Here is a 72,089-nt window from a genome sequence, read left to right on the forward strand (position 1 = left end):
AACATTGTAGGAAGCAAAGGCTGGGACATCACCCATAGGACCTAATGCTATAATGTAGACAGATATTTTTTCCCCTTTTCCCCATGGAGGTAGCCTCCCTGGCAGGTGTGGGGAACCTTTGACCTCTGGATGTGGCTGAACTACAACTCCCATCAGCAAGCATGACCAATGGCTAAGGACATACAATCTTGGATAGACTTTGAAGGGGGATTAGACAGGTTCATGGAAGATAAGGTTATAAATGGCTCTTAGCCAGGATGTGCTATTTCAAGTATGCCTCTGAATACCACTTGCTGGGAATTACAAGCAGGGAGAGTGCTGTTGGGCTCAGGCCTTGGTTGTGGGTTTCCCGTAGGTATCCACTGTGAGAGCAAGAGGCTGTCATCTATTTTTAGTATATTGGAATGGAAGTTACCACCAGTCTTTTCTAATGGAAACATTGATAAATTGAAATAATACCTGGTGTTTAATAATAACCCCTGGACAATTTTAATATGGATGATATTTATGGGCTCATTCTTTACTTGGGGTTGATTCTTTTGGGTGGTTTGCATATGCACACATATCCATAATACGACAGCATAGTTGTCGCCTTCTGTGGCAAAATCATAGCTAACATTTCAGTCCTGTGCATTTGTATTCAGTTGACTGCAAGCAAATTCAGTGGGGCTTACTTCTTAGGGCTGTATCCAATGTCGCTATTCCACGAGTTCAGCAGACTTCCACCTGCACAGTGGAACTCTTCTCCACCTTACAGCACATCCTCAAAATCTGCTCCAGAGGGTTCACGGAATAGAGGTTAATGGGGAGAAGAGGAGGAGGAGGAGTATATTAAATTGCCACACCCTTTCCCTTGAAATATTATGATATTGCAACTAGATGCTGGTAGTAGGCTTTAAATATAATTGACATTTTTATTTACACTTTGTGTACCACAAGGCTTATACACATAAAATGGATCTTACAATTACGGCAATAATCTTCCACATTCAACTATTTCTTACACGTTGTCCTTTGGCATCTTGGAAGGGCTTTTGCAGGTATTTGTAGTATACAATTTTCAAGAAGTAAAATAAATATTCCAGTTTGGTTTGGTTGCCTACAGACATTGATGAAGTTGCTAACCATTACTCATTACTGTCCCTGTGTCTCACTTGGCTCTCTACAGGAAACCTTCCAAGAGGTGAAGAAACAAGGTTATTCCCCATTGCCTAAGAGGCAGCCTTATGAAGTTTAGTAAAAGTACTGTAACTTAGCTCAGCTGCCTTTAGGATCAGGACCAACACAATGTGTGTTTGTGTTTTATATGTGTGTCCATATAAAACCTTGTCAATCTTGGTCAATATGGTTGGAGTTATATTGTGACCTTTGCCTCTGGAAGATGACAAAGACCTCATCATACGTCTTTCTGTTCCTGTGGCTGTGAGGATAGAAAACAGGTCTATGAGGTGGGAAGGATGGTTTCTAGTTCAGTCCCCCCCCCCCACCGCTTTTTGTGGCAGATGTCATTCTTGCTAGCAGAGCACCCACAATATAATCTATTATGGAAGGAATGTTGGTTTCTCTTTCTATGCATAAGTTTTGGTGCTCCTGCTTACTGTACCATGGTGGTCTGCACTGGGAAGTGTGCCTTTGAGGATGCCAGACTGTGCATTGTTTGTGGTGTACATTGGGTATCCAAGAGTTATGCTACCAACACCATTCATTGACTGGTACCTTCCCTATATGAACAATGTGGGCGGTCTTATTAGTAAAGCAATATCATGACTGATGGGTGGTTAAACTGCTAAGAGATGTTTCTGTGTTTGCATTGCTTTCTCTTATGCTGTTCAGTGAAAGAGCATGATCCACCAATGTTACATATGGCAATGGTGGCTATCTGCTGTATGTAGAAGGATCACTGCATTGTGGTGGTGGGTGAGTGTGTGTAGATTTGCACTTACTGTCTTGTACATAGCTGCTTGAAAAAATTCTCAGCATCAGGAGGGAAGGAGGACAACTTAGTCAAATTCCATTATAAAGTCCATTTTCACTACCAGTACAAAGTTCACCTCAAATCTTGTAGGATTGTCCTATCTGGTCTGCCTATACAGTGAGTTCACTTTTGCTTTGATACTTATCCACTTAATGGCATTTTTTTACTCTTGGTTCTATAATTCCACTTTTATTTTCTCTTTGCACCCTCCCTATCAGAAGAATTTGAGACAGGGGGTCACACATATAGGCAATGGAATAACAATAAATAGGTCTACCGTGGTAGTAGGCAAGCAGAAATAAGAAATGTATTTAGAATGGCAGAGCTACCAAGATGCAATTATGTGATTTTGTACTTAGTAAAATGAGAAACAGATTTTTTTCAGTTGCTGCCCAGAATCATTAAAAAAATAATAATTCAAGGGTACTGAAGGTGCAGTTATCTGTAACCGAAATACTAGAGGTAGGCGGGTGCAATAATATGTACTTAATTTGCCTGGTTTGAGCCTACCATTTGTTCAAGGTGTAGTTTTTCAAGTATGATATACAAATGCAGGCCATAAACTGTATGTGCCACTCCTTTCCACATAATTTGTAGATTTGGATTCTTGGTCAGGAAAAATTTCATGTTAGGCTGGACTTCCACACACAGGCATAAAACTGTTCCCACCAGCATTCCAGCATGCAAGCTGTCCTTGTTAACAAATAAAAAGGCAAATGTTTAGGAAGTAAAGTGCAAAATTGGGCAGTGTGCCTGTTAAAAATAATTTTGCATTGAGTTAGCACTCTTCTTCTTTACAACTACTATTTGTGTTTTGCTAGTCTTTCCGCAACTGCGGTTGCTTGCTCCTGTCCCCCTCCTTCCAGTACTGCTCAGTCTGCATTTCAGTCAGTCGTGAGATGGTACGCTGAAGGGCAAAAATCTCCTCCTCTCCCGTGAACATTGAAAGTCCTTGAGCTGAATCCTAGAGAGGGATGGAAGCAAAGAACAATTCTTTAAAATGCAGGAAGCATTAAAAAGAAACCAGAAAATGAAAGACTTCTCAAACTTGCAGTGTGGCCTGAGTCCACATAGTCCGTCCGCTCACCTCACCCCCCCAGGTTTGTGTGCAATTCATAACTATCAAGCTCCCTTTCTTCTGCAATCATGCTTTTGTGGAACAAAACTATTCTTAAATATTGAAAAAAGAATACAGGGAGCAGCACCTTGCAGTTGCTGCTTTTGGCTGTGCTTCTGTGCAATATCTTTTTGGTGGTATTGCAGGTCTCTGGGTTACATGTTTGTGAAGCACAGGCACAATTCAGCTAGCTAACTCTAAAACACACACTTTATTACATGCACATAAACATTTTCCAGTTAGACAGAAGTTTGAGAGGCTTTAAAAATATTTATTCCAAGAGTAGGGACTGGGACTGTTTTCTGTGGTTGATAATAGTAAAACACACACACACTGCTTACATTGAATGGCACACATCCTTTTGTCTACACAGATAAAGGCTATTTGGATGACTCCATGTGTCAGTCTTTGTGCAATAAAATGGTACTGCCCATTTAACTTTTTTTTTAACTGTCTGCAGTGGCAGGTTTGATGCCCTCATAGGGATAGGGAACCAATGGCCCTCCAGATGTTGGTGGACTCCATCTCCCTTCAGTCCCAGCCAGCATGGCCAGTGGTCGGACATGTTGTAAGTTGCAGTTCAATAACATCTGGTTCTCCACCCCAAATATAGAGGCTAATTGAAAAGCACACACTTGTTCTATGATAACAATTAACCCATATCTTCCTTTGCCAGTGGTAAAGCCACAACAAAATATTAGGCTTAAATATCACCATAACACAGCTGGCTCTGCAGGGGCCAATGTACCGTGAGGATGAATCTCTTTCCATTCCCACCTACCCCCATTTGTGCATCACATCACAGTTTTGTACAACATTTTTATATGATAGAGATCTTTCAGAGACACTTGTGTTTATCATATATTCAGTAATGTGTTGTTGTTTTTTATCCTTATCAGTTAGGAGTTAACAGACTGGGTTCACAAAACATTCCTCTCACTTTCTTTGAATTTCCTCTCACAGCAGGACTAAAATGAAAGCAAGTTTTCTCAAGTATATAACATGCTAGGACAAGGCTTTTAAAATGTGTGTTGGCTCATATTCTGAAAACATTATGCTTTCCCCCACCAAGGTGAATGGCACTAAGATAGAAAACTGTGTGAGTCTACTGTGCATTAACAGCATACACTGAAAGATCAGCAACAAGAGGACTAAGCTGCAACCCTTAAATTACTTTTCAGAACCACCATATTTCTTTATAAGATATAAAAGGGAGACATTATTAGAAAAGAGTACTTATTAGGAAACCTATTTTTACTGGATAAACACTGGAAACTATTTGCCATAGATAAAATTACTTGAGGCTTCTAACTTCTGATTTAACTTTCTGTCAGGTATTAGTATTCATAAACTATATAATGTAAGAATAGAAATATAATCTATAATGCAGAAATGCAAGCAACAGATTCTTGTATTCTGGGTTGTATTCAACCAACAATTACTCAGAGTAATTGCTTAATGACCATGACTAACGTGCTCTGGTCCATGGGGTCACGAAGAGTCGGACACGACTAAACAACAACAACTTAGGCTCATTAATTCCAATGGGTCTACTCTGAGTAAAAGTTAGTTAATTACAAATCCTGTGCAAATCAGTTTTGGGAAGCAGCATTTATCAGCTCACTCCTTTGTAAACCTGGAGTGAAAGAGACACTTATAACACACCTATTAGACAATAAACAGATTCCCAACATGGTGGCTCAAGTAAAATAAGGCGCCTTGAGTTCCAGTCCAGGAAAAAGGTGGGATGATGATGATGATGATGATGATACAAGTGCAATGTACAAAGCTAAATGTAGTTGCACTAAATCTGAAGAACATGTATTAAAGCAGCAGCATGACCCAATATTTCTAATAATATATTAACACAAGCTGAGTAAAAGATTAGAAGTATCTCTAGAATTACGCTAAAATGGATTGGTTCAAACCATTTATGAATAGCATTGCTTTAAGTTGGAATAGGAGAAAAGGTGCAACGCTGATCCTGCCAGAAAGCTACAGAATGACCGGTTAAATGCTTTTGCTGCTCACTGCCCCCCTAGCACCACCACTCAGACCAAAACCAATTATGCTCTCCTGCAACAAAGGCTCTAATGGTCATAGTGCTTACCTGGCTCAACCCCAAATCGTCCATCATTACCCTACTTTCGTCCAATCCACCATCATGGGATTCTGGAATAAATATGTTTTGGAGTGGTGCTGAGGCAGAGCAAACAATACGCACCTGGAAGAGAGTGAAAAAGCTGTAGGTGCTATCACATATGGCTCCTATTTCTCCATTTGAATTTTGTAAAATCCACCATGTTTTCATTTTGTATGGTGTAAGTAGCAATTTTGATATAGACAACAACTGAAATGATTTCTGATTTTGCCAAGCATAAGTAGCTCTCCACAAGAATGCAGAATGCAAGTGGCTTGTACTGTACCATCATTCCTTCTTCACTTCACAAACACTAACCATAAACCCATTTATAAAAAATGAGCCATTCTAACACAATCACCACTAACTTTAGTTCTTTTACATAGTCATTGGGTATAGCATCTTACCATCAAAACCTATATGTAGTAAATATCCTCAAAATCAAAATGTAAGCCATTGTTTTCTTCTACTATTCGTTAGAATGTAAGCCAGCATTAGGGCAGTTATTTCTACTGGTTTTGTACAGCATTTAGCTTACAGTCACACACACTCTCTCTCTCTCTCTCACACACACACAAAAAAACACAATTTAAAATACTTATGCTCATTGAACATTATCATGCAATAAGCTACTTTCCTTTTGTAGTAAAACAATATAGAAACTCTGTGCCACAATGGAAGGCAGGGCAGAAATGAACTGAAATAAGGCCACTAATTGGTTATGCTTTGTTAGATGAATTAAATTCAGTTGTGACAAATTTAATTGGTGATTTATTGTCATTATATTTTTTGAAACAACGTTAATGCTTATAGATGCATCACCAGAAAATATGAAAAGCCAAGTGTAACTCATGGAATTTTGAAATGTTAAATACAAAATAATACATCTTTTGGCATGGCATGAAACCTGTGTTAGAAAGAATAAATTTTGCTACTACCGTTTGCTTTTGGGTGGAAATACTATAGTTAGCCACCACAACATTACAGTTTTGTATTTCTCTTTTTTCCTCTTTCTAGACAATTGTCACTTCTCTACCAGGGAATTTTTGTCAGCTTCAAAAGGACCATTTTCTGAGTCAAGAGAACAATACAGAACCACGCACACATACTTCAAGGAAGACCAAAACACAGTTTCAAAGTGAACCAGGAATTTCCTTCTACACTGCCTGGAGTAATTCTGAAGTCATTTTGGCGTCTTTGATGTGTGCAATTCTAAATTTCGCCATAGCACTCCTCAATCACAGCTGTGACTTTACTCACTGACTAAAAACAGTGAAAGGTGGGAGGAGGCTCCTTTGCCACCAAACAATTCCTGGAATGGTACCTGCGCATTTTGCTTCATGATGTTTGTTCTACAAGTGCTAGAGCAGACTCCCCCAACCTGGTGCCCTCTAGATGGTCTGCTGCCTGGGGCCAATAGGGGTTATGGTCTAAAATACATTTAATGTGAGTTGCTAGTTGTCAGCCTTTAAGTTTTAGCACCCTTTTAAAAAAGAGGATAAAGTTAATAAAGTTGAGAACCTCTAGTACACAGCCTGCCATTTCACAAGCTGCAGGTGCCAATGTATATTTTAAACTGTTGGTATCTATGATAGGGCAATTGTCCAGTGAAGAAAGAACAAGCACTCTCCCAGCTTTAAATATAGCCAGTATCTAACAGGGCTTGTGACACTTTTAGAATAATACTTACAACTGCAATGGGCAAGGTGAGATAACATACTTGTGTGTGTGTCTCACCATAATGTCCAGTGAGAAAATATTGTTGCTTGACTGTGAGGAAAATGCAGGAGTTTTGAGAAAAGACATCTGGATCCACCAGAAAAAGTGAGCTGCATCTAAGTCATTTACTAAACAAAGATAAGATTGTCTGGATAAGTCCCAACTATCTTGCTGAACTAAAGGTGGGTTTTTTATGTGAATTTCTTTGCCAGGACATTCTTGAAAAAGGTTTTTAATCTCAATCGATATTTCCTGATTGCATAAATATTTAAGTGCGTGGCTATAATCACACATAGGGTGAAGCTTAATGTCTTCCATTACTTTTTAAAACATCAGCTTAAATATAAAGAGCCTTTTTTAGTTGTTTTAATACTGCTGATTTTGCTCCCATGATTGAAACCTTTGTAAATCCAAGCTAAGTGCTGCATTTATCATTACTATTTCATTAGAGGTCCCACAACTCAGACTAAAACCAAGAGTGGCTGTTTCTTCTAAAATTATTATCACTTTGGGGCAAACCCATTAACACTTTACTCGTCTGTTCACTTATAACGAATCATGTCTGGGACTCTAGGTGAAATAAGATGAAAACAAAGCACATCTGTACCCTGGAATTATAGCAGCAAACAAAACTTTGTGGATAATTTCAACTTAACTATTGTTTGGCTTGCAAAACATGATGTGACTTTTTACCAATCATGAAAAAAGAATCATGATCATTTCTCTTGGAAAGATATTATTTGACTCAGGAGAGTTGGTGGGGGCATGGGGCAGAATATACCAATTTTCTAATATCTAAAGCTATCTTAAACTCCACCTTGGAGTTGCAGATTTTAAGGGATAGGATTTGGTGAGCAGCAATGTTTTATCTATGTGTCCTGGTTTGGAGAAAACAAGAGAGAATGTTTCATTCTTCTTTTATAGCGCTGGAACTCAGGCTCACCTAATGAAATTGATTGGCATTGCCATTTGATTCCAGGAAATTAAAAACACACCAAATTAAAATCACACCAAATTTAATTCCCACCTGTTGAGGACCTATGACCTAAACTGTATCTGGGTTAAATTGTCCTGTAACTCGTTCACCCCTGTCATCTCATGTGGAACCAATTTCCCAAAGCAGCAGGCAAATATGAGAGAAAATAGGAAGATTTAACTTGCATTACCCATTAATCTTATACTGATAATTTCCAGAGCAATTCAAGATGCTTTCATCTTGTAAGAATTTACCAACTGACCGCTTACCTTCTTGTCATAAAAAGTATCAACAAGAGTAATGAAGCGGCGAGCTTGGGTCCTTTTTGCCATTGTAAACTCAGGTATGTGACGAACAAAGACTAGGTCAAAATGCATAGCTACTTCCAAGTAATCACTGGCTCCAAGTGGCTGAAACAGAAAATGGGAACTGTAACCCATTGAAAAGCCAACAGACCAACACAATATATATTTTGAAATGCTACCATCATATCTCAAGCAAACCAGTGTGATCCCTCCTATTTTGTTTTCTTTTTGCATTAGATGAGAAGGTTGACTGTGATAGTAACAGATTGATTCCTAAAGTTGGTGGCTAAGCTTAGTTTTATGATCTCTAAATTAAATCAGAAAGTAATTTGCTTGGGTATTGCCAAAATTATAGTGCAAATAAGAAGAACGTGCTGGATCAGGCCAATGGCCCATCTAGATCAGTATCCTGTTCTCGCAGTGGCTGACCAGAGATTCCTGTGGAAAGCGGGATCTAAGTACAACAGCACTCTGTGAACGTATCCTTGTAAATTTTGTACTAATTAACTACAGCAGGTGCCGCCCCACCACCCACCCACATCATATGTTAAAGCTAAGGATAAAGTTAAAAGAAAATGGAGTCATTTCCTCAGGGTAAAACCAAATAGGTTGCAGACTGTATTAATCATTTAATAAGTCTATTTTCAACTATGAAATTAATACCCACAGTGAAGGGGTTAGGATTGGAAATGTGTTGCACAGCAAGGAAGATTTAGCATTTACTTCCCATGCTGTGGTCCAAGCAGATACAATTTCCCCCTTCCAGAGCCTCTGGGAGGAAGGCTACCATTGGTGCAACTGGCAGCTTCCCTCCTGTGGTAAATAACAGCATCAGAGAGAAGGGAGTTTTAGCAGGATTGTGACATGGTAGGAGGGTAAAACTCTCCCTCCTCATATGCCATAGTCCTGATCTTGATCCCCTCTTGCAGCTGCTGCACTGAAAGTACGTTTTTTAAAAGACACAAGCATGGACGTAGCTAGGATTTTTTTTGGGGGGGCAGAACCAACATGATTGGTCAGTTAAGTAATTCTATTGTTTTACTTGATCTGGGGGGGGGGGGCAGCAGTCCATGGACACAAATGCATTCACACATTTAACATCACATCTAGTTTGCCATCAAGTCTTCTTTAAGCATTCTAACTCAGACTCAAGCAAAAAGAATATAAGCACAATGCAATAAACCCAGATGTGTGAACAAGCCCTAAATAAATCACATACTCAAGCTCTAACTACAGCTGCAGAGAATTCATGCAGGAATGCACACGTTACAGAAATAGGCTATATGAATTAGTCTGAAAATTCCAACAGTAGTAGATATGTTCCTGACATCATCCAGTCTAATACCAGATTGGTTTAACTAAATTCCTATGAATTAAAATAGCAGCCACAACATAAAAGATAAAAGATGGTTCATGGATCATTTAGTACACCACATATTTGAGAATGAATTAAATGGCCCTGGATACCTAAGATTAAAAAAGCAAACCAAGTGCTTAGGTTTTATTTCTGGTTTCAGGAGATTAAAACAAAAAACACTCTTCCATGTTTGGAATGCAGGGAAACCCCTGAAACATAAAGAATGCCCTGCCAGGAGAGTCTTGATAGGCACTCACGTTATGGCCCTTTCAACGCTAGTTGGAAAACTTTTTATTTTCCTGTGATATGTAAAAATAATCTTTCAGTGCTTTGCAGTGCTGTTTTATAGGGCTGACTGCTGGTGGTATTATCTCTACTATTTCTAATGAACAATTTATTATTATTTATTTAAGACATTTATATACCACTTAATGATTCATATTTTAAGTGATTATAAGTTTGATGGTGGTGGTGGTTACTATGGTCATGGACTAGCAAACTGTATTGTTTGCTACCCTGAGAATGTCATTAGGCGATATAAAAATGTTGTAAAATAAATGAAATGAAAAAGCCAAGTCTTTACCCAACATTGTTTTGAAACAAAGTTCTGTTTCCATGTATTGTACACTGTTATTACGCAACTTGCCTTTCTACAGAGGAGCAGGAGCCCTGTGACAGAGTTTTCCTCCCTTTTGGGGGGGGGGGAGGGAACAAGTTGCGCCACTGAATTAGACCCTCCACACACAAAAACATGTGCCCTGCCATAAAAGCTTCTCAAAAGCATTACTCCAGCTTTGCCAGCTGCCCACCATACAGCTGCTGTTCCCTTGAAGGCATTGTGAGGGTGTTGGGCACATCTGCTGAGGAGATACAGAATTGGGCAATGAAAGCATGGTCCTGGCAATGGATCCTGAGTAGTCTCACAAGCAATGTGATTTCTTTAGGCTGGGACTCTTAACACGGAGAGAACCCCTACAAGCCAATGAATAAGCCAAGAGTTCCAAAGGAAGAAATAGGTAAAGGTAAAGGTACCCCTGCCCGTACGGGCCAGTCTTGCCAGACTCTAGGGTTGTGCGCCCATCTCACTCAAGAGGCCGGGGGCCAGCGCTGTCCGGAGACACTTCCGGGTCACGTGGCCAGTGTGACAAGCTGCATCTGGCGAGCCAGCGCAGCACACGGAACGCCGTTTACCTTCCCGCTAGTAAGCGGTCCCTATTTATCTACTTGCACCCGGGGGTGCTTTCGAACTGCTAGGTTGGCAGGCGCTGGGACCGAGCGACGGGAGCGCACCCCGCCGCGGGGATTCGAACCGCCAACCTTTCGATCGGCAAGTCCTAGGCGCTGAGGCTTTAACCCACAGCGCCACCCGCGTCCCTAAAGGAAGAAATACAAGCCACTAAATATCACACAAACCCAGGTGCCTTGTTTAATGCCAGTATTCTTTAAACCTGGCAGGGGGAACACTGCCAGAAATTTGGTGAAGTCCAGTGAGATCCTATGAACAGGTGGAGCTGCTTTATAGCAAGTCAGATTGAGGGTCCAATTAGCTCAGTACCGTCTGCAAGACCTCAACCTCCCAGGCATGCTGGCAGAGCCCTTTTTAAGCAGGGGCGCCAAGAATTGAACATGGGGTCTCCTGCATGCAAATCTTGAGTTCTCTTACTAAGCCCGGTGGTCGGATGCAAAAGAGGACAGGGCTGCTACGCCTGTAATAGTTGTGTAGAAGTGGGAATTGCACCAGGTATAGATTAGCACACAATGTACGACATACCCTCTTCTACGTAATTATTAAAGCTGCAGGAGCCCTTCCTGCTTTTGCGTCTGGCCACTGACTCCGACTCCCTGCCATGCACAACTTCTGAGCCATTGTGCAGCGAACCCATTGAACATATCCTTATTAACTAGCTAATGACCTATATAAATCCAGTCTCTGGTTAGGGAAGATCCACCGATTAGTGGTAGAGCATCTCTTTTGCATGCAGAAGGTCCCAGTTTCAACACTGACATGTCCAGGGAAGGGCTGGGAAAGACCCCTGCCTGAAATCCTGGCGAGCTGCTGCCAATCAGTGAAGATAGTACTGAGCTAAATGGACCAATGGCCGGACCTCGTATAAGGCAGCTTCCTATGCACCTCCTGAAGTTTGTTCCTCTTTCAGTTACATTTATTGGGCAATGCTTTAATTTTGTGGAATGAGCAAGACAAGTTACTGAAATCTATCTGGAGTCCAAGGTCTTCCTTTGTACGATTGACTGATTAGCATGTAAATACTAAAAGTCTATGTTCGTATAATTTATTATGAAATGTCACCTTTCTGAAGAGCTTACTGCTTCTGTATCAGTCAACAGCAGCCTCGATACAATACCTAGTTTTAAAGAAATAATTATTCTGAAGCTACATAACTTGCCCTAGGAAGAACTGATTTGCTTAATTTGAATACTCAATGGCACTTCAGCTAGTGCCGTATTTGGGCATGTTATTCCACTTCAAGCTTCAAATAAGATTACCTGGTACAATTCCTCATTCTCACAATGACACCTTCAGCCACATCTAATTTTACTTATTTATTTATGAACATACCTATTGTAGTAAACAAATGTTCTGATTCTGTTTTAACCAGATGGGACCACCAAAACCCACTCTGCGGACAGTGGTGTTTTTCCTATTGCTAGCTCAATCTCAGCTGCACTCCCGACCCTTTCTGCAGGACTCTAAACAATTTTCAGATAGTTCTAGGACTTCATGGGAAACTCCTTTAAGTCTGTAGTGTGTCTACAGTTATCTTAATATCAACGTCTGTGATTAATGACTTGGCTTTCTACCTTGTTGCTGCCATGTAAAAGATGGATAATGAAGACCAACCACTGTGGATTTCTATTACTAATTCTTAATACTGGGAAGTAGGATTTCATTGATGTCACACTCACTCAAACCACATTCATGCCAATTCAAGCCCACCAAGCTGTTAATCTACTTTAGTCTGCTTGACTGAGCTGTCCACTTCACTCTTTTTCCATTTCACTACCAAGTTAACAAGTGTTCTGCTACCATTATCTCAAGTTATTTTAATAACTGTCTCTATATTGTAATGCTCTAACAAATCACTCCATTTTCCTTATTTTTCTATTAATTATTATTATCATTAAATTTATTACCCCCCTTCATCAGCAGGTCCCAGTATTAAAATTCAGTATTTAAAGCAGGTAAACCATATTGCAGTCACAGGAGTTAAGGGTGGGTCCCACACATCTCAGGTACCAAAAGCCAGGGTAAAGAGGTACCGTACATCTTCCCCATTCACCAAAAGCTGTATAGTGAAGGTGCCAGACGTACCTCTGTGATGAGGGAATGTCACAACTTCATAACAAAGGGGATGGCGTTGACCGTTTTTTTGCTTCTGAAGAAAAAAAAAGCAAAGCAACAGCCCTTTGCTCTGAGGTGAGGTTTTTATTTTTGTTACTAGAAATACAAAAAACCACATAAATAGGAAGCAGAAAAGGGGGGAGTTGAAGGGGGTGGGGACAACTCTTGTGCTCTCTCTCTCTCTCTAGGTTTCGGTGTGTGTGGTGTTGGCAGCTATTGAGTAGTGTCCAATAAAAGTAACTATCCCCTTGCCTTCATGGTTACCACACTTTTGGATTGATTAAAAAAATAATAATAAATATTTTGGTACGTCAAATGATGGGTGCATATAAATATAGGTGCCCATGTAGCTCTTAAACTAAAAAAGTGCAAGTTATCCTTAGGACTGACATTGACTGCCAAAAGATGCTGCTAAGAATTTTGAAGAGTGAGTGACCAGGCTTTTGCCCCTAGAGAGCGTCTCCATTATGTCTATACCACTATCAAGTTACTAATAGTGGATCACGAAGTTCACCGTTGCTGCAGAGAAAGAACCATCAGCACACAGCCTTAATCACATTAAAAAGTTAGTATTGCCATCAGAGGGCAGTATTTGCTATGCATAATCATGGCTGAAAGTTTTTCTTTCAAAGAAGCATTAAGAAATATAGATAACATGGAGATTAAAGATAAGATTTATGCTGCACCTACCTTTCTGGTCAGTATTAATTTACATTATACACAGATGCTAGATTCTGAAACAAGGTTAAATGGATGAAACAGGTGGATGGTGGGAAGAGACAAGTGAAACAACTTTCTGTGTGCTATACAGTCAGGGCCATCGATAAAAAGCAACTGTGTAATGAAAACAATTGTTCTACGTGATGCAGTGGACCTTCTTCCATTTGCTATGCAATGTCTAGAACTTAAGACCAACACAGAGGATGTGAAATAATATACATAAAAATCTGCACATGATACTTGCTTATTATTTGAGCTTGATACATTCTGGGTATGCTGTTGTTGTTATTCATTCAATTAATAATAATAATAATAATAATAATAATAATAATAATAATAATTTTTATTTATACCCCGCCCTCCCTGGCCAAGATGCTACCCTTCCTCCCATAGCAGGCCAATATGTTGACACACATATAAATTAGACTTACAAAGAACTCACAGCACTCTGTGAGCACTATGTAACATTAAGACAGAGGTCGCCAACCTGTTTGGGAGTGTGGCACACTTTTGAATATTGAAATAGCACTGTGGGCACCAGCCACGAAACAGCTGCCTTTGGGGCATGGCATGGGGAGAAAAAGATTGCCATGGGGTACGGCATAACACAGAAAGTACAGTTATTGTTGCTTCCCTGCTCCACCCCCTGCTCCAGACAACCTCAGTTGGTCAAGGGAAGTCAGACATGTCTGACTGGTCCTGTGGAGATCACGCAATATTGATTTCTCTTTCTTTCACACACTGATGCTGTTGCTGTCTAATAGGATGCATTCTTCAGTACCAGGGAAACCATACAAGGTGGCTAAATAATATTCACTTTCTCATGCACATGCAATACACTCACTGCACACATACAGACCTCAGACAAACATACATCTCTCTCACACACTCAATAAATCACACATACAACCTCACAGACCAAACATATTCACCCTCCCACTCTCACACATAGACCCCATGTGCACCACGCACAGAAGGAGGTGTTCTCTAGATTGACAACTAAGCAATGGTTTAGTGCAATGTGCATGAGCTGCAATAAAATCAAAGCTCAGATTTGCACACTCCTGACCCTGTTGTATGATTTACATTCCACAAATCCTGACAGTGACAAAGGAACCAGATTTTGTCATTTAGAAGAAACTCTGTGCTAAGTTTCTAACAAGCCAACTTCAAACCATGGATTATGAAGCTGGCTTGTTTAACTGTCTCTTAAAGCACAAAATCAGGTCTGTACATAAACCTACACCAGTATTATCTGAAACTGAAAGGAGACACTGTCAAGGTCCTTTCCTTCCTTATGTGGAGAGGAGAGGGGAGCGCCCAAGCCCAAGGCAATGTTCAGGCTCCTTCCAGATCATGCACATGGTGCTAAGTCATTATGTGCAAATCAGTCCGCTGAGATTTGTCACTGTTTAAAGCTCTGAGTGCCACAAGTATATGTAACTGCAAATATGAAACCTACAAGATTTATTCTATGTTGCAGTCTAATGCATATGGACTAATCCATGTGGGGGGGGTGTGTGTTGGGGCATGATTCAACCACTATGTCTAAATCAAGTGGGTGGTCATGCACAAAGGTAGGGCTGGCCTTGAATGACCTAGGAATGAAAGAAACACCATATTTCCATTTCAAAGTTAATTAGACTTTTATGAGTGTGTGTTCAGACTATAAATAACTACCAACTCATTTTCACAATCTGTATGTAGAGTTCATCTTCTTCAGTTTTAAATACTGCCATCTGAACATTTCTGGGGTTTGAATTGTTGTTAAAAATAATTTTGTAATGTTTAGAATTTAGCATATAATCCTAATTGCACTAACTAAGAAGCCAGCCCCACTGAATTTGGTTGTAATCATCTCTGAATGCAAATGCATAGGACTAAACTCTTAAATTTCCATTTTATTATTTTACCACAAAAGGCAACAATCATGTTTCATTGCCTACTTGTCTGACCAAGGAAAATGACCTTGCACCAACACATTTACTAGAAGAGCATTTGTTTTTTGTGCTGACCCAAAGTTACACTCTAAGTTAGCGTGAGTTAATGGCATTATTATTATTAGTCCTGAGGGGTCCTACAGGCCAATGGCCAAAGAATTAAACAGGAGTCCCTCCTTCTTACTTGGCTTTTTTTCTCAGCTGAAATCCCAAAAGATTATAACCTTTCATCATGGTAGAGTTGTTCCAACTCAGTGATAATTCTGGTAGCCCTTTTCCGCACTTTCCCCAATGATACAATATCGAGCAGCTAATGGTTTTTTCCACCTGCCTTGCCCCACCCTCCAGCCCTAGGAGCCTTTATAAGGGAGCTGTTTCCAGAGGAAGGACTGTGAGGGGGGAGAGACTCAGAAGGTGGCTGGTTTCACCAATGCAGCTCTACCTCATTTCCCCCCTGCTTCTGAGGTCAAGTGCAATCATGTTGGACTTCTCTGGCAATTGTCCATATGTTAAATTTGATAGCACTATGATCACTGTTCCCCATCAGTTCAACTGCACATTTCCTGCCTTCCATCTGGTCCTGGGCATCACTTGAAACTCCCCTCTCATCAATTCCATCACCAGCTGTCTTAGGGCAGAGTGAGTTAGGGTTTTCTAGATTTCTTTTATATGTGCTCTGGTCCATGGGGTCATGAAGAGTCGGACACGACTAAACGACTAAACAACAACCAAATTTTTTTTTTACGTTTGTGTTGTGACCAGAACATGAATCTACCCACAGTCAATGTGAGAGTAATTTAAGACACTCATTACAACAACACTTTATCCTTTTAGATGCCTAATTGTTTAGATGCATTGTCCATCTCAAGATCCCCCTGGGCATTCTGCTGAGGGGGTAATAATATATCCTGGGCATTCTGCTGAGGGGGTAATAATATATCCCCAATTCTATTACTTTGGGATATGCATTATCATCCCACTTCCCACTTTACCTATAAAGTCACAGTAGGTAAGACAACCATTGAACAGCTTTTGCCCTTGATCAAGGCAACAGGCTTCTTTAGTAAACTACCTGGCTGGCAGCTCTACATTCTCAGTACAGGTACAGATGGGTATTTTCTTAAAGAATATTCTCTAGGGTCTCACAGAAAGTCACCATGGAGTAGTAATTCAAAGGGCATCATGTGAATCCTTGGCTGAAAAGGTATTTAGATGGAAGTCTTATCTTTTGTCTCACTGGAAGTAAGTGAAAACAGCTAGGATAGATCAAATGTAATTCACCATTGCAGACATGTGATAGATGGACCTTTGGTCTGCTTCTGAAAGGAAGTTTTTATTCTTTGTGCTCCTTACCTAAGTGATCAGCATTTAACAACTGTCATCTAGATGTGAATTTCTTTTGGACACTAGTACCTTAGCAAGTTCCAGAATTTTATTCACACATTTAAATTGCTTATCATAGAGATCACTTTCAAGAGAAACTGATTGTGCTATGCTTTTTTTCACCCTTTCAGTTTTACTTTTCAACTCTAGAATTCAAGTTTTCTTGTTGTTGTTGTAGGTTCAAAGGATATCTCAAAGCTTGTTTGGAGCTGGGATAATATAATAAAAAAGGGGGGGGGAGCCTGAAAAGCCCAACTGATCTAGGCTTGACTGGGTACTCACTCTGTCACACAGCTCTTCAAATGTGAAGTCTGCAATGGTTCCACACGCTTTATTCACTCTCAGCTCTCTGCCTTGTACTTTTAAAATCCTTGGTCTAGTTACTATGGGAACATGAACAAAGACTCAATCTTGTCTGGATAATTACTACAAAACTCATCTCTTACAGATAGGAAATGCATAGCTTGATGAATAATAGCACATGATTCAACACATAAATTAGACAAAATGCTGATACAATGACTGCCACTTGAGTGTGGCATCAACCCATATACAGCAGTGGAACTTATTAATTGGTCAGTGGAGATTGGGCATTGTGTTCTAAATGTATTCTCTTTCAAGAGAAATTAACTTACGTACAATCATTTTGTTTTTGAGCCAGCTCATCAAACAACTTATCCATGACAGCCTCCACATCAGCTTCACTTGTGCTACAGTGAAAAGAATAATAGAATATGAAATTAATAACACTTGAAGCCAACATCAAACAGCTGCCTGAGCTTGCTTAGCTTTTTGCCCATAAAAAAGGAGAGAGAGTGAGAAAGACAGAACAGGATGTTATGTTGTAAATACAAACATTAGAGTTAGAATACACTTAAAAGCAGAGAACATTAACTCTCAGGTAGATGATTCTGCTTTATTTGCATACATAGGAAGACTTTTGTGTTTCAAGCTGTTTCCAGTAATGAGGCAATGCCGGGCCAGGCCATCAGATAGATAGATAGATACACACACACACACACACACACACATGCTGGGAGGAGAGCAGAGAGAAGAAACCCCGTGGTGCATCAGTAGCAGCAAAACTGGACGCCTTCATTTGCCCCACCTGCAATGAAACATCTCTCTCCCATGTTGGTCTCTACAGCCACAGCAGGCACCATAACTGCCCAATGCTTTGACTTACTCTCAATGGCGCACTGTTCCATTGTCTCTTGAGACAGACAGATGCCAACAATGCATACACACAGAGATAGGGTGAGAAAGATAAGCTTTTGTCTATACCTCGCACACAAAATGAGAGCAAGGAAGCAAAAGCTAGCAAGCATCTGAAGGGGAAGCCTTACAAACCTCTAAGAGGGTGCAGTGAAATTATATCTGAAGTAAATATTATTTTATCACAGGTTTAAATAGATACAAATAAAATGTAATGTGTTGATCTGACATTTTCTAGAATAAAGTTTGCATTCCTATGCCCTCTTACCTAGGAATAAGTCCCACTAAATTCAGTGGGCTTTACTTAAAAGTAAACATGTATAGGATCATACTGTATATAATTAGTTTTGACATATCTAAAATCCTCCAAATAATTTGAGATGCCCAAAGATTATGAAATTACAGGAAATTTTCAGCAATGATTGAAGCAGCCACTTACGCATAACCATCCAAAAAGTACAAAAGAGGAAGCAGATTTGCATAAAATTCGCATATAGTGGTAATTTATATGTTTATATACCATTTTAGAATTATAGGTTGATACTCTGTGTTGCATGAGCAGAAGTCTACTTGCGCAATGGCCCTTTCCTTTCCTTTCCTTCCCCTGACACCTTTCCCAAGTCTGCTCCAGAGTCTCTCAAAGGGATTCAGCTAGACATCACCCATTTACTATAATTTAAATAGAAATGCAATACATATTACTATAGTGGGAAATACTATGACCATGTGGCATATGTATTTGCTTGCTTTGCTGTCTAGGTGTTAACGATTGTTAGAGACTCCTGGTCTCTCTTCTTATGGTTCTTTATGTTTAAACTGGACTTAGTCTGGATACAGAATGCAAAAATGTTATAATAAACTTCTTTTGTGCAGTAAAAAGTGCTAGTAGTTTTAAGGACTGGGACTATGGAACCAAACACAGAAAAATTGCCCTAATATATATATATATTCCCCTAATATATATATATATATTCCCCACATTTCAATCCTTCAGACAGACCACAGCTGTTCCATTTCAACTTGTTGCAATCTTTGACTCAGCCCTTTGTGAATTCAGGCAAAAGTACAATGCCAGCAAATATGTATACAGTGGTACCTTGGGTTAAGAACTTAATTCTTAACCTGAAACTGTTCTTAACCTGAGGTACCACTTTAGCTAATGGGGCCTCCCGCTGCCACTGCGCCGCTGCCACTTGATTTATTTTCTCATCCTGAAGTAAAGTTCTTAACCCGAGGTACTATTTCTGGGTTAGCGGAGTCTGTAACCTGAAGTGTCTGTAACCCGAGGTACCACTGTACTAAGGATGGTGCCTCACCATTAGCAATCCATTAGTATCTCATCTTGCCCACTAGGAGAGAAGGCCCTGAAATATAAGTTAGACTCTGTGGGATTCTTCTGCCCTTGCTCCCATATATATACCTTTAGCTCAAAATGTAGCAATGCCAGAAGCAGAAATCCATCCCCATAACATTACCTAGCACCTCTCTTTATAGATCTGGAGTGGGAACTCTGTTTATGGGTGAAACAGGCAAATTTTGCCCAAGCCCTTTGATGCTCAGTCCAGATTTGCAGGAGGAAAAACCACGTTTCTATAGAAGTACCAATCAACATTCAATGCAGTCCAAGCTTAACACAATATCAACATACATGAATTCTACCACAATATGAGAAAATAAATTGTTTCTCCCTTAAAAGATAAAATTTTAGTATTTCAAAATCATTTGTTAGTATTGCCAGCACTAATTGTGGCCTTGAACCCACTATGTGAAGTGAAATTTCTTTTTTCCTACTCAGGATGGGAAGCAATGCTCAGTAACTTTTAATTAACAAGTCCCTAACGCCAATATTTTATTCCTTCCCCAGAAGCCTAAGAATAAGGTTAAAACCTAAAACTTCAGGTCATATCCAGTTGTCTGGCAATCCTGAGTATAAAACTCACCCAAAAATTATATACAAGGTGCTACCCCTGGATTATGAACTAAATGGTACACTCCCATTATAGTCCTAGACTGGGGCTAATCATTTTGCTAGCTGGAAAGCCCAGTCCTTATTTAAACTCCTCAAAAATAATATTAAAAAAACAATGCCATAATAAAGCTACAAGTAGATTTGTACTTGTATTGGCTTGATTAAAACCACTTTCTCTTCTTAAATGTTGGAACAACTTTGCATCACATATACTTGTATTCTCAAATTGCTCTGAGGGTAAACTATCATTAGGGAAACAGAAATCAAAGCTATACAGATAAATTGTACTTATAGCTGTATTATGGTATTATTTTTTATCATCTTCAAACAGAGAATAAATGCTGAAGGAAATCAACATCCGAGATACAAGCAGATCATCTGTCAAAATAAGACAAGTTTTTCAATCCACAAATGGTAACACCCAACAGTAAATGAGTCCTTGTCAGAGGATTTGTATAAATAATTAGTTTACTACAATAAAGGATGCTCTTTTATTTACCAGGGAATTGCACACTCTTTTACAAGAGGATATTCATTGCTTTATAACCATCTGTCACTTCAGTTCTGCAAACACCACACCTCCCCCCAAAATCTAATTAGTTTTGATTCAGTCACACATTTTAAACGATGTAACTGAAGATACTGAAAATGCCATCTGATGGCACTAGCACTGTGGCAAAACAGAAGATAGTTGGCATTTGTTTGGTTTTGTGGGGTGGGGTGGGTGTTTTTACTTGCCCCTGTGGCAAGACATGTTGGCTAGTGAAGGAAAGAAAAAGAAAAGAAAAATACCTTTAGCTTTAACAACTTACAGGTAATATAGCTTTCCTGCTGCTGGTAGCGCTTGTTTCCTATAGTCTATTCCGGAATCCAGCTGGATAGTGCTGCAGTATTTCTGAATACAGAAACAAAATAACAGAGTTGTTACTTTCCTTAAGCAGATGCTATGGAATTTTGCAAGGGAGTACAGCATATCTTAGCAGTGCATCAGCTCATATGTCCCTATGCATCAGCATAAGGCGAACTGAATGATGGGTCCGGCCAGTTATTCACTTGGATTATGCTCATTCCACCATCAAGGCTGCTTCAAAGTTATACAAAGAAATCACTGAGAATTCTCCTCCCGGCCACTAAGAATGCCTTAATACAGCTGTTACAAACATACATTTTCAGCATCACTCAGTAATCAATACAAGGTAGTAGAGCCAGGCAAAAACAACAACGTAAAGTGGACGTTTATCCAAATCAGACAAAAGGTGATCAAAGTTTCAAACAACCTCTATAGTTTTTGCTCATCAACAGGAAATAGGGGCTAGGGATGCCAGCGATCACAGCCCTAGTTTAAATGTACAAGAACAGCCCAACTCTCTGCATAGGTACCTGAAGGTAAATCAAGTGAGCTTTACATAAGCAAACCTCTCTTTGACTTGGCAGACCTTTTTCTTCACCTGTTCTCTATAAATTGCTGCTTCGTATTATGGCATGCTGTAAGTTTTTTTAGGTTTCTAAAAGAAGTTTTATTGATACTGGGTGATTTCCAACAGTCATACTCAGTGCAGACTCAATGAAATCTATGGACCTAAGTAACTTGAGCTACCAAGTTCGGTTTTTTACAACCGGTCTACTCTGAATATGACTTAGTTGAATATAACAGATTGTGTTTTTGAATTGCAATGTGTAAGCTGCATTTGAACTCAGAAAAGCTACATATCAAACTTTTAGAAATGCAGTATAAATAATTAACTCCAATGAGTTCTGTGGACCTTTCTTCTAAGTAAGCAAGAATAAAATTGCAGCCCAAGCACACAGTGGTCGGCAAGAATGGATTTCTGCGGCAAATCTGGAAAAATGCCTTTAAAATTATTCTGCAGTTTGAGTAAATTTGCACAGTGCATGCAAATGCTTAATTTTACTGCAATTTGGAAGGGGCAGTTCTGAATATTTTTAAATGTATAAATTGCTATTATTAGTAATGTTATTATCCCTCTCCCACCTTCCTTAGGAGCTGTCTGCTCTGAGGGAAGCTGGATGCAAGGTCTGGGAGTTTGTGGCATCAGTTCCTGAAGTTGCCTAAGGATATTTTGTATCATTTGTTTATTCTAATATTGTTTGAAACTATGCATTATCTTGGCACATAAAGGCAACACGTACATACATACTAATAATTATATAATAATAGCAATGATTGCATGGTGGATAATAGATCAGAACACATGAGGAAGTAGGAAGGGGAAAGTTGTTTCTAAGGACAAGGAGATCTGAACTTGGCTTGCCCCCACCCCAATGAAACATGAAGGCCTTCCCTTAGAGTGAAAACTGATGTTCTTATAATTGTGCTCAAGCTTCTGGAATCTGCATTTGAGATGCTAGTTCAGGGGTAGGCAACCTAAGGCCCGTGGGCCAGATGCAGCCCATGCGCCTTCTCAATCTGGCCCGTGGACGGTCCGGGAATCAGCGTGTTTTTACATGAGTAGAATGTGTCGCTTTATTTAATATGCATCTCTGAGTTATTTGTGGGGCCTGCCTGGTGTTTTTACATGAGGAGAATGCGGGCTTTTATTTAGAATGCATCTCTGGGTTATTTGTGGGGCATAGAAATTCGTTCATCCCCCTCCCTCCAAAATATAGTCTGGCCCCCCACATGGCCTGAGGGACGGTGAACCAGCCCATGGCTGAAAAATGTTGCTGACCCCTGTGCTAGTTCCATGGTCTGCAGCAAAAGCATGGTCATATTGTTGGGTCACCTGACTTCAGCACAGGCAGGGTCCCTTATTATCAGGTGACCTATTCATATCACAAACTATTCTCTCTAAGCTTCCATACACTGGAACATCTTAATAACAGAAATACATGACTTTACATATATACACAGAGAGGTGGTTATGTAAATAAAAATGGAGATCTCTCAACATTTGAAATACTTACACAAGGAAAATTGCTATTTGAAAAGGTCTTGGGTTACCGCACAGTGAGATTAATTGCTCACACAACACAACACAAAAGACATGTCAGAATGTTGTACAATGTAAAATAAAACATTCTTAGGATAAAGACAGACATAATATTTGGTAGTAAAGTTCACATGCTTCTGGATTGTTGAAATTCTGTATGCTCCGAAATACTTCATCACAAATTTGCCTACTTTCTTTTTTTTTAGTGTTAAAAATAATAAGCCCAATAGAAACAATACATGTATTAATTTGGTCTCTCTTTGAGCAACTGACTTCTCCATCATGGGATTGATTAAAGCTTACAGGCATGATTGCATTCCACACTCACTAATCACCATCAGGGAATCCTAATCAGCAGCTAAAGAACTTTTAGCTGGAGTCTTCATATTTTAGCCCTTAATTTTAAAGCTACACTCCTAACAGTTGGTTTACATTTCAAGTCTTTTGATAATCCTATTCATCTGCAGTGTTAAAAGTCTCCTGTCCTTTCCCCAATGGTAGTAGAAGCTAGTCATAGCAGAGCTGCATGTCACATCAAAGGAGCATTTCAATACCATTGGCATAAAGACTGTGACTTCTTACACTATTCAATTTTAATGCTTAGAATTATTCAGCTGCTCACATTATTATGTATTGGTTTATGTATTTATGTAGAGCAAAGGACAAACACAATTACATTCTGAAAATATAATTAAGAAGGTTAAAAAAAAACCTTATCACTCACACACGTTACTGTAAGGGGGAAAACTTTAGACTCTGTAAGGTAGAAATGGAGACAAACCGTGATATTAAGAATTTCTGTTAGAATGAAATAATAACCCTAACACTACTGAAAATGATACAGCCATTGGAGACAACTATGCTTTCCTCCATATAATCACTACAAGTTAGATGTAACATCCATACTGAAAATACAGCATAGGAACATAGCAATCTGCCTTATACCAAGTCAGACCATTGGTTCCTCTAGCTCAGTTTGGTCTAAAGTGACTAGCAGTGTCTCTCGACGATTTCAGGCAGGTTTCTCTCCCAGCCCCAAATGAAGATGCTGTGCATGAACGCTGGAACCTACATGCCAAACAGATGTTCGACCACCAAGCTATGACCCATCCCAAAAAAGATTTGCATGCCCCCCCCAGCCTGATACCCAGTTTTCCTTTAAAAAATTAAGTTTCATTATTAAATTAAGGGTTTTTTTATTTGGACATCTGATCTTAAAAATAAATACATAATTAAGTCCTTACAAGAGATTAAAAAGAAATATGTTTCTCAAACAGGAGGAATACCTCCTCATTAAAGCCTGCTACAACGCCTATGTGCCAGCACTTCTTCCAAATATTTGGTTGTATTATCAATTCACTAATTTAGTCAATTGGCTAGGATTTCTACCAGTGTCCAAAATCTGATTTCAGGTTTTGGTTAAGGTGAATCCCTGCTTAACATTTCCCTGTTAACACTAACTATTGTGGATGCACATCTGTTATAGCTCTAGTTAGGGTTGGAGTGAGGGACTTCCTCCCAGAAAGAAGAGTGAGAAGGGGAGAGAACAATATCCTGTATCCAGTTTCTGATCTCTTTAGGCATGTTGAAAAGCTCCCCAGTATTCTGTCTATACCAATCTTGCAAGTACAAATACCTACTGCTATGATTTTGCTGATGGGTTTTGTAATGAATTGCAAATGAATTGTCTGAAATGTTGATTTGACATTTTATTATGTTTTTATATGTGCTGGAAACTGCCCAGAGTGGTTGGGGAAACCCAGCCAACATGGGCAGGGTATAATAATAATAATAATAATAATAATAATAATAAGGCAATGTCAGGCCCAGGGACTGAACCCAGCTCTTAAAATCTCTAAGTCATGTCCTCTTACTAGCCCTGCTCTAGGGACTCTGCTTTTGCCTGCTCAAATGTGTCCTTGAACTATGATGGTGCCTTCTGCTTGCCTGAATAGAGAGGAGAAGGGGCATGCACATACATGTGTATGAAGAAACCACTAACCTTTTCATGGCTTGAATTTAGCCCACTATACAAGATAAGAATCACATTCTTTGCCCCACCCACTTTTCGCCTCTGGCCCACCAATCATGAAGCCCTCAGAAGTTTATTTTAACTACTGAAAAGGGTTATTACCCATACCCAAGCTACCCTACTTCTAACCCTGCTGCCCTCATTATGGTTCCCGAGTTCTGTGCACCTACCTAATCTACTAATTTCATGCACATACCAGAAATCATTCCCCCACACCCGACTTCCCATTAAGTGCTACTTCTTCTAGTTCTGCATTCCCAAAACTGATTCCCCTCCTGATGTTTTGGACTACAGCTTCCATCAGCCTCAGCCAGCAAGGACATACCACTTGGGGTTTGCCAAAGTTGCTGTTGATAAAACATCGGTTGGGGGGGGCCCTAGCTTGTAGGAGGCTGTTCAACCGAGGGTTCAGACCAGAGGTTCTTAACTTGTGGCCCATAGACCCCATAGGATTCAAGAGGTCTGTGGACTGAGCATACACAAGATTTTTCTACTGCGATAGAATAAATTCTGTGTGTGTTTGTGTTTATGTGTATTTTTCTGGGGAGAGGACTTTCATCAGATTCTGTGACCAAAAAACAACAACAAAAAAACACCCTTAAGAAACACATTTAGCCTGAAATCATTTGTTTTACTCCTCTCTGTATACTTATTTCATTGGCCTAAATCTCTCCCCCAATGCTTTGTATTTCTTCTGTCTGGATATTAGTTTGTCTTCAAATCATGACATGTAACACTGCCCACACTTCAGTTCCAAACATGGTACAAAGGGTACTAAAAAGCCTTCTCTCTGAAGGTATATTGTAGGTTAAATGCACCTTGTAATCTAATAAAGAAACTGAAGATTCTGATTTATAAGATAACCAAAGTCATAGGAAGGAGACTGGGCTTTTAATTACCTCTACTTTGGGTTACGCTCTACATACAGTAAACTATAGGTGAGTTAGTAGTACATTGTTTCATCTTTATTTGTTTGACCTTCTGAAGACAGTGATGGATATGATCAGGATATGATCTTAAAACAAAGATCCTGCCTTATCGTGTGAACATAAATTTCTGTAACAAAACGGAAAAGAGAGGAATCATCTAGTATTTGTGGAATAAAAAAACTTGGTCAAACTATTGTTCAGTATGCACTCAGTCTTTGTCTTCATGTTCAGATGTTGTTCAAACAGCAGACTTAAAAGAAAATAATGTCAATGAATCCTCCCAAGCACTATACATGACCTCTGGGGTAATTAGCAATCATTGAAAAGCAACAAGACTAAAATGTTCTATTCTTTATTACTGTCAGCTCTTATCTTGATCAGCATTTTAATAAAGATGGTTCGTTCCTAAGACAGTTCCATGAATCAGTCATAATTACATCCTGACACGCAGTGAATAGTAAAGCAATACTAAATATCACTTCATCAACCTTTCTAACCTTTATGCAAGTATTAACAGTAAATAATTTTTACACAATCCAACAACAGAAAATCTGCATATATCTTAGCTTTGTAGAGAGTCTACCCTAAGTGAATTTCCTGTGACCTACACCAGCAAAACACAATCGGGCATAATTATTCAAGCTCCAGAGATATTCAGGTGTTGCTTTTTTTTTTCAGAGTGTACAACTTCAAGCACAAAAGGCTACTTGTTCTACATAATAAACCCTCAAAGGGTTAAATGAAATGCCAGTTTCCTTTTCTCAAGCATATCCCAGTAGCTACAGAACTCTAAATTGAGAATAGAGTGCATGTACATAAATATTACATTTTTAAATAAATACAAAATGCTAAATCTAAAAAGATAAAAAGCATTTTAACACCCAAAATGATTAGATCAGGCCCTCAAGTTGGCAAAGAATACTATGCATAAAATGTGTGCATAAGGCTATAGCTACTGCTGCTGCTATGTTGCATAATTGGAGTCTGTATGTATTAAATCAGATTTGTTGTGCTTAATATTTTTAAAGGCTGACAATTATTCTCTATTAATATTGATTTATTTCCTATGTTTGTTAAAACACTGTGGATATGAAGTAACTGTTCATTCTCCATAGCTGTATCATTGTCCAGAACCTCAGCTGGAATAAGAAGTTTAGTTTCTCTGCTTCAGCACACAAAATTGATAATTTGGTTCCTTAATTCAAATTAGATGCTTTACAGTTGTTTCTGCATACCACGTAGCTGTAGCTATGCAACAGATTGAGATCGTTTGACTATAGTTGCAATAACTATAAAGTTCTTTAAAGTTCAGCTTAGTGGGTGCATAATCAAGAGAAAGTCCTAAACAAAGGGAACAATATTAAGTTTTAGTGGGGAATAAGGTAAGAGCATAACACGGCTTCCTTTTTCAAGGTCTCTCAAGAGAATCATTCCCTACCCACTGCGACAAACAGAAGCGATATGTAAACCAACATCTTGGTCTTTGACAAGGTGCTTTGCATTATATCCAAAAGTATAAACAACTCTTACAAAGAATGCACTCCCACAACTAAGGATAGCTCTTATTCTAGTAAGTAAGCGGTATACAGTATGCCTTTCTGCAAAGCAGAACAGGACTGGCTATGTTTCATGCTAGACTAAATGAGCAGTTGTTCAACAGCAGGTCAAATATATAAAGATGACTAAGTTACTTTAACTCAGTTCCATCCAATATGAAGTTTGCTCACAATGCTTTCTTACTTCAAAATCTGATTTGTACTTCCTTCCTTGGCCTGAATCTTTGCTCCTGCCAGAGCTCCAAACAGGAAAGAAGAAGAAAAGGGAAAGTGTTGATTTCAGAAACTAGATTTCCAGAATGAAAATAAATGATTAAGATCTAAGCAGACTAAGGATGGCTTAGGCCTATCTCTGATGAGGTCTGCTACCTCATTACCAACAACTGAAAACTTCTGCTGCATTTTGTTTCAAGAGAATCCAAAAGTCCTTGCTGTAAAGCAGACTGGGGGGTGCAGAGTCCATTCAGTCTTTCTGTATCACAACCATTATGTAAGAAGTATAAAACACTGCCTTTATGCTGCCAAGCCACAATGACTCCTCTTACATCAAAGCAGTTTCACCACTTGGGTTTTTTTCTTCCAAATTTATTCAAGCCAAGGGCAGGGAGACAACAATTCATACACGCTAATTACACCTAATTATCTATTCCTCTCCCCACCCCAACTTTCGGCCAGTGTTATTTGCTATTTGGGTTTCTCACAACCTCCTCTTGCCCTGTCCATCCAGCTCAACAGTAAGTCTTTGAAGAAAACAGTTGTGGCTTTTTAGAATATTCACAATGTAAGGTTCAACCCAAATTAAACTATTCCCATTATTAGTTTTGACACGTTTAATGTGTTAAATATGAAGGCCTTTTGCTTAATTTGGCAAATTCCTCATATCACTGCAAGGAGAGAATTGCCAGTAACACCCTCTCCTACGGGAGCTTCTCCTCACACTTTCTTTTCATGATCTAAATGAAATGTTTATTGATTAAAGTTCTTCTCTGCAGACCTCCATGGTAGCTTGTGACAAAGCACTTACAAGCCTTATTAATTGGCTCGGACCTTTGGGGCGAGGGGGGGGGGAGGAAGATAAGGAAGACCTTATTTTGCATTACATCACAAGCAAAGGAAACATTAAACAAATCAATTGCATTACAAGCAATGCAATATTGCATATCTAACTCAGTATTTGAGCCAGCTGTTGGAACCAAAGTGTTCATTTGCTTAAACAGAGAACAACTATTATTAAGATCAAAATGGAATAGAATGCAAGAGTTTGCTATCATTATTTTACCTTCAGATGACAAATATATATAATATATATTTAAATGAAGGATTGTCAAGCAGTCATCTTACTGTACTTAAAATGCAATATATTTAACAAAATATATTTTAAAACCTTACCTAATTTTTAAACATTTATTAATTTGGATTGTGAGATACAAAACTTATCAATATATTCAATGTGGTATGGATTTGCATACCTACCAAAAGACAGTTTTCGGATGATCAAACTGAATTTTTGAGTATATAGAGTTCTAATTTTGTGCATTAAAGTGCAACTACTTTTGAACTCAAACTCTGATATGCAATCACATTTAAAAAGCCAAAAAAAATACAATGTGAACATTTGAGCCAAAGTCTGTTCTAGTCTTATATTTACTGAATGTATGCTTGCACGTGTATACCCCCCTCGTTTTCTCTCACTCTCACTCTTGTTTTCTAATGCTAAACACAATGATTCACAACTGAACTGTATTGTAAATTCCAAAAGTAATCCATTTAATTAACACAGGAAAAAAAGAGAAAAGCAGAGCCTACAACTTCCATAGGTTGGGAAAGAAAGAGTCTTCTATTTAAGACTTGCTTGGGTACTTACTAAGAAGGGAAACAAAAGGCCTAACATCTTCAGTAATGAAAAAGTCAATTGATAAGTGAAGACATCACAATATCAAAGACTTAATCCCAGCAATTCTGACTCAGGTGACAGCTCAGCAGAGGTCAGGGTGCTGACACTGACCACAAAAGCAAGTTTTAACCATTCAGCATACTGAAAGCTACTGGACTATCACAGCATTAGAATGGAACTAACTGACAAATCAATTTAATCACCAAGATGACTTTTTTATTTTAAAAAGAAATTGTCAATTCACAGATCTGTGTGCTTCTAACACAGGTGGCTTGACAAAGGCAGAACACATAATCAAAGACATTTTATATCTCCTAACCAGTGCCAGAATCCCACCCCCTGTCCCAAGATCGCTCTGAATCTGCTGGTAGTAGTTTCCTGACCTAATAGTAGTATATAGTTGAATCTTCTTCCAAACATTAATAGTGGCTTTTTGACAAAAAATAAATATGATTATTTAGTGGGGTGAAAGCTGATGGAAGAATAGGAAATAATCAAACAGTCCAATTTTATACATGTTTACTCAGAAGCAAGTACCACTGAGTTCAAATAAAAGGACTTATTCCCAAGGCAATGTACATACAGTTTTATCACTGCATAAATGCTAATGGCTATTCTACAAAAGAATCAATACTAAACACAGTTTTTTGCACAAAATCAGGTTTATTGTGTTGATTTCTAAGGATCAGGAGCTGGCTACTTGGAATCCCACTCATAGAAGAAGGAAACCTAAGTAAAATAACCCAGACTCAACTCAGACTTAAATGGTCATGGATTGCACCTTTAGTATCTAAGCAGGCTTTGTGGATTTATCACTTCCACAGAGAATGCCTTTGCTTCTACCTATAGAAGGCTCTCCACACTATTTTTTTAAAAAAAACACTTCTTTCATGTCATACTGATTTTACATTGGCATTTTTTGGCCACGTAGAAGACTTAAAAGACAGTTTAAAGGGAGAGATGCAGGCTGCAGTCTTATTTTCACTTACCTGAGAGTAAGTCCTATTAATATCAATGGGACTTGCTCTGAAATATGTGTATTTAGACGATTATAGACTAATAAAATGAAAAAGAACCCTTCCGTATACAACTAAAATGTTGATCAAAGTAATGAAATTCTAGGTTACCAAAAAAGGATTTAAGCAATCAGAAAACGGCTGCAAGAACCAAGTGCAGTTGCAGTGCAATCTTCAGGAGTCCAAATTTAGTTTGTATTGGACTCCTAAAGAAAAATTAGGAAGTAGTTCATAAAAGTTGGTAACCCACAGACAAACCATACATCAATGAACCCTTCTTCGTGTAAGATTAAGATATAAATCCAAATGCTAATACATTTTCTCTTTCTCTTTGTACCTAAAAGCTGGGAAACCTGAATTTGTGAAACCCATGACACAATAGCAATTTCATTTTTTAAAAATATTGATTTTGGTATCTGGCATGGGTGATTACTATAATGCATTGATCTGAAATGTTTTTACTGCTATTATGACTGTGATTATAATGTTTATATTTTATATGCTTTTAAATTATTTTAAAGGTTGTACGCCACCATTGGAAATATTGTATTCTGAAAGGTAGTGAAGAATTTTAAAAAGATAACAAATAAATAATCATAGGAAAAATGAACCTTGTAGTCATTTGTATTTTTGAAAAGAGTAGAATAGTAACAGGTAATAATGGATAGTGCTCTCCTAGACCCGGCTTGGGATTTTTTCTATCTTCATGAATACTACATGTGAAAAAAAGCTGAGAAGTAAAAATTTCCTTCTGTTCTGATAATGTTTCCTTTTATGTTGTTGCTCTGAACTCCGTCATTCAGTTTGGAGAAAAAGTAGAGCCTCAAGATTCAAAAATATTACAAATGAAATCTTAATTTCTGCCTCCCCTAATTGAGTTAATCCCAGAAGGTTAAAGAAAATTACTCCCAGAAATATGAACAAAACAGTTTTGCAATAAAGATGCTTATCAGTAAGCTAGCAAGATCCCTTATCAAGCACATCTTCCTTTACCTTAAGAACAGCAATGAATGGCACGAAGTTCACTCTTTGGAGCCCATTTTTATAGAGATCTGAAAGAGAACACATGGATATTATCCTCACCACCTACTTCTGACAGGATTGTCTTTTGGTCTTACTTACAAATACAAGTTCTACATTAGGGAGAAGGAACATTTGGTCTTCCGAGCATTGTGGACTAAATTCCCATCAGCTATGTTGGCTGTGCCAATGGGAATTAGAGTTGAACAATATGGTTGAGTTCAATGCAGCTAGGATTGTCATACGCCCGGATTTTCCCAGGCATATCCAGAATGTTGAAGTCGGCAGCAGTGTCCAGGCAGAAACTGGGCAGTGTCCAGGGAAATCCAGCATCTTTTTAGGCCAAAAAACATTTCCCCACTGTTTGAAATATGGGAACCCTAACACAGGCTCTCTATCTCTGTTCTACCAAATCAAGAAATAAGGAAGGAAAAAAGAAAATAATTTAAATTTAAATCTTTGGCTGCAATGTTTTTTTAAAACTAAACTGTATTTAAAAGTAATTAATATATTCTTCTTACTTAATTAAATTAACCACATAGTTTAAATGTATCTCATTGCTTTGGAGAGGTTAACTTTATAAAGCATAAACAGTAAAGCTACACAATACAGTGATTAACATTTCAGTATCTGCTTTTTAAAATATACTTAAACTCTAATGTATAAGAGACAAAAAACATCATTTAAAAAATAAATTAAAGACGCAGTTGATGGACTATATGCAACTAGCTGAAATGACTGGCAGAATCCGAGATCTGGGAGAGGAAACAATGGAAGAGGACTGGAAAAAATTTAAGGACTATTTGCAAAAACATTATAAGTTGTATGAATGTTAAGAAATATGCACGATTAGGAAATTTTTGCTTTAGCAACTTGATTAGGTAGACTGAAAATTAAGACAAGAAAAAAGAGGTGGTAATATGAATCAACTTTATTATGTTAATTTTAAATGTACAAAGTTTGGGATATGAGATTGTGAATTCGGAAACATAATAACTGAAAGATACAGTAAGTTAAGAAACAAGGTAACAAATTGCTGAAACTTTTATTGCAAAGAACGCAGGGTCTGGAGGATGTGGGGAAGTCCACCTGGAATACTGAAAAAACTATTGAAAGTTGAACAGAAATAACCTTTTTTTTTTGTTTTTTATTACTTCTCTTTGTATTTGTTTCTTGCACTTTCTTATTGTTATCTTGTGTTTATGAACCTAAGAAAAGAAACTCAATAAAAATATTTATAAAAAATAAAAATAAATAAAAAATAAATTAAAGAGTTAAAAAGTACGTGATTATATAATTTATTCGATACTTACCAAAGGAGTGGAGGGAAGTCCAAGGCTCAGTTGAGATTAACTTAGTTATGTATTTTATTTATGATTTGTGAAGTGGATATAATTTGTTTAAGGTATGTGGTGAATTTTTTGTTTATGTTTTTTCTGTATATATGTGCAAATATGAATAAAAATGTATTAAAAAATATATTTAAAAATTTGACTGCATTACACTCTAAATAAGAAAAATGGGAGGAAATAGAAAATCCCCAGAAAATTTGATTTGAATCTATGATAAAACATGTGAAAACATGTATGTACGCATGCATGCATGTATGAGTTTTGTGCAATTTATCATACCCTTCCCCCACCCCCACCCCGAAAAAGGCAAAACACACGAAAGGGCTAACAGTAGCCTGTGCACATGCTCATAACTCCGACATTTACTGCTCAGTGGAACAAGGGAATGGAAGGAGTGTGATTACAGGCACAGAATTTTTCTCAATCTGAACACATCCTGTCACTGGTGTGGATGAAAAAAAGCAACAGCTATAATCAGCAACAGTGATTGCTGGTGTAGACAGCCCACTACAGTTTTGCTCCAAAAAAACTTCAGAACACAGCATCTATAATGATACATCTGGAAGGGCCCACTCTTGCAACAATCATAAATAAATGTATTATATTGCAGTTTTAAACATATCTTTAATATGTATATAGTTTTAACTATCAGTGTTTAATTGTTTTTAATGGATAATATTTTCTATGTTTTAGCTGTGCTTGTTTTTATCTGCAAGCTGCCTCAAGTCCCATCAGGGGAAAAGACAGGGTATTATTAATAATAAATAATAATAATAATAATAATAATAATAATAATAATAATAATAATAAACGTACTTGACAGTAAGTTCCATTTAAAACAATGGAGTTCACTGTCCCAAGCAAATGCATTTATAGCCATGATGTAATAGATGTATTCTCATTTGTTGTATTTTATGGTATCTGTGATTCAGGAAGATTGGACACAAATAAATAACTGAAACCGACCCAGAACATCTCAGCATATGATTCTAACTCATTTGGCAAAATGCAGATACCATGGATCACATCAAAACTGAGGAGTAGGGGAGGAGAAAGAATGGTTTTGTCTGCAAGTAATCTGCTGATAACAGCACTCCAACAAAACTGCTCTGCTGCAGAGAAAGCTAAGCTTTCAGGATAATACAAACTTATTTTGCCCACATCCCATTGAAATAATATAATGTGTAGCGCCTGGAGGAATCATCATTCCTAGCTAACAGGACCAGTGGTCAGGGATGATGGGAGTTGTAGTCCCAAAACATCTGGACGGCCGAGTTTGCCTATGCCTGGTTTAAATCTGTCTAAATAGCAACAGGACTCTGCAGATGCTATGGCATTTTTTAATGAGCTTCAGCATTATAATTAAGGCAGGAGTAAGAAACCTCAGGCCCAGGGGCCAAATGAAACCCTCCAGTGTCTCCATCTGGTCCCCAGGATTCTGGGTTGAATCCCTGATTGGTCCTTCTATGTCCTTTCCTCTAGTAATCTTAACCAGCTTGAAAGTGTCTTTGAATTATGGTGACAGTTATTGCTTGCCTGGATGAAGGATGGCAAGTGGTGTTTCTAGCCACACCCACCACTGATATGTGGCCGCTACAGGGAATTGTGGCCATTGAATTGAGCAAAGTTTCCCATCATTGCATTACAGTATTAATGATGGGGTTCTGGACAAATATCTGTGAGATCACCATTGTATGGTTCTGCTTATTAGGAGACAAGAACTCCTACCATTCCAGGGGTTCAGTCTTTCCTGTTCACTCAAGAGTGTTGCTGGCAGTGTCCACAAATGATTTTTCATCAATGCCATTTGGTAAGGCTGGCTCCTTTTTTCAGGCTGCCTAAATCATGCCTTTGTAGCATCAGAGCTAGACTTACTATAATGCACCTTATGTATTGTTGCATTTGCTGATATACAGAAATTTTAGCTGGCACAGAAATTAATATTATGCCTCTAGCCAGAGGCAGTCTGTGGAAGCTCATCATGCCAGTGAGCCTCCTAGCCTGACTTCCTACGACTTGTGAGCATAATTTGGTGTGTAGGTGTTTAGAACTCTTAGCAGTACAGGTTCAATCAAGAGAACATATCCTCTTTCAGAACCCCTTCACAACTTCTACACCCAATAAAGATGTTCTTTGAATATAAAATCTGCTCATCAAGGGTACACAAAGCGCTGTTTTCAGTGGCTGCCCCAAAATCATAAATCCTTTCTTCTGAAGACATAAAACACCTAACGTCTGAACTTCATTCATAGAAATGTGGCCAATCACTTTCCTTTTTTGTACGCATTTTTGAAAACTATGCATAAACCAGTAATATAGCAGGCAAGGTTACCATGGGATATGTCTTCTGGGTTTTAAAAATTATGTATTTTAAAAAACTGGATTAGCTTACTGATATATTTCCAAGATTTTGAGATGGAGCAAACTAGAAAGTGTAATAAACTATTCAACATGAAACAGGCAAAACATAACTAATGGAGGCTATGAGACCTTTCCAATAACCTTGGAGGGAGCTGGCTCCCAGAGGAAATCATAAAGCTGTCAGTAAAACACAAAACTCATCTCTAGGTGGTTTATTCCAAACAATTAGCTGATGGACAGGATACTGTTTGAAGATAGGAAGTCATGAATTGGGCCCACCTTGCAAGATCTCCATGCTTCTTATCACTATCTGGGTAGACACCGGCCAGAGACACAACTTCTGTTTATTAGGGAGAGTCATTTTATTTCTATTTCCAGTTCCTACTCTGTTCACTTGTATTGCAGTGTTGAGTATCTGGTAATAGGCCATGGAGAGCACTTCCTCACCAGTCATTTATTGATGTGAGACGCCAGCTGAATCTGCTGTTTCATTTAAGCATTGAATGAAGTCTGTGAAAGTCTACTAAGGATGTTACCATATTATCCATATGGAACCCGCAATGATAGTATTAGTAAATACATGTATGTTTTTCAGAAATTCTTGAGAGCCAAACATAACTACACTAGATTGCAGAAAATAACAGTACTGAGTAAATATGTAGTTTTAAACTGCAATATCATATTTGCAGTACTTACCATAAACCACTCCTCTCACACACAAATGGCTGACTACAGATTATGTCTCTGTAATAGTACAGCTGGTAGATTTTTTTTGTTCCCTACTAGTTTTTAAGAAACAATCAAAATATAAAGTGATTAAAGAAAAGCTTTTGTTCCTTTTAGATGTTTACTTAGCAACAAAGATATGTGAAGTTTCATTTTCAGTTTTAAGTTTATTAAACATGTTTCCACATTAATTTGCAATTTCATTCAACATTTATTGAAAAACTTTAAAGATTTTCATGTTCTTTCTTGTAGCAGCCAGTCATTTTCTTAGTTTGTTATTCCAATTATTTATTACATTTCTTGCTACAGGTACACCTGATTGTTTTAGAGTAGGTCTCATTAATCTTGGGCCTTATGCCAAATGATATCACTATCATTTGTCTATTTTATCATGCATTTATTATTACATTGTATGCTTATCCTTGTCTTTCTTCACAGAGCTCAGGACAATGTACATTGTTCTCCCCCACTCACCACCCTGTGAGGTAGGTTAGGCAGAGAAAAAAATGACTTGAACCCATTCTCCTTGGATCTAGTCTGATACTCTGAATACTACATCACATTTATGTGAGCATCCATTTTTCTCAGCTCATTCTTCCTGATGATCAGCAATATTACCAATCCTATAAATAATTACCCAGGGGGCAGTCATAAATGCATAATGCTGATCACCCTTTCCCCACACCTTTTTCTTCCTTCCACTTTCCATCTTATAGCCTGAAAGGACTATTGGCTTTTCAGTGCTACAGCAATTGTTCCATGAACTGAAGACACTTCCATTCACATAAGAAGAGTTTCGTTCACAGAAGTTCATGACTGCAACTCTTCTGCTCAGAGTTCCTACCCCCTATACACCATGCAGTTTCCTTAGCATGACTATATTCCTCACTTCCATATATTTGAACAGAAGCCAAGGAAGTGTGCCATTTAGGGCACAGCGTAGAACCTTAAAAAATTACAATAGAAACAACACAAGAGATTGATCTTAATTAGAAAATGAATACATGTAATGCTACCTTATCAAGGCATCTATTCCTTTCCAGTGAAAACGCCAATAGCAACATATTGTTTGGTTTTACCTTCTGGTGGCCTGTTGGATGTTGCTACAACAACAACACCATTTTGGAACAGGTTTTCAAAGAGCTGCTTGAGAATCATGGCATCAGCAATGTCTGTGACCTGCGGAAGACAACACCGCCATCATGAGAGGCTGATTTTGACTTGCTCCATTAACTGATCTGCAACTGGTTTTTTGTAGTCACAAAAGAGGCTTGTTGGTTAAATGACAGAAGATTCTAATTACCACTTGCAGCAGAAAAGGAGGGAATAATTAATAAGCAGTGAATGTGCAACAATATGTCGGTTCTTTATAACAGAGCCCCATCATTTTTTAACCAACTGCTGGAAAATTCTGTGTTAACTTCCATTCTAAAACTACAGGTGGGAAACACAGAAAAATAGATCCAAACATTTAAGAGGCCTCATTAATTTGGACCAACACACACACACAACCCTCAGAAGATCAAGGAAGAAAATACACACCAGCTGCTTTACACTTCTATTACCTTTCCAGCAAAGGATCACAAAGGTGACTTTAAATGGTCATGGAACTTTTGGAAAAAAGGACAAGTAGCCAAGTATACATAATCAGCTGCTGTTGAAAATAGAATGATATGACATAGATACTATTGTGCAATTGTTGCACAAAACAATTCAACAGATGGCCCATCACAAAAAATAAGCAATTTCATTGTTCTTTTTAAGTGCCTTCTATTACTGTCCATGAATAATCAAAAAGGCACTGCAGTCAGTTCCAGCACAGTCAGCCTCTTCTAACCTTCACAGACACAAATCACTCTCTCCCTTCATAGACACACACATACACACTCACTAACTCGTTGTCTCAATAAAAATGAGGGCAGCAATTAATAATGAAAAGAAACTTTTGTCTGAACGTTTTCACTTTCTTGCTTATTGTTCATCAAATTATTACAGTTGGGCTCAAAAGACTAACTTTATTATATGCTGAATTTAAATTAAACACATAAACTTACCATGGAGAAAGAGAACAAATGTAGAAGCAGGTATGAGAAAGGCCAGCTGAAAATGGTTTAAGGCAGAGCTGAGATTTTGAACAAAGTAGCTGTAATACATCTGAAATCAGAGCAAACAGCTCAGCTGCCTTTGCCCATAGTACCCTTCTATGCTTCTTTAACAGGCACTTGTGACACATTAAGAGCTAGTTTTGGAAGAGGCTCTGTCTGAACCAATTGACTCACGGCTGCAGGACTGGGCGATGGTGGGGCCCTGAATGCTGCAATACTGTGAATGGGGTGGCTGCACATGCAAACACAATCAATCCTGACATATAACCATGTGAGAAATTAGGATCTTTGGGGCTAGGAATAAAGAAAGAAAAAGAGAACTAAACAGGTTTTTAAACAACAACAAAACCCAGCTTCATGAGACCATTGAAATATGCAGAAGGCAACAGAAAGGAAAATAGGAAGAAATACACATCTTTCTTCTAGTTTGGAAATTGAAGTGGAAGGCGTCATGCAATAGGACAATCTAGGTTTACATCAGGGAGACTTTGACAAGGCATAACACTCTGGCACATTAAGCTGCAAAATATTTATGACCAGAGGAAATGCAAAGAGGCCTTCTCAGTTGGTGTTTTGATGTTTCAGAATTTGAATCTATTTGCCTACCAAAATACATTAATTTTTTTAAAAGCTACATAATTAAAAAAGCAAGAGTCATTCTGTGTACTTGGGTGCCAATTTATGTCCTTTTGATCCTGTGTAGCTTTGGAAGAGAAGACAAAAGTGAAAGCATTCTCAAAGCCCAGGTTCTTTCTGTGCCCAGCATTCATTATAAATGGGAACAAAAGAAAAGGATACAAATTACCAATAAGAGGGATCTGCTAATGGAGAGAATGGAGAAATTTCATTAGCATTTAAGAGAAAAGATTTTTATGACCTAGAGTTGCTTTCTTTTCTCTTAAGTTGAAAAAAAATCATAATGTATGTGTGTAAGTGCTTGAAGCTCAGTTATCCTCTGATTGGTACAGTTTCTTATAATGAATGAAGAACATAAGCATGTATAAGCAGTAATTAGTGTTAGCTCAAAAACAAGAGCTTAAGTTTTGTTATTATATGTTTTCAACAGCTTTTCCGGACTATCAGCATTGCATAAAGCATATTCATTTTTACCAAACACATGAGATATTGATAACATCACACAGTGCTTCTCAATTTTTCTGTCTTCCATACAGTTAGCATTCTATCCCCGCCCCCCTTACCATTAATGACTTCAGACTACTCTGTTTCTGAAGAGCCTTTTCATTTCTGGTTGGGATTTATGAGGATGACATAAGACTAAGGGAGAAGACAGATGCAATATAAAAAGAGCATTCATTGGATGCAGGATGAGAAATAGTATTTATTTTAGCAGCACATCCCAATGTGCACTAATGCAACAGAATCTGGGAATGACAATCAACCTACATACTATAGAAATAGCAGCAACTAACTTCTGTATTTTATAGTTACTGTGTGTGCTTAATTTCAATTGGAACAAAATCTGTAACTGCTTTAATCAACCCTGTGATTTGAAGTGAAAGCCAACGTGGCTCTTCCATCTCTTGAATACTGTTAATGTAGTAAATACAGTGGACCCTCGGGTTACATTACCTTCGGGTAACATAATTTTGGGGCTGCGAACGTGGCAAACATAGAAGTGTATACTTCCGGGTTTTGCCATAAGCACATGTGCTCTATATTTCGGGGTTTGCACGGACCCCCGGAAAGGAATTAAATTTGTATCTGGAGGGTCCACTGTACAGCAGAATGTATTTCAAGACCCAGGGTTAGCTCAAATAGTTACATATTTACAAACAGTTTCAAATTTTATAAATAATAACTGAATACAATAATTTAGAATTTAGACATATTGTTTCATATGAGGTTACTGTAATTACCTTGACACTCTCTTTTTGTTTCAAGTCTACAAATATGACATCTTGAAAAGTTGACCAATCAATTAATCAAGCACTTTTTAATGCTTCTGATTACATTTGACCAATCAATTGAACAGCATCCCACTCCTTCAAAGCAGAGAACACAAGTCCATCAAGTCACAACAAGTAGTAGAAAAGGGTATGAACACACAGGCCAGGAATGCAATACAAGCCAGAAAGCCATGTGTCTTAGTACATGCCCAAGAAACACACAGTTGAAAATAACACACTGGATGAGAATTCAACAATGTCGTACTTGAAGTAGACCCACTGAAATCCACGGACTTAAGAATCTCCAGGAAGACTTCGTTGGGTATCAGCCACAGTCATAAAAATGGTCACCCAGTTACTAGTGAGCAGCACTGGTGGAGGAAGAGGAGTGCGGGGGAAGTGCACCGCCCCTGGCAGTGTGATCCCAGTAGGGTGCCATTGCGGCTGCCCCCTCCGCCCGCGACGGGCACCACGCCTCTGCTGGCGGCACACCACACCACACCCCCAGGATGCGTGCCATGCCCCTGTGGGCGGTGCGCCCCGACCCTGGGACGTGCGCCAGCCCTGCCCCCACCTGTTCTCCGCCCCCCCCCCCCCCCGATGCCAGAGCATGAAGCTCCGCCACTGGTAAGCAGTAAGGCCATTCTGAAATGAATGCCACAGAAGCTCGCCTGAGGTTAAAGACCAGAACCAGCTAGAAATCACAGTACCTTATGCAGTGACTGTTATGGTGGTAGTCATTGAAAAATAGTATACGCCTCAGGACTACACATCTGACACAAACCCAGGCACAAGGCTAGCCCACCCATGAGGCAAAGTGAGTGGCCACCTCAGATAGCAGGATCCACAGGGACAGCAGATCCGGCCTCCAAGGAATGCATCGCCCACTCCTGCCAATGCAGCAGCAGCAACGACTGTGGTGAGCTCCTAGAAGGTTGGATCTGCCTTATCCTTGGCAGCCCCCTCCATGCCACTTCAGCTGTGGCTCCTTGGCAAATAGGAGGCGCTGCTGGTCTCCTACCACCCTTGTTCCCAATGTAGATCTTCACTCACCCCGCCTTCCTTGGCAGGGGAGTGCCATTTTGTGGCTTGCCTCAGGTGATATACCTCACATCCATCCATTCCAACCATCCTCTGTTTGCACTACTGCTTTACTCTATAAGCCCAGTTTAGTCTCCAACCCAAGTATGTGTCCCTGGCCTGATATCTGTACATATAACAACTATGGCTGCTGGAGAGCAAAATCAGTGCCTCCCAAACCAGTACGACATGAGGACTGCTCTTGATCTGCTGTTGTCCCCTTGAACAAGAGGAGATGCAGTACCCAGCTGTCATTATTTCAGTGTCAAGGCTGTCACTTGGAGGAATTAAAAGAAAAAGGAATAACTCAATCTAAAGATTGCCCAGGGCACAACAATATAGAAACGTTTTTTAGAAACATTAGCTTCTAACGTTTTTTTCAAATCCTTTCTATCAGTTACCTATAGAAAGCAACTTTATAGGTGCTTTTCTTCAAACAGTTTTAGCAGCAGAGAAAGTGAATGCTAGAAGACATTTGGGTCCAGCAGCCCAAGCTGAGATTCATCTCCCTGACGCTGGGTAACTCTGGTGAAATCATTTTCTCATATTTCAAGTATCAATTGGCAAATGGAAATCATCGTGACCACAGAGCTCTTTTGAGGGGGAAGTGGTATCTTATCAGATAATGTATCTTGGTTGCCATTTCATTTTTTCTTCTTCAGAAGTACACAGTGGATAATATCTTGCTTCTAAAATTACCTTCACAAGGGTATTCTTTCCATGCTCCCTTTTTCCAGTGGAGAAAGCTATTGTTGTAGCATATGAAATTCAAAGCTACCATCATCATCCACACGTCTAGTGGCCAACTATCTAACCCATTAAAATTGTATCTCACTGTACTTCATCTTGATGGCAGCCCATTAATACACATACTCTATGATCATTCAGCTAATGGCTCTGGAGCCAACACTTACCTCACTCACCCATTTAACAGTATCCAAGGCCTTAAAGTCAAGGTATATTATATACACTACATCTCCATAGTCTGCTATGCCAGTTTCCTATCAAAGGAGGAAATTAGGCTAGACTGGTATAATTTGTCTTTGGCTGATTCATGCCATTTATCATATTCCCTATTCTCCACTGGTCATTTACAAATGGTCTGCAGCTCAGTTGCTGGATATAACAGGGACACAATGGGACTACAAGTATTTTAATGATGAACTCCTCAACAGATTTATCACCTGTCAGGAAACAAACACACTTGATTGCCTTGTGCCACCTTGATTACTATTAACCAAGCTGTGAATTTTCACATGCCAAAGAGAAAAAAATATGGGATATTGCAAAAGGGAAGTGGCAAGTTTCCACACAACAATGTGGACAGCTCTGATTCTGGGCTTCTTGAACTATAAAACTGGAATAAATTTGGATTACAACTTTGTAGACGTACTTTTGTCTAAAGGAAACTCTGGATAATCTTGTTTCAAGTATTATAGCATGAAGAGGTCTCTGAAGGCACTGTTTGTAGGACAAAACTCTGCTGAATGAAGCAACTGACTATTGCAGTGGAATAAAATGCCCTATTGAATGCAGGAGTGGAGAAAGCAGCTCAGTTCAGAATTGCATCCACAGCTTCATTTCTTTGTTTTGTCCTGTGACAAAGAGAGTAATCTACATTATTAAGTGATTGTGCTAGCCAGAAACAGCATCCACACTGACTATGCTATTCAGGGCATCCAGAGGATCAGTACACTGATCAGTGCAGATTTCAGCTCATTCCCAAGGTAGCGCAAGATGAAACTTTACAAGGTCAAAAACAGGATTCTCAACCCTGTGTGGGCTTCACAATGCAAAAGGGCTATGCAGGCCCTGACTGTCCATCTGGCAAATGCCATACTGGCTGGTGCACTGAAGGCCCTCTGTATCTGTCTGCTGTGTGCAGAGGAAGGATGCTTTCGAACCCCTGCTTTCGAACTCCTTTGGTCGTCGTCCCGTCCCCCCTCCCCCCGCTTCTTGTGGGTGACAGCGTTAGATGGTGACTGAGGTAGCCAAAGCTCCTGCTGCAGCAACTTGTGGAGAAGCAGCTTTAGATGCAAGCCAAAGATGAACCGGGCATAGCTGTGCCTAGTGGCAGCTGGAGGCAGATGGCTCTGGGGACAAAGCAGAATGGGAGGCTTTCCCCAAGCTGGCTCTGAGGAGGGAACAGGGAGAGAGTAAGAATTGGAGGATGGGGGCTCAAGATCACCTGCCTCCCCTTATGGACAGCAGAGGAATGTGAATAGATCTCTCCTTTTCCTCTCTTTGGTTAGTGGCATGTCACCCAGATAGCTGGAAGAGGGAGGGAAGGACTTGCACCTTGGCTGGCTTATGGTTTCAACTGCAGAGAAGCAAGTAGGCAGAAGGTAAGGGGCTGGGAAGGGAGAATGACTGGCTGAGAATGGAAACAAGGTACAGTGGTACCTCGGTTACATACGCTTCAGGTTACATATGCTTCAAGTTACAGACTCCGCTAACCCAGAAATATTACCTCAGGTTAAGAACATTGCTTCAGGATAAGAAAAGAAATCGTGAAGCGGCAGCGCAGCGGCAGCAGGAGGCCCCATTAGCTAAAGTGGTTCTTCAGGTTAAGAACAGTTTCAGGTTAAGAACCGACCTCCGGAATGAATTAAATACATAACCAGAGGTACCACTGTGTTGCTGAAATTCCATAAGCCAAAGCAGCCCATATAAAAACGAGTCAGGAAGGAAGAAGAGCTGTAGGGGAGGAAAGCCACTCAGGCCCGCAAGGGTAGATGCCCCAACCTAAAGGGTAGATTATTTGGTTTCAACCCATGCAGGACCTGAAGGGGGACCAGACTGTGGATATTTAAGCAGCGTTAGAAACTCCCATTGTTCCATGCACATTTTGCAACAGGAAATTTCATTAGCGTGAGCTGTTTCTGAGCTCTGGACGCAGTACTGCACCTAAGATTTCAGATTAAAACTGCAGAGTGGAAGCAGAGGAGGACCTTTTCCTGCCTCCCCACTTCCAGCTATTCTCCTAAGACTGGAGAAGAGACCCTCTTAAGAATATTAGGAGGGTGGGAAGGGAAGGACTAGGCCATGTGAAAAATTAACATAATATTTTAGCGCAGTTCATTTATTTTCAGCTTTGTAGTCTTCTTATAAAGAAAAGCGTGCCAAGACATTCTGTTGTTGTGCCCAGAACCTAGGTTTAAGATGCCATTTAGCTCCTAGCTAAGTCAAGAAGCTATCCCAGTAACTGTCCAGGACAGCAGAATCCATTAAATGCTCCCTGGTGGAGAAGACAGCAAGCAGGACACAGTTTTCTGCACCAGACAATGGGAGCTCTGGGCCAGAGCTCTGCAACAGTTAAATAAGGCATTTTTTTAATTAAACACATATTTACATTTAAACAAGTGTATGACATAAAGCACATAATCTGGCAGAGCCAACAGAATTGAAGCTAGGCTGGTGTACTGTCTGTCACAGGTGCTGGGGTGCATTTTTAAGGAAGAATTGGTGTGTGGGAAGGTTTAACAAAGGGTCCACAAAATGCACTTGCCACTACTGTATGCAACCACCTTAGTCCCTCTTCCCCAGTCACTACCAGGTACTGGTATTTCAAAGGAAATAAGGTTAGGAATTACACTTTACCAGCCAGCCTTAGGTAAACCTTTGTAACTGTCAATTAAAGATACTGTAACCTTATTAAAGCAAATACAAGTCTTAAGGAAACAGTTAACAACTGACTTACAGTGTTTACCTTATTTTACACTTATAGTTTATAATAAATAAATAATATCTTGTAACTTTTACTTATAAAAGTGTGGCTGGCTAAAGTATCACAGCCACTGTGTTACAGTTAAAGGTGTTGATAAACAGTATAATACAGATATATTATATTTGATGGGAGCAGTTAGAAGGTGAATCAGCTGTGGTAAAAAATAAAGCTAGTTCTCCACATGCTAAAGAAAAAGTGAATTCACTGCAACTTGCCTTCTACATGAACATAATGGACAAAGAGGACGAGTCTATCACCTATACATCTACTTGAAGCTGTGGCTTTAGGCCATGTGAACATCTATAGTACAACTTTAGATCTAGAACAGGGCAGCCCACAGCTACAGGCTCTGGTAGAAGTTGGAAGGGGGAAATGTTCTACAGTACGCTTCCAATAGCACATGAAATATAAAGCCAGCAAAATATCTTAGTGGAACAACCAGGACACCATGCAATTAGACTAGTTCGTATCAGCAAAGTCTTCAAATGGCTAAGCTGAAAAATGTTTTGCCAGTTTAAACTTATTTCCCAGAAAGGAAATTAATGCACTTCTGGTCTAAATATTATTACCTGAAATTCATCAAAGCACAAGAGACAAGCCTCCTCACTTATTTCAGCAGCTACTGGGGCTATTGGGTCATATGATTTAGCCATTAATCCAGGTTTCCGTTTTGGCAGGGTCTGTTTAAGGCGATGTATTCCTGAAGAGAAGACAATGCACAGACAATAAGCAAAAACTAATTTTTGGTCTAAGTAAGCCTAAATATAGCATCATGCTTACCCATTAGTAAAACCAGCGATATGACAATTAAGTCAAAAGTGAATTTTAAAATACATTTTAAAAGTTGTCTGTTCAACTTTTTGGAGGTTTATTTTATTTTTATTCAGTATTGCTTTTTTTCTAGACCCTGGATGAGAATTTGAATTGCCAAATCACAAAAAGAAAAAGAGCACTTCTGTGTGGAAGGGGGGTGAGGTAACCACAAAGTACTGGAAAATAGTAATAAGATAAAGCTTCATAGGTTTACAAAATGGTGTGGGCATGGAGGCAGGAATGTAGCCTTGATTGTTGAAAACTACATCTCAGGAAATGGTTTCAGTCAGTTGAGTCAGTCACAGAAATATGAAGGTCTGTGTAACTATAGTGAGTTGGCTCACATGTAATATTAAGGCAAACCACGGCTTAGTGTGAATAGGCAAGTGAATAGAGCAAGTGTAAGTAAACAGAGAAGCGGGAAAGGATATAAAGAAGCTGTGAAGAAACCTCACATAAAGTCCGGGAACGTTAAGGACTAAACATTACTAGGATGGGAGGTGGAAGAGGTCTGTGTGCCAAAGTACAATGAACCCATATTTCATGTTTTGACTCAAAATAACTAAATACTTCAACTACAGGTCCTGAAGAAGGTGTATTGTGGAGAAATAAAACTTCTTATCCCACTTAACATGCCACCTATTACACAAAGCATTACTAAACTTGCAGACAACAAATTACTAGAGAGATTATCTTATTATGGTTGTGGGAACACCTCCTCAAGCACAGACCTAGGGACAGAATAATGTATCTATCTATTGATACTTTTAACATTTCTGTGGGACAATGAGCACCGGAATAATAATATTTATAGAATGTAGGACATCAGCAACGAGATATGTAGGACATCAGCAACGATATATTTTAGTCTACCTTATATATGAATAGGAAGATGTCCGTGGTTGGTTGCATAAGGAAATCACTCACTCTCATTTGATGGCCTTTTCCTATATTCCTAATTTGATGTCCAAACATCTCAATTCCATAATGTTTACTTGAGTGAGAAACAGAAACTATGTATCTGTTTCTCACTCTTCCTCCCCCCCCTTTTTTACTAAAATGGTTTTTAACTCATTTTCATGTATATTTCTATCACTGAATATGAATGTAACAGGAATGCAGAAGACAGGATCTGCTTTTTAGTTAAAACCAGAAGTCTGTAATCATGCAAATAAATATGATGTAACACAACTGGTCTACTGCCTGCTGATGTCACAGAAAAAGTGAAGTCTACATACTCAAGTCTTGCAGTAATTTTCCCACAGCAATTTCTAAGGGAAAGGAGCATTTTGGGATAACTTTATTCAAAGTGAAAGATCAGAGGTCCCCCAGAAACAACCTATACAAATCCCTCGTCTGTTTTCAGATAATAGCTCTCCCTTCTGTCACAGCAAAAGGATTCAGGAGGAGAAGGATGAGAAGACATTAAGAGGCAGACAGTGTTATGAACATGGGACATATCCATACCATACTGTACTGCATCAAAGAGATTTAAACTTACTTTTGTGCACATCTAACATGAAGCCATGAAAATGGACTCTCTTTTTTCTTTCTACTTCTATATGAGAATAAAATATGTCCATCACCATTGTCTTTCCTGTGCCTTCAAATAAAAACACACATACCCAACAGGTTGTTAATTTAAAACACTATGTACTGATTACAGTAATGACTGTTCATTAGCATCGAGCTAATGAAATCATAATCGTGATCTGAACAGTACAAAATCATTATCTTTGGGAAACAAGACTTCAGCTTATGTGGATGGAATTGCTTGTATTATCAGAATCTGAACTAAATATAATATCAGAACCAGCAACTGTAATTATTGCTTCCATTTGAAATACTTTCAGCAGCACACATTATGAATAAATGTGATGCCTCTCTTCTTATTTTCAATTTTTATGTATCAACTACAAATGCAGCCTTGTTTAATCAGTCCAAGGGTCCATCTACCAAGCATCCTGTTTCCAATTGTGGCCAGAAAGATGCTTCTGGGAAGCCCACATAAGCAGGGCATCAGGTTAGCTGGCTGACTACATTGTATGCAACCCAGTACCAAGCCTTCAGAGGTACACTGTAACTGAATCTGGAAGTTGTTTGAACCAATAGCTAAACCTTAAATTTGATGCATTGCAAAAGGAACCAAATTAATATGGGTTTAACTGTTTCTTCTTCGATGTTTGTCAATAGATATCTCTGTCTTGCACTTAAGAATAAAGAAATAACATTTTAGCAGCTCAAGGCAAAAATACTTTGATCTATTTAGTCCCATTACCATCAACAGAATTAACATTTTTCAGTGACTAGGTATTATTTGAAAACATATGCAAATATTATACTGGAAAACATTCAGATATACTTCTGCTAAACTTACCAACATCTCCATAGACATAAAGGCCTTTGGGGGGTTTATGTCTTGTAAACAACTGAAAATAAAGAAAATCATTCATTATACTTTATTTTGCTCTGATAAAAGCTAAATAATGAAACAGACACAATGTACAACACATATTTATCAGGTACTCTGTCATTTGCAGTAAGTTGAGTCTGGCTTAGTTTTGACTTACAATGAAAATATATGAAAAAACAAGCTTTGATAGCGGATGGTGTCCTATCAATTAAGAGCGAGCACAATGCAATGAATTGACTGTTGGGTTTGGCCAGAGTCCAGATTAAATAGATGACTTTGGGCATCATCATCCAGTAAGCCCAATATACCACCTCTCAGGCATGCTGCAAGGATTTTAGGGAAAAATATCCTTTTGGATATTTGGATTATAACATATATACCTAATAATATCCTGGAAAATAATGTTTGGGCTTGTTTGTTTTTAAAATGTTAAAGTTCCCATTATGTTCAACTAGGAAAGGAATTAACCCTTTAAAGTAAAACAGTTATTTCAATAAACATGTGAACCTTGCTTCCTAACTCACCCAACTTGCATTTCTGAGGACTTCCTGTACCCAGATCTTTACAGCTTTGTCTTACAGTTTGTGTCTATGTTACTTGGGAAATGTTAGATGTATACTAATTTTCTGTCCAAGACAAGTCTTCAGAAAAAGGACTTCAACTAATCTGAATTTATTTTTAGTTTTATGATGCTGGTAATTTCTTATGGTTGCTTAGATCTGTACCTGGGAGTACAATTGCCATACAATTAGCCTTTCTGAAGTAATAGTGGTGAAGATGGTGATCTGAAAATTCCTCTCAAAACAGAAACCTCATAAATGGTCACCAGTGTCTAGCACTATTGTGTCTGCAACCCAAAATTCATGTTGCAGATGTTTCTGATTATCAAAATATTTTATTGGCTAGTTGACTCATAGCGATCAAACTGCACTTTAGCTTTAGTCCCTGCAGCTAGTATTTTATTAAACACATACCAATAACCACATTTCAAAGCATTTAGAAATAAAAATTGCAAACTTGTACATATCTGCAGCAACAGTAACCACTTCAACACACACAACAACAAAACTCCACAAAATAAAACTATGGCAAATGTCCATATTCTGTAAAAATATATATGCTATTGATCACATAGGAGATATCAGTACATAGAAGCAGGCATCTGCATGTGAATTGCACTTCTTCATCTCACCCCATATGTGCCAAATGGATGTATATATATGAAATAAGGTGGGGGATATAGCAACCACTAAATTGATCAAGGTTCCATCTATATTTCCTAAGATGGAGAGATTCAGTAATGGTGATATTTCTGGCCAGCATTATATGCAATTCCCATATTTATGGCTTTGGAAGAAGCAACCAAGTTTTTGGAACAGGATGGCAGGATGTTTTAAATGCATCAACTATACGTACATAGTCTATCTAATGTAACATTATATACCCTGGTATTCTTAGAAGTACTAATAGTGGTCAGTCAGACAGATCTATTCGAAAATTAAAGATAAATAAGCTAGCATCCAAAGAATTATCTAACTGGTTTATTGTGCCCAGTGTGGCTTTAAAATAACATTTATTGAACAGAACTTGCATGGAAAACAACTTTTGAAACTGGGGAGTTTGCTGTACAAAGAAAACAAGCATAGAACCATTAGTAAAAGCCTTTGATCTCACCTCAAGTAGCTCTTTGATATCTGTCACTTATATAAAAACAATCAAGCATGCTGAAATATTTGTCTTTAGATTTTCAACCCACTACATCATTTGCTAAGCAACTGGAGAGAATTATTTTTACATATGCCTGTTATTCTAAGCAGAAAAAACTGGTAGTGAGACAGGTCTCATCAGTTTATGTGATTGCATAGATATTCACCATCATATTTCACAAATGTACTAATTTAGTTATTGCTTTTACAATTTTTTAAATGTAACACTAGAGCTGAAACAAATTAAAGTTCAAATTTTTTTATCTCACGTGGAGCTGAGCAATTTCTAGACCGTGTTTCAAATAAAAACTGCATTACAGATAAGTATTTTCCTCATCAGTTTGTCAAGATTCTTTGCCTTTTAAAAATCAGTATATTCAGCAAGCCACACAAGCTAACTATTACAACTTAAACCACTTGAAGATTTAATTTAGAGCCAAATTAAACTGTGCCCCAAGAAGTTAATTTGGTGGACATTTGCAACAAGGTTTTAGATGTTCTGAAACTGTTTCAGTAATAGTTAGCTGCAACTACTGTAGTAAATTGTGCTGCGAAAATACAAGACAAAATTAGGGTTGTTTTCTAGCCTGTCTGTTTTTTAAGGACTTGTTTTCAAAATGCTTGCTTACTATTATTCAATATACTTAATTATTCAAAATTACTTAATATTCAAACACTGAACAAGGAAAGAACAAAGAAATAAGGAAACGGAAATGGTTATCTGCATTAGAATACTAAATAACAGAGTAGAAAATTGTGGAGATTACATTTTACGCCATTAACAGTCCAAATCCAACAGCTCCTTTTTTTTGCAAGAAGAGTATTTATAAGCGATCTGGAGTTAAAGTTGAGCAGTGAAGTGAACTAGTTTATAGGTGACACAAAGTTATTCAAGATGGCAAACTTGTAGCCAACAAAAAAAAGTACTCCAAAAAGTATCCAAGCCAGAAGACAGAACAACAGTGATATACACTGCAGAGAGTGTATGGAGGAGAAAGAAAATCTTAATTGCATGCATGTTGAGAGGGGAGTCAATACTTGTGCTAAACAGAAATCTTTGGATAACAGGACAACATGTACTGTACAGAAAATATCAGTTCAGTATTAAGAGGTAATCCTCATAGCATTGCTCATGACTGAAGCTGTGGGGAAAGGTTGTATGCAACTGTGGAGGGGATGTTTGATCTAATGGCCAATTCCTAATATAGGGGGGTTTTTTGAGGGGAGAATTATATCTTGCATTACAACAGCTTTGCTTAAAAAAAGAAGTAAATACAAAGTAATAGTGTTAGACTGTTGCTTTAGCTAGTTACTTTTTATTTTTAAAAGTTCTATATTGCTTAACTACATATATTGCTTAACTACAATGGTCTTTATGGGGTGTACAAGAAATACAACACAGAAAAGGTATAAAATCAGACTGCTGAAATAAAATGCCTGCTAGAATAAAGAGTATTCAGTAGATGCCAGAAGCTTAACTGGGAGGGGGCCTGTCCTGACCTCAACTGAAAGAGAGTTCCACAAAATTGGGTCCACGATACTGAATACATGGCTTCTGGTAGATATGAGCCATGCCTCTGAGCCACAGGGATGGCTGACAGGGACTTCCCTCAAGTCCTCCGTGATTAAGCAGGGATATGAGTGATTAGGTGGTCCTTGCGGCATCCTGGAACCAAGTTGTTAAGGGCCTAGTAAATTAATACAAGAACATTCAAGTTGGCCTGGTAGCATAGGGGCAACCAGGGTGACACTTTTTAAACACCACTGGTGGTGGTGGTCTATATGGACCATTGGTCTAGGAGTGCAAGGTTGCTCATTACAACCTTAGACTCAACTGCCTACCACTATGTTCTACCCAACTCATCTCATCCACTTTGTCCAGTATCCCTACATATTTCCTACCCTTTTCATATTCACCCTTCCAAGGGTCTTCTTAGTTAATTCCCAATACATGACAATACAAGGGACTACTGACGTTTTCCTCTCTGTAGCCTAGTGCTGAAAGTCTAGCAGCAATGATCCAAAGACTTAGGCAGAAGTATCAAAGGCTATGTTTAAGGAAGCTTTTAATGCTTGATGGACTACTGTATTTTAACATTTTGTTGGAAGCCGCCCAGAGTGGCTGGGGAAACCCAGCCAGATGGGCGGGGTAAAAATAATATATGATGATGATGATGGGATCAAGTATAGTGCAATAAAATAATCAATTTCTATCATTCATTTCTGTTTAGAACTCCGACAATTGTGTTCTGGCAAAAAGTTCTTTGTGGGACCAAGGTATTGCCTTCTGACAGCAATAATGAGCAATTCTAATGGTGAATCTGTTCACCGGGAAGTGGGAGAAATGACTTTCACCATGATTTTGGAAGCACAAAGGCAGATGTACTGAAGTCCATGGAATAGTGGCAGCTAGATCATATTGCACCTCATGCTAGTCTTACTTTATTGCAGGAGAAACAGAGTTCAGAAACCTGAATAAAGCTTGTAGGCCAAACATTGTTTCTGAGAACTGAGATTAAGTTTGGAATAGAGAAAGCCCTGCCACACACTTGAGAATTGTGGACATTTAAACAATATGTGTTTAACTGTGAACAAAACTTTACAAGGCATGTACATGGGTAGGGCCTCCCCCTTCAATATGAATGGGTAGGGATTTCACATCTAATCCATAACCAAGTCAGAACAACTTCATCAGTTATTAAGTGATATATTTGACCAGAGGTGGCCAACATGGTGCCCTGATGGGCTCCAACTCCATCTTCTCGGATCACTGGTCATGATGGCAAAGACTGATGGGAGCTGTAGTCCAACAACATCTGAAAGGTACCATGGTGGCTACCCCTACAGATCTGATCAGAATTACAATACTGGTTCCAGCTCAAGAAACATACTGTTGATCTGTCCTCTCCATCAGCTCTTGCCACTAGTACTTTAGCCTGGACTTATAGATTAGGTAAAGTCAACCAACTGCACTTTTGCATGATTAAAACCAAAGCAGGTTGCCATTGTGGCAGCCTGACAAAAAAAAGTGGACAGGGGATAGTTCACCATCAACAAAAAAAATGGGATTCACGAAACATTAAAAAAAAATGAGTAGGGGAATACAGGTAAGGTTTTGCAAAATATCAGTGATCAGAGGAATTCAGATATAGAGCACATAGAGCTCCCACATAAGAAAGGCCTTCCATGATGGTTTTAGGCTTCATTTTTCCATTGAATTTGCAGAGCTAACAAAATCAAAGGGGAAATACTGTCATACCTGGGCTCCATATGTGCACCATAGGATTTTGGATCAGAACCCTTTTCAACAAGTATATAAACTGGTATTCTAAATTTGCTAAAAATCATTTTGTGGTAAAATCAACTTTTAACAAGTTTCTCATTTAGACAAAGAATGTAGTGCAGTGGTCATTACTATTTTTGTAACTGTGAGATGAGGCCCGAAGTCCCAGCTCTGCCTCACAGGGTGGTCCTAGGTGTGTTTTCTCAGCCCATTTCTCATGTGTAAATAAGAATTATTAAATGTTACCGTCTACACAATTGTTGCAATCAGAAGTAAGGAAAAAAACCTAAGTTGAACATTAAAGACTCTACAGTAATGTCTAGTGACAGAATCTCACCTTTGATAAGATGTGCTTTGGACTGATACTATAGCCTTTAAGGCTTTCATGCAGCTTCTGCAGGCATTGTACAACTTTTCGTTGTTGCTCATCGTTCCTCAGCTCCTCGGCTTTGATCAGAAATTCATAATGTTCTAAAGGTCCATTGCAAATCAACAAGGCTTTGGAATTAGCATCTGCTCGAGTGCCACTGGCAGCTTTCTCAGCTGCCTGAACTGTGTAAGCTGTAAAAAAGAAAAGTGGGGGTGGTAAATAATCATTTATTTTATTGTCAATGGAAAAGCTTGAAGATTCAGAGACATTCTTATATGTTCAAATATACACATAGCCATATCAGACTCTATTTATTTACTGTGCCTTTTAGTCTAGGAGGTGCCTATTAGGCTCCTCATGCTGCAGTCCTACACACACTTTCTTGGGAGTACTGTATGTCTTATACAGACGCTTCAGGTTACAGCCTCCGCTAACCCAGAAATAGTACCTTGGGTTAAGAACTTTGCTTCAGGATGAGAACAGAAATCACATGGCCCCATTAGCTAAAGTGGTACCTCAGATTAAGAACAGTTTCAGGTCAAGAATGGACCTCCAAAGCGAAATAAGTTCTTAACCCGAGGTACCACTTTATATATGTAGAATGTATAGGATATGATAGGATGTTTTGTTATCTGGTGTTGGGACAGAAGTAGGATAATGAGATGCACTTACACAGCCTGCTGAAATTTCCTCTTCACCACAAATATAAAAAAACGTAGGAGTCCTGTCCTTGTTGGAACTGGCCAGCATAGACAAAAGTCAAATCTGTAATTATCCATTGTTCTTGCTCTGCCTTTTGTTTCATTGCTCAAGTTTGAAATTTTCATTAGTTCACATATAGTATTCTATGACAATTAGCCTAGGGCTAAAAGGAGCTGAAGTCCAAAACAATTGGTAAACAGGAGATTGAGGAAGACCAACATAAGCTTTAATGGACTTCAGTGCATTTCACTGGATGCATAAAATGTTTTAAGTTTACGTTACACAGTAAATTCACTATGCTTGAATAAAACACATTCTGGACTGAAAGCTTGTGTGCAGCATCTAGTAGATTTTAGACACAACATTTATTAAAATATTTCTAAACCACCATAAGATAAAATATCAGGGCAGTGAACAAGAAAACATAAAAAACCATTAAAAAGAATTAAAATGACTGGTTCATCCATTTAAACAGCTGCAAAGGTTTGGTAGAATAAAAATATAGTATAATAATAATCAGAGTTTTTTTGTGATGGTACTCACCAGTACAAAGTACCAGCACCTCATTTTTTTTAACCAAAAAAACACACACTAATAATGATGATAAAACAGTGTGTACAATGTTGCAGGGAAGCACTGACATTTTGAATTCTTCAAACTTAAGAAAAAGGCAACAGGAAATCCCTTCATGGTGGACAAATATTCTGAAACATCACAGTCAAAAACACTTCTTATCTGAGTATCCTTAAATGCCACAGAAAATAATCGCCACTGTTCCAAAAGGCCCCATATGTAAGGTAGTGTGGTTTGTGTAAAGTTGGCGGTGAAGGGAAGCCCGCAGAACATCTCCAATACATTTGCTCCTGAGGAAGTCGAGGGAGGAGAAGGAGCGCTCCTAGTTACCGAAGGGGCTCCTGGACAGAGGGGCTTTGGCCCAGTCACGACCCGGCGGTGAAGCAGAGGAGTAGCCGCCGTTTGACAGGCGTTAACTCTGGGCAGTGGGCGCTCAGCCCTCCGCGGCCAAGACCGCGCCGTCCCAGATCTAAGCGGCACTAACCTTTCCGCGGGGCGCCGGCTTCAGCCCACCCGGTTAGCAGGAGAGCCGCGTGTCGAGCGGCAGCCCTTAGAAAGCAGCGCCCAGTAACCAAGGGCGACACGGGCGCCGCCATCTTGCAGAGGCCCCCCGCCTATCCTTTTCCTTATGAAGGAAAACTTTATTGAGAAGAAACGGACGCAGGCAGCCACGAGTCAGGCCGGTTCCAGTCACCTTCACCTTGAAGCGGCGTTCCCGGCACAGACTACACGCTCCAGAATGCAACGCGCCGCTTCCCTCGCGCCGATGGAAAGCAGCCGGATACAACGGCATGCCGGGAAATGTTGTTTTTAATGCCCTCAGATGCCGACCCAGAACTGGGAGATCGCTGGGGTGAATAAACGTGCACCACTGGGACCGCAGGCTGAGGAGACAACGTGTATTATTTAGCTGCACGTCGTGCATGCCTTATGATCCCGTGTAAGAGACTGTACCTTGCACTAGTCTCGCTGCGATAGCTTAATAATTGACACCAGGCAACTCAAAACCCCTTTAGATGGGAAGTTACTCAAGATGACGTGCTTCCCGATCCTGTGCGTTTACTCTTTCATCACATAAGCAAAATAAGTTCATCTTTTATGCTGAGGCAGGAAAAGAAGTTATGCTGCAGGAAAAACAATCAAGAGGAGGCTGTCCATAAAGCAGGCCTTGCCCTATATAGCAAACAGTTTCCCTATCTTACACCAATTGGCATAAAGTTTGTCTAACATATAAACAGCATTAATACCTCTTTTTTAAAAAAAGTAATTCTTACATCAGTACCTGCCATATTATTGGACTTAATGCCAATAAATGCACTGGAATGACAACACTACTATCATTCTTTCCTTATTTGATTTGCACGTACCCCTCACACCCCTACAAGAGCTAACCAGTGCCTTAAAAAGGTAAAGGTAAAGGTACCCCTGCCCGTACGGGCCAGTCTTGACAGACTCTAGGGTTGTGCGCTCATCTCACTCTAGAGGCCGGGAGCCAGCGCTGTCCGCAGACACTTCCGGGTCACGTGGCCAGCGTGACGACTAAATGCCGTTTACCTTCCCGCTATAAAGCGGTACCTATTTATCTACTTGCACTTAAGGGTGCTTTCGAACTGCTAGGTGGGCAGGAGCTGGGACCGAACGATGGGAGCTCACCCCGCCGCGGGGATTCGAACCGCCGACCATGCGATCGGCAAGTCCTAGACGCTGAGGTTTTACCCACAGCGCCACCCGTGTCCCTAGACCAGTGCCTTAGATCTCTGCAAATGCTTGCTGTGTCACACATCCACACCGCACATTTAAGGCACTCTTACACCACTTCTCATGGCTTCTCCTCTCCAGGCAAAGAATCCTGGAGACTGTGGCTTTTTAAAGGTGCTACAACTTGTTAGCAGACCTTACAGAGCTACAATTTTCAGCACTCTTGACAAACTACAGTTCCCGGGATTCTTTGAGGAATTTTTTTATATGTGGTTAGGGTGTGGATGTGACCTTAGAAATATAGTTGTAACTACACCAACAAAAGGAACTGATGAACAGTTGAGGAAAGAGATGCTCCGTCATAAAATTGCTACTTACATTGATCAACCTGTAAAACACTTAATTGTTTCAGTTCCCCCCTCCCTTCTTTTGATGCAGTGTGGGAAGACCTTGCAGTTGAGAATGTAATAACACATATCCATCAATTAGAGCTAGATTAGCAGCTCTGTCCCCTACAATTGCCCTGCTGTTCCATGAATCTTCCCATTCTGGAGACGTGGCACTGTTGACCACCTTTCCAGTGCATAATAGGATGCTTGCATACTCACTAGTGTGCATTATGTCATGGTGGAATGTTGAGCCACTGTGTCAGGAACAGGAGTCGGGAGCTGGTAGGCAATGAATCACATAGCAAACTCTTTACTCAAGAAAACACAGCTGACTCAGAGGGCCAGGCCTGGTGGTCACAGCAACTCATCCAGGTAGATCTTGCCCCTTTGAAGCAGTTGTGGGGCCTGAAGGTCCCCACCTTCCCACACTTCCTTAAGTCTCCTCCTTCCCCAGAGTCCTTTCAAAGCAATCTGAGACTCTCTGCTCTGCCCTTTTCATACCAATTTTGGTTCTGGGAGATCAGGAGGGAAGGGAGCTAGTCGCAGCAGGAATGAGAGACACCCTGGCTTCCTCACCAGCCTGACTCATCTTTGTCATTTGGCCTCTCCTCCTCTCCAGCCTCCGCTTCTGCCTCTGATTTTGGACTGTTCTCTGCCACAGACTCTTCCTGCTCCCTAAACCCTGTTACCTCTTCAGCTTCCAACACCTCTTGCTCCCAGTCTGCTTCCTCTCCCCCCCCCCCGACCACTCATTGTCATCCCGACCCCAGTCCCCTGGCTTTGAGCCCTCTTCCCCTGGGGTTCCCCTGCTGGTGCCTCCAGCTACTCCTCTGCATCCAGCCAGTCCATGACAGACACTCAGTTAAGAGAAAAACTACAAAGAAGTTTGTGGCACCATAAAAAAATAACAGATTGACTGTAGCATAATCTTTCATGGGGTAGTATCCAATTCATCAGATGTAAGAAGCCTGAAAGCAGGATCTGAGTACATCAGCACACTTGGATGGCTTTAAAAGAGGATTACACAAACACATGGAGGTACAGGCTATTGGTGGCTACTGGCCATGATGGCTGTGTTCTACCTCCACTTTCAGAGACAAAATGTGTGCTGATGCACCCCGGTGATTCCCAGCAACTTGCCATCATGGCTAGTAGCCACCGATAGTGTTTACCTCCATGCATTTGTATGATATTAATGTAAAGCCATCCAAGTTGGGGGGCATCACTGCCTCCTGTGGGAGCAAATTCCATAGCTTAATGATGCGCTGTGCGAAGAAGTACTTTGTTTTGTCAGACTGAACACATTAAAAAATAAATATCTTCTTTTAAAGCAGCAGCATTGCGCCGTCAGACACACAAAGTGTTAAAAATGTTGTGCTTTGTATTTGTAATTTAATAATGATACCAAATCACTTCTTTATGAATTTTTAGAATCAATTTTCCTTTTTGCTGTCCTTTTAGGAGCTTTTATGGGTTCAGCTCGCTCTATATTGTTAAATGCATCAGCACCTGGGCTCATTTAACAAAGAATTCCAATGCACATCGCTATGAATTGAACAGCAGACATCTCAAAAAGGCACTGCAATTGTTAGAAGCAATATTTTTAGAAACTCGAACAAGGAAATAAACAACTTCAGTAAAAGTGATTTAAATAACAAATAACTTCTCTTATAAACAGCTTAGCTCCTTGAGAACAATGAATAAACAAGGAGACAAGAGTCTTTCTCTCCTCCCCTCCTTTGCATTATTAACTCTCATCACGATATGAATGGGTGAAATGTCAGGAATAATTGGAGAAAATCACAGCGTACTCTTTGGCAAAAACATCTGATTTATTTAAATTGTCACTACTCATTCTTAATAAATCCTCTCTTTAACCTTTTGATCTGCAATCCAGCAGGCTAAAAACTGTACATTTGTGTGCGATGAACATCTTCCGTCTTCTCACACAGTATCAACAAAACTGCATATTGTATGTTGAACGAAGAGCAAACACTGCATCCTGTACTTTCTTTCTCAGGGGTTGAAACGACCCTGGGGCATGGCTCCAATCACAGAATCTGGGAATTCACACGAAACAAGTTTGTGCTAAATATAGCTCTGAAGATTCTTTCAGTAAAGAGCATGTTGAATATATGAGTGCCGTCTTGTCTGCATTTCCTTTAATTTACAGTCTCGGTAGTGCAGGTACCTCTTTTCAGTTGCAAACAACAGGGTTTTAATTGTGCATCTGTGAGACTGATATAAACATGCCCAATCCAGGTGTCTGATCCTAGCACCATGCAAAAAAGAAAAAGAAATAAAGGGAAATATTGTTAAGGGAACAATCAGATTTCAAACATGGGTCAAATTTGTTTTTGATGGCATGGTATGAAGTGTACAACTGGGCCAGTGAATAACTGGAGGACATATATGTTTAAGTATTGCTACTTATTTTCCTCTGTGTTTCTGAACATGAGAACCAAGATCTATGGGCCATGTGATCCTGTCAAACAAACTAGTCCTCTATTTCCAAGTATTTCCTAGCCTGTTACTAGATGCTGAACAAAAGGCTGTTTGCCGAATGTCCATTAAAGGTCTATCAGTCTAGCCTTTACCTGAAAATATAACTGCGACCATCCCTAGCTATCTACGGAGTGGAGGGTAGAAGATATCTGGTTGACTTTATATATTATTGGCTGCCTCCAGACTGTCACTGTTTTGCTGGTGGAATACAGTTGCATACCAGTAATTAGGTTGTGCAATTAAAGTGGATTTGGCATTCTTACACAACAAATCCACTCTTCCTCCCCTCACCCCAGAGGCAGAGCATCTGCCTTGCACACAGAAAGTCCCAGGTTCGATCCTCTTAGCACGTTTCTCCGTTGCGTCCTGAGTTCGAGTGTCTTCAAAGCCCATGACACCTTTGGTAAAGGCTGTTTTCCAACTGGAGCGTTTGCAGGCCAGTGTTTCCCAGTTGTCAGTGTTTATACTACATTTTTAAAGATTTGCCTTAAGACAGTCTTTCAACCTCTTTTGTTGACCACCAGCATTTCGCTTTCCATTTTAAAGTTCGGAATAGAGTAGTTGCTTTGGAAGACGATCATCAGGCATCCGCACAACATGACCAGTCCAACGAAGTTGATGTTGAAGAATCATTGCTTCAACACTGGTAATCTTTGCTTCTTCCAGTACACTGATATTAGTTTGCCTGTCTTCCCAAGTGATGTGTAAAATTTTTCTGAGACACCGTTGATGGAATCTTTCAAGGAGTTTGAGATGGCGTTTGTAAGTGATCCATGTTTCACAAGCATATAGTAAGGTTGGTAGTACAATAGCTTTGTAAACAAGCATTTTGGTTTCCCTGTGAATGTCCTAGTCCTCAAACACTCTGCACTTCAATCAGGAGAAAGCTGCACTTGCAGAGCTCAGGCGATGCTGGATTTTGGCATCAGTGTTGGCCCTTGTGGAAAGATAACTGCCTAGGTAGGAGAAGTGATCAACATTTTCCAATGTTACACCATTGAGTTGGATTTGTGGCTCTGCACAATTTGTTTTTATAGGCTCCCTATGTCAATCATGCTCCTCCCAGTGGGCCACATAAATTAAGGCAGCACCACAGACAAAAACAAACAAACAAACAAAAAACCCTGCCAAATGCTTCTTCTTCAATGAAGTTTTTCACTGCCTTGATATTTGAGCTTCAGGGTATAACTGGTTAACCCTATAATCCACAATGAAGATATATAACAGACAGGAAAAAAATAAGCATGCCCGTGTAATAAACATTAGTCCATACAAATATTCACCTTAAGCAAAGCAAAGTAAAATACAGTGGTACCTCGGGTTACATACACTTCAGGTTACATACCCTTCAGGTTACAGACTCCGCTAACCCAGAAATAGTACCTTGGGTTAAGAACTTTGCTTCAGGATGAGAAGAGAAATTGTGCTCCGGTGGTGCGGCAGCGGCGGCAGCAGCAGCAGGAGGCCCCTTTAGCTAAAGTGGTGCTTCAGGTTAAGAACAGTTTCAGGTTAAGAACGGACCTCCAGAATGAATTAAGTACTTAACCTGAGGTACCACTGTTTTTGCTAGGTTTTCATATTAACCTATAATACCTCCAATCAAAGAGACAGGTAAAAATATACATCTCCTTACAAGATATGCCAGTCCATACAAGCAAGGCATACATTCTCATACAAGTAAAAGACACAGCGGTCCATACAGTTGTTGCCCTGCTTTGCCCATAGGAGCCAACTCCTAAGGACCAAGGTCCCTTCAGCCTCCCCTAAAATATTTGAGGGGACCAGGCCTCTCCAAAGTTGATGGGCATTGTAATTCAAAGGGCATGCAGGCACCATGTCATGTGATCACCTGCTCCCCCTATTTTATTCAAGTTGGCACACTTGGGGTGGCCAAGAGGAGTTTCTCAGGCACATAGAGGTCTGGAGAGCTGCATCTGGGCCTGGATCTGAGGTTCCTTATCCCTAGTATCAAGTTTAATTTTTTAAAATGGAGTATCATTGAAGCCATTGTTTCTGTATGAATCTATCTTGTTTTTCCTGACTTCTATTTAGCAATTTCAAGCATAATTTATGTATTCAAAGTGTGTACTTGAGAACTCAGGGTTCAGCAAAGTGTCTTTTTAGTTTCCTAAGTATTGCATAATTGAGTGACGTTTTTCTGAATCAGTGTTTCTCAAAATTCTGATGAAAGATTTTCAAGTAAATGTTCCTTTCTTAAAAGCTGCAATATGTGTTTAAACTCTGAGAGGAGTGTGACCGAGCTGTTTTCTTGTAAAGCCGTGATCAACTTGCACAACAAGTTTTAATACAGTACAATCAACATAACTTTTTCCAGTGATTTTGGTGGAATGAATTGACCTTACAAATATGCCATGGGTGATATCCAATGTTGTTCAAGCAAACATACCCTTCCTCTTTTCTCTCTGAGGCTCCTCATGCCCCCAGATCTACTCTGGTTGGTTCCCCAACCCTTAGGAGCTTTGGGACGCATGGTGAGCTACAGGAGGGGGCGGGGCGAGTAGAGTAAAGGGGAATCTTGTCACACAAGCAGTAGCTCATTCCACTGGCAGATGGGCATTGGATTTCATCCCGTGTTTATAACTCAAAATACTATCTCTTACTATAAAAAAACTCTAACCATAGGAGTGGTGACGTGCAGCATGGTTACATGCTGGCTGAACCACTCACAAGATGTGACAGATGAATGGCCTAATTCTCTGTAGGTTTACTCAAATGTAGTCCCACTGACTTCCAAGGAAGAGTGCACAGTACTCCAGCAGTCCCAGAGCTTATTCACACAACTGTATGGATCTGTTGGTTTCAGCCCATACATAGCTGCTCTTTCAGATATTTTTTCTCATTGCTCTAAGGTTCCTAATACTAGTACTGATGAGATGACAGTCAGAGGACTGTGTGGCTGCATATGGTTGACATTTACCTACATATTAGCTTAGTAATACAGAATGATATCCCATATTGGCAACCCTCATATCTTCTGGTATTAAATATTGCACTCATTTATTAATAATATTAATTGATTAAATTAATAATTGAATAGTTGTTAATAATCATTGTGACTTATGGGTGTTAATTAGGTAATGTAAGCAGCAGAGATAAGGTTGAATGCTAAAAGATATGGGTGTCACTATTATGAGTTTATTCTTTGTTACTCATTTAACAGGAATGCTTTTAATGGAAAGTGCTGGTCATGGGTATTTTGCTGCCTGAAGCCAAGGACAAATTAGCACCTTCCCAGCCCATATACAGAAGGCAACCAGACTGGTAGTTTAATATTGGTAACAGGAGCACACACTACTCCAAAACTGAGGGTACAAGGCTAGCCTTGGGGGTGCCGAATAGGCCGCATGACACATCCAACTCTGTACCTACTGCTTTGCCTTGTCGCCAGCATCGGTCGTCTGAGGTCTCTGCCTCACTTTGCCTCATGACAGGGCTGACCCCCATCACAAAGCATGTGCTGTGAAACTGTCCTGCTCTTTTCAGAGACAGATCTATCACCAAGCATGTACTTTCTTATCTCTGTCGTGTCTGGAAGGCCGGGTGCTGGAAGGGGAATGCAGGCTTCCTATCCTGCAGACATCTAACCATCCACCCTCCCGGAATCAATGGGCGTGCCTCACTCTGCAGACAATCGCCGCTTTTACTCTCTGCAGCATTTTCATACACAACCAGGCTGGCTCCACTTAAAAGCACAGCTACACCGGTTGGTTGAAGAGTCAGCAATCTCACGCAAACCTTTCCGCTTCCCCTCGCCCCACGAACGACGCTCAAATATGTACACATAGAGACACGGCTCGTTTATTGCCATTTTCCAAAGCGCACTAGGGAAAATACGCTGAGGATTCTTATGATTCGGAGCCTGCGCCCCTTTATTTCCCCAGCTGTGTGGTGTATTGACCAGGATCACTCCAGCTTTTTTAGCCACGCCCCTTTCGAATCCAGGAAGGCCCCCAAAGAAAATTCTCCAAGCTCCGCTAATTGCGCTTTGCCCCTTCTAGAACGGATCGCCGTGACATTGCGGGAGTTGTAGTTCCCGCGGCCGCCGCTGCGCATCGCCTCAAAGCGGCCTCCCGCCGATAGGAAGACTACAAGCCCCGTGGTGCTTTGCGCGCGTAGCAGGGCTCGCTCCCTCCGGGTGCGGTCGGCGGCTGGGCCGGAGCGTGTCGCGGGGGCGTCACGTCGGCTGGTCACCCGTGAATAAGAAGGCGAGAGGTGGGGTTGGGGTGGGGCTGCTGCGCCGTGACGCCCGAGCGACCTCCCAGCCCGCCCGCCCTCGTCGGCGCTCCCCCTCTCCCCTCCCCGGTGCTTCCTCCGCGGTCCTTTGCCTCCCGGGTCCTCTTGCTGAGAGCTAGCGGGCGCGCGCGGGTGGGGGAAATGGCTGAGACCATCGCGGACACCAGGCGCCTGATCACGAAGCCGCAGAACCTCAACGACGCCTACGGGCCGCCGAGCAATTTCCTCGAGATCGACGTCTCCAACCCTCAGACGGTGGGGGTGGGCAGAGGCCGCTTCACCACCTACGACGTGAGGGTCAAGGTGAGGGATCCCAGCGAGGAGTGGACGGCGGGGGTGGGGTGGTCGGCGGATAGATGGGGAATTATGGGGGGCGGGCCCTGCTGGAGTCTCGGGCTTATCTGCTATGGGGAGCGAGGGTGGAGGTGCCCTGCCTGCGCAACTTCCAACAGTAAGGCCTCTTCACTCCTTCAAATACGTTCCTTGCCTGGCTGGCTGGGTGGGTGTAGCTTAGAAGTGCCTGAGCCAAACTGAAGGGCTTATTTTTATCCCCCACCCTCACACTCTCTTTTTCCCATTCCCCCCACCCACACACAATGGAAGGTTAGGGGCATTTCCTCACTGGAGAGCTCACTGATTCCCTGGCACACCTTCAGAGAAGATGCTGCAGTTCCATATACATAACCAATATGTCCTTAGCACTCTGATCTGGCAAGCTGAGCTGAGGTTGACAGTGACATCCTGTGCAGTTGAAGGTGGGGGAGGGGTGTGTATGTGTGTGGGGGAGAGAGATATTTTAAGCTGTTCATTTTCTTAGTATCTTCTAGTGTTAATTCCTATACGAATGCCGTTAGCACCATATTCATACAGAATGCAAGGTCTGATGCAGAGCCTGCGCATGCCAAGGTTCTTGAATGCACATGTAGATCCCAATTTGGCTTCCTTCAGATGCTTGTAATTGGAACTGTGTGTGTGTGTTTCAGTGTTCCTTATCTCTGCAGTCCAGAAATGCAGTGTGCTTCACTTTGGTGCTGTTCCATACTGGCCCCATGTCTCTCATCACACACCAGAGTTATGCTAAGTAGTCTGTGTAGCTGGCTTCCCATACTCATTGTTTGTGTGGCCTCCATGATATGGCTGTACTTTGGTTATTCACAATACTCTTATGGGTACCTACTGATATGTGAGAACAAAGAAAACTGCTGTGAGAAGGGCCTCCAGTGATACATCCTTCAAAAGCTTTAAATTGTGATGCTTCCCTACATAATGTTTAGCAACTGGTAGTAGTCACTGCCTCTGAACAATTATGGTAATTCTTTTGGTCCACTTTTCATATTACTGTATTTGTACTCTGCCTTTAACTCCAAAAGGAAGCCTACAGCAGCCTTATACATTAAGGAAATACATTGTTCTCTGATTCTCACCCTCATGTGATAATAACATTCTCTGCATTCCTATAACTTAAAGGCTAACCAGGGAATTTATTTTCTGGTGGAATACCTCGAATTCATAGTGTTAACTATGTCTACATCAGTGTTTCCCAACCACTGTTCCGCGGCACACTAGTGTGCCGCGAGATGTTGCCTGGTGTGCCGTGGGGAAAATTCGAAAGATTTTTTTTTTTTTTTGTAAAAGTCAAATTAGGTCCTAATCTATCCCTCGAGCGCCTCTTGTCCGTTATTGTGACGCATGAAGCGTGTTCCCGCCCACTCCCCGCCCTCCCTTGCTTCTCTCTCTCTCTCTGTGGCGTTCTCCGCCGCTTCCTGCTGGGCATGCGCAGCTCGCCTCGCGCTTCCATTCCGGCCCCTCCTTCCCCCGACTACCCCGCCGCTCCGTTCCTTTCTCTTTCTCGCGTGTCAGAGAGCGGCGGCGCGAGCGCGGTGGTTCCCTCAGGGCTGACGGAGGGCTCGAGGAGGAGGAGGCAGGACGTGGAGGCGGAGAAAGCGGCGGCGGCCACCCCCCACCTCCGGCTCGAGGCCCACGTAGAAAGCTGAGGGGGAGAGATAGATAGAGGTGGGCGGCGGCGACCACGACCAACCACCACAGTAGTTGTAGCGGTGGCGACGGCGAGCAGGGACTCCCGCTCTCTCTCCGTCGTGTCTCTCTCTCTCTCTCTCTCTCTCCCGGGCCCGTCCGTTGAGTCTCCCGCGCGCCTCGGCTACAAGATGAGCATCGAGATCCCGCCGGGTCTGACTGAGCTGCTGCAGGGCTACACGGTGGAGGTGCTGCGGCACCGGCCGCCGGACCTGCTGGCCTTCGCCGCCGAGTACTTCGCCAAGCCGCGCTCTCCTTCCTGCCTCGCTTTGCTGCCTCCTCCCCCCCACCCCCAAAGCTTGGAGGTTCCCCGGCGCCGACCCGCAGGTTTGACCCCCTTCTCACACCTGTTCGCGCTCCTTGCACGGAATGGGGCGGATGGGGAGGAACGGGGCTCGCCGCTGCCTCTGCTCGCCCTCCCCCCCTCCGCCGGCGGTCCCGCGATTCTTGGCTTTTTGGCGGTTGGCACAGAAGGAAGGCAAGGGGGAGGGGAAAAAATTGAATCTTACACTTTCGTGCGTCCCTCCCGGCGTGACGCTGCGCGCTGACGTCACGGGGCTGTAATGGTGGTGTGCCTCGAGATTTTTTTCATGAAACAAGTGTGCCTTTGCCCAATAAGGTTGGGAAACACTGGTCTACATGATAACAAAAAGATAATCTCAAGGTTGTGCAGTTGACAGTTAAGATAGTGCCATCTCATTCTTTGGGGAAAGCTTTAAGGTCCTCTATAACTGCAGTATAGTGGTACCTCAGGTTACAGACTCCGCTAACTCAGAAATAGTACCTCGGGTTAAGAACTTTGCTTCAGGATGAGAACAGAAATCAGGCAGCGGGAGGCCCCATTAGCTGAAGTGGTACCTCAGGTTAAGAACAGTTTCAGGTTAAGAATGGACCTCCAGAACGAATTAAGTTCTTAACCTGAGGTACCACTGTAGTGGATCAGGGCCCGCCACTTATCTCTTGTGGGTTTTAGACAACCTGGCAGGAGAAAATAAGGATTTATCTTTGTTTTCTCTTTTCCTCTCCCACTTTTCAGGTAATGGAAGAACTGTCATGCAAGGGTTGAGGAAATAATTTTACATTACGTCTCCTTGAATATACAGTTCTTGAATTTATTAAGAATGACACTTTGTCTAAAGGTGTTTTCCACCGTCATTTGTTTATCAGTTTGTTCTTCCTTTTATGATAAATGTTGTAAAAGTAGGTTTGATCTGAAACAAGTAACAAATTTCTTGTTGCTTCTATTTACTCTGGACCAGGTTGTGCATTTCTAGCAAAGCTGAGGGTGATAATGCAAACTAGAGCCATTGGCCAATATGTTTATGGATTGCTGAAAGTAAGTAAGGTCTAGGGTAATAGATGGCCTAATGTTATCTTAACTGGTTGTGTACATAAGTGGGACAGAAGAAAGAATGTATGTGCTTAGGTTGTGTAGGTTAGATAGCTCAAAGAGAGGGAGCCATGGCACATTGCTTCACATTCCAAAGGTCCTGAATTCAATCCCTTCCATTGCCAGTTGAAAAAATCTTGATGTAGTAGGGCTGGGAAGACCTCTTCCTAAGATCTTGAGAGAGCTGCTGCCGCCAGTTAGTTTAGAGGGCACTAGATCATAGACCAGTACAGTAATTAGGAATAAGGTAGCTTAATGAATTGAGGAAGAACTTTTGCTTGAGGATGTGCCAGTGTGGGAAAGTTTTACCGAATACAGTCATGTCTTCCTTTTAATCCGTTAGATTGCTTCTTTGGCACTTGGTTGTCTGTGCAGTCCTGCATGTCACTTGAACTTGTATCCTGTTCCAGCTGAAAGCCTCAATGTTTTTAACTGATCCAGTTGATGAACTATGCTTGCTGATGTAGTGTAGGCTCTTAGATAGCAAGGTATAACCCATGCCTTCAGAAAATGGTGGTGTATGACCTGTGGAGGAACTAGTTGGTGGATATTGCCTACTTTGGGTACTAACTGGCCTTCACACTAGTGAATTGTGCCTGGCAGTGCCAACCTCAGTGCACCTCTACAATATGCCCTTCTAGTACTACCCCATCACAAGACTTGTTGATGTTGTGTACCAGTTGCTAGAGCTGCCTTGAAAGCTGCGGAGTGCAGTATGAAGATTTTGAATGACCAAATTGTCAGATCAAAATATAGAATTCCTTGCTGTTTGTTAATTTATTTTCATTGCCATGCCATGACTACCGTGGGCGTAGCCCAGGGGGGCAGCAGCCCCCACATCAAGTAAAACAGTAGAAATACTTAACTAACTGACTAATCACGTTGGTTCTGCCCCCCTAACAGAAGTCCTGTTCCCCCCAACCAAGTCCTGACCCTCCGAACAAAAATCCTGGTTACGTCCATGATGACTACTAAGAACACCCTGGCCCAATAGTGGTTCCTAAAACAGCAAAGTTTTGATTCGTGGGGGCCATGAAATGCTTGGAGGACTACAGTTTGCCTTGCAAATGAATTGGTTTCACCTGGACTTAGTTTCAGTGACTTCCTTGCATTTAGCCTGCTTCATTGCATTTAACCAGACTTCATTACGTTTGTATCTTGCCTTTTCTCTTCAAGGTTAAGAGCCTGTTGTGAAGAGGGTTATCCCATTTCATTTTCACAGTCCTATAATGTGGGAGAAATGTGGTATCGCCCAAGGCAAACACTATTTCAGTGTTTCTCAACCACTGCCTTGAGCCATGTTCAGGTGTGCCTTCAGTACCTCAGCCAGCCCAGTACCTCACCTGCCTATCCTGTCTTCTAGTCAGGTCATTTCCTTATGGTTAGACCAGGGCCAACACCAGCAACTCCCTGCATGCTGAGCAAAAGTGGCCGAGAGACAGAAATTTGGGATGCGGGGGGGGGGGGAGAAGGATCTCCTTATTCTGAGGGGAAAGGGCCCCGAGGAAGTGTTGAAGGAAATTAGAAACTGAGATAAAAGATTGTTGTTATTGTTATTATTATTACTATTTAAAAAACCCACCGGTTCACACACAACACACTAAACACTGGTGAAATGTTCTTAGATGCAGCTTCAAGGAAACTGGAAGTTTTCACTTCAGTTTTAGATTACTCCAGACTGGTTAATCTTAACTATAGCTTGCTGAAACAAGTCAACTTCCTAATCCATGAGTTAAAGGTGGTTTGCTCAAACAGATCATAGGTAAGAGTAACCACAGTTTGGGTCCAGATGATATGGCAAGATGCGTTTCATATAAAACAGAAGTGAATGCTTCTGAACCTGTGATCATTGTTGGGGGTGGGGTGGTGAACATATATGTGAGGTTTGTCTAAGCCAGGCATGGCCAAACTTGGCCCTCCAGATGTTTTGGGACTACAATTCCCAAATTGTAGTCAAAATTCCCTGACCACTAGTCCTGTTAGCTAGGGATGATGGGAGTTGTAGTCCCAAAACATCTGGAGGGCCAAGTTTGGCCATGCCGGTCTAGGCTCATCTTGGCCTTCATCATCATGAATGTTGTGGACCACAACACCCATCATCCCTCAGTGCTGGCCATGCTGACCAGAGCTGATGGGAATTAGAGTTCAATAACATCTGGAGGGCACCATGTTGAAGAAAACTGCTTCACACGTGAAGCAGCCAGTGATTGATGATTCCTAACAAGCTTTGGTTGATGTGCCTGCCTGCTAAATCTACTCTCCCCAGCTCCTGAGCCACCAAACTAATGGGAAATGAGGTTGTTTTTTTTTATTGCTTTTATGCTGTTGGTGCTGTTACTATGGGAAGATCTTTAAGTGTCTCAGAATCCCAAGGCTAAAACTAATTTGTAGACCACACTTGATTTGAGAGCTTGGAAGGTATCAACAATGTGAATTTGCACGTAACTTGAGTACATTGCTTTCACAAAAGACAAGGACAGATGCATTTCTAAGACTAAACTAAAAGTTACTATTGAGCCTTTCTAATGGAAGCTCCTTTTTTCTTGGCAAGCCTCAGATTAGATACTTAAAAACTATTATATATTGCATTTACCACTTAACCTATATTAACTTTTAATATAAAGCACGTAGATTTAATCTTTCATGTTCACATTTTTTTAGAAATAAATTGCTGCCTTAAACACTCCACCTAAGAAAAGCTTCATTGAATTGGCTTAATGCTCTAACTAAACACACATCCTGTTTGTACCCTTTTTGGCTTTCCATTATTAACGAATCCAGGCGCTGAAGAAATTGAAGGTGTGGAAGGCATAAAAGTCCACTTTAACAGCACTTTAGGATTTCTTCTTATCTGAAATGGACAAGAACTGTAACTGCAGATTAGTAGTGGGTGGGGTGAGCTTTCAGTTAGAGCGATTCTTTGCACACATCAGTAGCGTTGTTTTGTGGTACTGTGGCGAGTGCATGCTTTCTTATGGTGTTGTACTCCTAAAATAGTGGATTCAAAACACTTGCTTTCATTGGGTCTAGACTGAAGCATTGTGAGACAAAGGGTGAGATGGCACCTTCCTCCCATTCCATTGTGTGAAGTGGGGAAGGAGAAGATTTAGAGTGGGGCATCATTCCTGGCACAAGGAGAAACTCTTGAATTGTCTCTGAGACTAGAACTTTTCTGTCTCTCAAAGCCATTTAGGCTTTCCCAATATATTCTTGTCTATTCAGAAGTGCACAGGATTGCAGTCTTCCATTCAAATTTGTGAAAAGGATCGAATCCTGAAAAGGGTCTGATCTGCACCACTCACATTTATTTGATCTCTAGCATATATCTGTGTTTCTCTACTGTTGTATTTCCAGTTCTACTTGGACTTAGAAGATTGCATTGTAGTCAGATAAAAAATGGTTCTACTACATGCTCCTTTTGAGTGAGTAATATTTTGTTTACAGTGAAAACCGTAGAGGTCAGGTATTCCCCATTGACAGTGACAAGCATGAAATATGAAATGCCACTCTAAACAACAAAGTTGCTCTCAAATCATGAAGCATACAGTTGATTAGTTAAAAACTAGAGTAGGAATTGAGTCACTTGTCTACTTTCACTTCTTCCATCAAGCAAAGGTACCCTAGATTGATGCAACAGAAATATCATTGTAATAGAATATTGCTTCAAGTGGTTTATACCACAAAGATTAAACAGCACTAAGAGTCAGATATTTTAACAATGTAGCAACAGATGGTTCATTCTGCCTTCACAAGCCTGGCTGGATTGATTTAGATCAAGGAGAGTTAAATTGCAAGAAAAAAGGCCAAAATACACCATTGATTTAAATCAGAGTTTTCCTCTACTTAGATATTTCCTATGTAAAAGTGCATGCAAACTGGTTACTATAATCTTAAACGTTGATTTTAAACTTCAGAGCCTTTATACAACCTTGAAGGCTGCACTGTTTTTCCTTCTATTTAGAAAATGATGAATAATTGCTTTATTTCACATAACTCAGAATCCTGTCATACTGCATTAGAATTGCTTGCATCATGAATATAGAAGAATTAAGCCAAGTTTTAAGGTCACTTAGCTGCTTTGGTGGGTGAAGCTTGTGACTTGCCAGTCCACCAGTATCAATGTCATGTACTTGTATGATGACTGACAAAATTAGTTTTTCCACAATTCATTCCCTTTAAAGAAAAGTAGTTGTTCATAAGAGGATCATAGTTTTAAAGAGTTTAAAGTTCAGGTTAGTTTTAAAATATTGTGGCTTAAACACTAACAATCAAATCAAATAGTTTTATTTTTTATTTTTGTCAGCATCTCTTGTAAAAGTTGCATTCTGATCAAAAATTACAAAGGAGAAAAGTATATGTCTGAATTGGGATTAGAAGAAAAATACCTTGGTGCTGCTGATGAGTTACTGCCTTGGCATGTTATAGAACTACACAATCTTTCTTAGAGTTGCAAGGTGGGATAAAATGTTCATCTCTGAATCGAACAAAAGTGTCTGATATTAGATATGCTGTCCTAGAACCAGGTCTTTTCCTTTCAGGTTACTCTTCCAGTTACTGTGTTCTTCCAAACTGGGTGATATGGGTGCATGTTTCTTTCTCTCAGTTGTCCTGAATCAAATGATCTCTTTAAGAACGGAGTATCAGGTTAATTAAATTGTCCTTGGAATGATGCTCCTGCAAATTCTGCTGATTTGAGGGGCCAAGCTGAACAGTTCTATATCCTCTATATTTCCTTCTGCTTTTTCTTTCCTTCCTTTTCTGCTCTTCAGCAACTTTGAAGAGCCAAACGAAAGTCTTTCTGGAGAGATGCGGGTGGCAACAATATTAAGCAACACTTACTTGAGCATGTGCTTGCTCTGTCTGAAGTATACTTAGTCATGGGATAGAAGTCCCTCATGTATTATTTTTATTTCAATTTGTATGCTCCTTTTCCATTTTAACTAGGCCCAGTGTGGCTCACAACACAAATGCAATCAATACATCATGACACTCAAATATTAGATAATTTCAAAAAGTAATATATTGAATAATTCACTTTGGTGACAGAAAATAATGTAAAGCTATACTTATGTAAATACTAAGGAGGGAATTTGATGTTTTGCTGAGATTATCGTTCTGTCGGGCAA

At 40.2% G+C, this 72,089-nt stretch overlaps 2 protein-coding genes across 6 annotated transcripts in view; one reads left to right on the forward strand and one right to left on the reverse strand.

Moving 5' to 3' along the window:
• Nucleotides 1–889: 889 nt before the first annotated feature.
• On the reverse strand, nt 890–55,426 carry AFG1L (AFG1 like ATPase). 5 transcript variants are annotated; one of them, XM_028723104.2, is made up of 13 exons: nt 55,178–55,424; nt 53,386–53,609; nt 48,024–48,075; nt 47,148–47,249; nt 45,403–45,533; nt 37,094–37,193; nt 31,549–31,607; nt 20,990–21,072; nt 17,633–17,703; nt 17,276–17,376; nt 8,197–8,337; nt 5,203–5,316; nt 890–2,939 (listed from the first exon to the last, which is right to left on the reverse strand). In XM_028723104.2, exons 1-13 carry the CDS (start codon nt 55,287–55,289, stop codon nt 2,793–2,795), a joined length of 1,437 nt encoding a protein of 478 aa, XP_028578937.2. In that variant the 5' UTR covers nt 55,290–55,424; the 3' UTR covers nt 890–2,792. The 5 variants fall into 5 exon arrangements, with proteins under 5 accessions (XP_028578937.2, XP_077782252.1, XP_028578938.2 ...); XM_077926126.1 differs by lacking the exon at nt 55,178–55,424 and adding an exon at nt 54,664–54,996; XM_028723105.2 differs by lacking the exon at nt 8,197–8,337 and having other exon boundaries at nt 55,178–55,426.
• An 8,014-nt stretch (nt 55,427–63,440) lies between these two features.
• SNX3 (sorting nexin 3) overlaps nt 63,441–72,089 on the forward strand; it is a 21,446-nt gene continuing 12,797 nt past the window's right edge. The window contains exon 1 of the mRNA XM_028723103.2: nt 63,441–63,842. Within this exon, the coding sequence (XP_028578936.1) occupies nt 63,681–63,842 (162 nt within the window). The 5' untranslated portion in view covers nt 63,441–63,680. The remainder of the gene's footprint in view (nt 63,843–72,089) is intronic.

This window comes from Podarcis muralis, chromosome 3 (assembly GCF_964188315.1).
Source record: "Podarcis muralis chromosome 3, rPodMur119.hap1.1, whole genome shotgun sequence".
Classification (NCBI taxonomy): domain Eukaryota; kingdom Metazoa; phylum Chordata; class Lepidosauria; order Squamata; family Lacertidae; genus Podarcis; species Podarcis muralis.

What these genes read in the sequence shown, in the direction of transcription:
- AFG1L (XM_028723104.2), bottom strand. Translation starts at nt 55,289, where the DNA reads ATGGCGGCGCCCGTGTCGCCCTTGGTTACTGGGCGCTGCTTTCTAAGG. An exon ending in CATTCATTGCTGTTCTTAAG is followed by an intron (nt 21,073 to 31,548) that starts GTAAAGGAAGAT and finishes TTCTGTATTCAG; the next exon opens with AAATACTGCAGCACTATCCA. An exon ending in GCAGGAAAGCTATATTACCT is followed by an intron (nt 17,704 to 20,989) that starts GTAAGTTGTTAA and finishes TTTTCACTGTAG; the next exon opens with CACAAGTGAAGCTGATGTGG.